The 72,089-nt window shown below is 35.6% G+C and overlaps 1 protein-coding gene, 1 long non-coding RNA gene, 1 other non-coding gene and 2 pseudogenes across 3 annotated transcripts; 4 read left to right on the plus strand and 1 right to left on the minus strand.

Moving 5' to 3' along the window:
• The first annotated feature begins 8,572 nt into the window (after window positions 1-8,572).
• On the plus strand, window positions 8,573-8,679 carry LOC145161906 (small nucleolar RNA R71). The gene has a single exon (XR_013738763.1). It is a non-coding gene; the product is annotated as a small nucleolar RNA R71 (small nucleolar RNA).
• A 27,017-nt stretch (window positions 8,680-35,696) lies between these two features.
• LOC145157037 (uncharacterized) lies at window positions 35,697-36,247 on the minus strand. The gene is made up of 3 exons (XR_013737057.1): window positions 36,191-36,247; window positions 35,960-36,095; window positions 35,697-35,773 (listed from the first exon to the last, which is right to left on the minus strand). It is a non-coding gene; the product is annotated as an uncharacterized LOC145157037 (long non-coding RNA).
• Window positions 36,248-40,275: 4,028 nt separating this feature from the next.
• LOC145158562 (transcription factor LUX pseudogene) lies at window positions 40,276-40,835 on the plus strand (annotated as a pseudogene).
• A 1,004-nt stretch (window positions 40,836-41,839) lies between these two features.
• LOC145157038 (putative protein phosphatase 2C 27) lies at window positions 41,840-43,304 on the plus strand (annotated as a pseudogene).
• A 20,897-nt stretch (window positions 43,305-64,201) lies between these two features.
• On the plus strand, window positions 64,202-65,991 carry LOC145158563 (uncharacterized). Its single transcript, XM_079077445.1, has 4 exons — window positions 64,202-64,796; window positions 64,902-65,133; window positions 65,380-65,727; window positions 65,826-65,991. Exons 1-4 carry the CDS (start codon window positions 64,202-64,204, stop codon window positions 65,989-65,991), a joined length of 1,341 nt encoding a protein of 446 aa, XP_078933571.1.
• The last annotated feature ends 6,098 nt before the right edge of the window (window positions 65,992-72,089 follow it).

Consider the following 72,089-nt stretch of genomic DNA (forward strand, 5'->3'; position numbering starts at 1 on the left):
ATGAGTCATACTTCGTTCCAAAACAATTCTTAGAGTCATACTCCAAGATTGTAACTTGAGTGACATATCTTAAAGAGGGTTTGTTAACACTACTCAAATGTAAGAGTAAAAGGTTATCTACTCTTGTACATTTGAAATTGGTAAGTTGTGATGTTTTGGATAAAACAGAGACCAACTTAGGCCAATTGTGTAAAGTGTTAGTCTTGATAAAGAATCCGCACTATCTCTTGAATATTTGACAAGGGAGTCTTATATGTCAAGAGGACAGTGGGAGTCTTAAAGCTCTTGAAAGTTTCAAGACTTAATCAAGAATAAAACCTAAAGTCCTTTACTAGCACACGACTTGAGGTTTATAACCTATCGTGTTGAAATTTTTGTGCCTATTCAATTTGGCTTTGCATAGGAGTTCTGAGAGTTCTCAATTGGTTGCACAACTACTTGGAAGCAATGGCAGGCACCTGAGCTGCCAAATGGCAAGAATTTAAGATTGCACAAGTTTAATCAATATGAGTTTGGATTTGTCACTAACCTTGTCTTGTGATTATGGTTTTGACAAATTCACATGGATAAGAACACATACACTATTAAATCTAAGTGTCATAAGGTTTCTCTCCGATTCATGAAAATGATGGTGAGGAAACACTTTCACTAAGTAGATTTTAGCTAGATAGCAATTGTGATATTTGCATTCTCAAAGTCGTTAGTGGAGCGTGTATGGTTTACCGGCACACTAACATGGACTTGTGAGAAGTGGCAAAAGTCTAAACAATTGAGACTATGATTACGGCATCCCTTTTCATAGTTCTAAAATTGTTTAGACACACATGTGAGCTATCTAAGAGAGGTGTATGATTTTGATAAAGTTTTATCAAAACAATCTAGTATCAGAAATCTGAACTTTGGTAAGAAAGTCAGCTGATTTCTGAGTACATGTCAAAGCTAGTGGGAGCATAAGTGTTATGCTAATAATCATCATGTTAGTGGGAGCATGATAATTATGATAAAGGTTGCAAGTTAGCAATGTTAATTATAGCAAACAAAAGTTTCAATTCGTGAGGTTGCAGGGGTTGAAAAAGTTGTTTTGCTATAATTAAGGGAGATGAAATTATACTTCATTTCAATTCTAAAAGCTTAGATTGAGATTTTAATCGTATTTAATCAAGGATATATATATGAATTTCATGTTGGAATGGCTCAACATAAGGAAATTCTATATATGGGTCCATTATTTGCGTTCTAAAATTCGATTATGATTACGGCATCCCTTTTCATAATCTGAATTTTGAGAACTTGGCAAATTGAAATGGAAATATTATAGCAAAAGACTGGTTTAGTCTTTATGTGAGACATCATGAATCGTGTCCCATATGCTTCGGATATAGGATCGATTACATGTGCTATATTCATCCTTTCTAAAATTTTCCAAATGCCTGGGGCATTATGAAGGGAAAAGGTCTAGAATTGGATATGACTAAAATGATTAAGCAATTGTCGAGGACAATCTAAGGTTTACCAAAGATTGGTTGCTCAAGGACAGTTGGAAGTATAATGTTAATTCTGGAAGGACCATATTGACATAATCTGTAAGGAGGCAACTCTTGTTCAGAAGTGATAGTCAAAATGGAATATGGAAATGTTTCAAAGTTAGAAATTATTCAATCTGTGTAAGATTAGGAAACTTAATGAAAGAAGGATGTTTCCAAGGAGCTGATCTCCTTTGGAATGCTCTGTAATGATTGTTGTCAAGTCTTTCTGACTTCGTGCATAATCATTAAGAGGATCAATGCATATAAGTTTAGAATCTAACAGATTTCAGTAAATGGCATGAATTTGGAATTCTTGCATTTGTAGTAAGGATTTGGGACTGTGAAAAGAGGATCATTGGAGTGATGTTCAATTGATCTATTTTACAAAGTAAAGATCATAGACAAACATAGTATGCATACTTGGTGTATGGCATGACTAGTGTTTAGAAAACATAGTGTACATGCTTGGAGCATGGGACAACTATTGTTTTAAATTCAAGTATAAAGTTGATAAAACCGAAACAATGAATAATGAGTAATCAGTATGGTGATAAATAAAAGTGTTTATTTATATTCATAGGGTTTGATACCATATTTGATTCATTTATTCTTGTGTTTCACTTTGCATGTTTTGACTTCCAGAATAACTAAGTCGCTCTTCCTGAATGATTAAGTTGTTCAAACCATCCACAGTCGGTCATATGTTGGAAGTAGATATGAATCAAGACTGTCATGGGTTGGTTTGTAGAGGTCCAAGTTGGTGGACAAAGTGGTGCTACAACACTCATGAGTGCTCATAAGTTATGAGTATTGGATTCAACCCGCGCTCATTTGAATCACTTCATGGACTTTATCACGAGTGATCATGAGACGATAATATCTTATATTCTTCAAACCTAGAGATATGAGTTGTTACTATGAGTTGGTTATACATTGATTGCACGAAAACGCATTGGTAACTCGATGTTATAAAACGTGCCTTTGTGTATGATTCAACAAGTAGTAGAACAAGCCATATGAGTCGAAGTTTATCCATTCCTTTTACCTTCGGGATAAAAGCGATATATGTGGGCCCCTCGATGATTTAAAGATGATACATGTGAGTGCTTGGCCAAGCCAGGACTGATTTGATTTGTTCAATCAGTCAGTCATCATGAATCGGAAATCGGGAAACAACAAATGGACAGAGAGAATGATTGATAATCCATGTCTCAGTCCATATGATATCTAGAATGGAGGAATATATGATCCCTTATCTAATGGACAAGTCATTGACAAAGGTCAGAGTTCATCGACAAGGTCAGAGTTCGACAGAAGCTTTTGAGAGCTACGATTGCTGATCGGTTACTGAAGTCATACGCAATAATAGTTTTAGACTTATCCAAGTGGGAGACTGTTGGATTAATGTCTAAGTCCATAACTATAACTGGTAAGACTTGACCCGACCCGGCATGGTCCATTTGGGTTGCATGGCATCATGCATTTGGATAGACTATAATGAGAGAAATAACACTTAAGGTTGGTTAATATGTTATAAGTTCTAATATATTAATAAGGTTATTTAATTAGTATTGATCAAGAATTAATTTGGAATTAATTAAGTGATCAAAAGGAGACTAATTAAATATATGGGTTGATTGTGTAAATCATTCATTCTTATATATGTGGGCTTGTGATCCAAGATTCCTTATGTTGGACTAAGTCCATGGGGTGACCCATGGATACTCCATGGAGGTTAAAATCCATGGAGCATAAGGAATGGGTAAAGTTATGAGTTACATGGTGTAACCCTAATAGCCACCATATAAAAGAATCCCATGGCTCAAGAAATCGTGCACTAATGTGTGAGTGTGAGGGCTAGACGATTTCAAGGAGTGTTCAAGTTTCTCTCAAGTTATTCCAAGTGTATTTGGTGTTGTGTGAACCATTTGAGGTGTCACACTTGGGGCACTAGGCACTCAAGCTTCATGAAGACATTCTACATCAAAGAGGTATGTATTCTATCTTGTTATATTTATTATTTTGTATGCTAGATTAGGATAATACCTTGGATGTTCATAATTGTATGTATAATAGAGAAAATATAGATCCAAGGTATTTAGGGTTGCATGTACACTTAGGAGTGTTAGAATGCTCATAACCCAACAAACTCATCCCTAAACTCAAAACTTGAATGTACTAGGCTTATAACACTCAAACAGACCCTAAATAATGCTAAAAGATAGTAGAAATGAGTCTGACTCTCGATTGATTGGCGGGACTTACAAGGCAAAAAATTTTGGGTTGTCACACTATATATGTATTCCGTATACACCAAGTAATCATAGGGAGTGCCAGGTATGGGTCAGGTCATAGTATACAAATTCAATACACCGTTTTCTAGTGCAAAAACATACTTTTCAGATAGAACATTGAGAAAACTAAACTAGGAACTTACCAGTAAAGGGTTTAATCCATTTTATTAAACCAGTATAACTTAAAGGACCGTTGGTGGTTAATTCCATAATACCTTAGTTTATACATCAAGGTTATATATAATTAATATCCGATAGGTAGTTGGATGTGTGATTTCCGCCTTACTTCCTGTTCCTTGTTTGGTTGTGGGCTTAGGGCAAATTCACACAATTAACTATCCGTTCGATATTAGATTATATATAGCTAGTATAAACTAAGTGATTATAGAAGGAACTATTGTGGTTACCATTTTTACTAAAGAAAATAAGGGTTTTTCTTAAAGTATGTTTTCATCAAATATAAAGGAACTATTACAGTTAACTCCGTGAGTACCAAATGAATACGCCAGGGTTATATACAACGAAGATCTAACAAACAATGGGATGTGTGACTTCCGCCTCATTTCCTGTTCCTTGTTTGGTTGTGGGCTTAGGGCAGATTCACACAATCGATTGTCTGTTTACTCTGGGTTTTATATAACTTGTAACCATTTAGTACTCATAGAAGGGATTGTAGAGCCATTTTTACTTATCTTTCATCATATCAGAAGATATAGGATCTTCTGGAGGAACATGCGAACTTTTCTAAAAGAAATTTCAACTTACTATACATCACTAAAATACTTATGAACTCACCAGCTTAAATGCTGATCTACGCTTTCAAAATAACTTGTATTCTCAGGAGCCTAGTAGATAGGTACGCGCTCTGGGATTCGGAAGATGGAGCATAGTAGCTTCATGTCTTGTTTTGTTATTTACTTTTGAAGTCCATCTTTGTGAATCATACTTTGTAAACACTTTAAATATTAATGCAATGGTTGTGTGTTAGTTTGATTACTATGATGCAAGTCTTGTGATACTAAACATGACGTGCTCCGCCCCCGAACGTTTTCGCCGTTCCGGTTTGGGGGTGTGACACATACCTTTCTTGTTGCTTGGATTCCTTAAGACTTTGTGAGCCTAGCACCCCAAATGTGATGCCTTAAATGCTTCACACAACACCACCAACAACTTGGAATAACTTGAGAGAAGATTGATATGCACCAAAATCAGCTAGCCTTCACTTGTGTATGTCTTAGTGCCGATTTTGCTTGGATGAAGCTTCTTTATATAGTGTGCACATTAGGGTTACACAATGTAACTCATGTCTTTCCATATTCCTCATGATCCATGGGTTTAGACTCCATGCAGTATCCATGGGTCACCACATGGGTTTAGCCCAACATGAGGAACTATGGATCATAAGCCTACTACACAAGAATGAATGATTTACTAAATCAATCCCCATTTATTTAATTAGTCTCTTTTGATCACAAAATTAATTCCAAACTAATTCTTGATCAATACTAATTAAATAATTCATATTAATATATTAGAACTTATAATATATTAATAAACCATAAATATCCTCTTCTCACAAAAGTCTATCCAAATTGTTCCGATGCCATGCAACCCAAATGGACCATGCCAAGTCGGGTCAAGTACATACCAAATATAGTTATGGACTTAGACACCTTATCCAACAGGAAGCTATAAATACAGTATAACATCTATTGTCTCAAACAAACATTGAAACTCTCATCGGATCGTCTCACACAATGCTAGAAACCTAGATCTCAATACAACAATTTTTAATTACATTCAATTTTAGATTATTATTTCAAATCTTTCTGATAATTTTTTTAAAATCCTAGTCATTTTTCAATTTTTTTATTAGAATACTTTCTCTCTTAGATTCAACCCCCTACCCCACACTTAAATGATGCAATGTCCTCATTGCATACTAAAACAATAAAGAACATATAAATTAAATAGGAAGAATTGGAACAGACTCCCATTAGATAGTAGTGTTGAGATCGAATTCTGAAAGTATGTGGAAAGCTTGGAGTTCTCGTAATCTTGGCTGGAAACAGTACTTCTAAACCTTCTTCTTGTGAATACAAATGTGTCGGATCGTCAGAAATCAAAGAACCATCTTCAAATAATGTGTGCTGAACCGTTTCCACGTTGTGGGAAAGCACCGCAACGACGTGGTGTAAAGCTGGAAGTCGTAAATAGTCGAGCAAAATAAAATCGCCACGACGTGGTGTAGATGACCACGACGTGGTGTTGTCGAATACAGTCGCGGTTAAAACTTTTGCCACGACGTGGTGATGACGTCCACGTCGTGTTGCCTTCTCAGATCTACTTTTAAGATTAATAGCAATGCTCTGACTCTTTGTAATGTGTAAGACCATTCCCAATCTTCTTTTTCAGTATATATCCTTCAAAATGCACTTCTCTTCATTATATAGGAACCCCACATTTATCTAAGCATATTTGTCTTCGATTTTCATCATCAAAATTGCACAGCTTCTTCATCCATTTAGCTCCTTAATTGCTTCACATTCTTTTCTTTCTAAAACTACAAATCAAATTTAGAAGACTAGAGAAAACACATGATCAATTGGTTAGACTAAAAATAAAAACTAAACCAAAATAAAACGAAAAACGAAAAACAAATCAAAATAAAATGCAAAGTCTAAAAATCGGGTTGCCTCTCGAGAACTGATTCTATTTGAGGAGTCGTGAGCTGGACTCCTTCCCAGTCTACGTTGTTGAAGTTGGGAGTGGGATCTCCATTTGCTCCTTTTACTCCTTCAATTTTTTGTTGTAAGCTTGAACTCTTCTTTTGTAATCTTTCTTTGAATTCTCCTTCTTCTTTTTGTTGGCATATCCTTCATACCTGTGCTTCACCCATTTACCTTTCCTCTTTTCCTTGTTCACCTTTTTGTTTTCTTCCTTAGGACCTTCCTTTTCTACCTCCATTTTGACCAAATTTGGCTCTTTCAATTCCCCACCCATGTTTTCTTCAATTATTTCCACTTCTTCATACAAGTCATCATCTATTGCATCAACCTCCTCTTCCACTTGAACCTTAGGTGTAGTAAATGTAATCACCTCAAATGTCATGGGAATTGAGGCTCTTGGCTTCAAACGCTTGACTTTTTCAACATTGTGCTCCTTCTAAACCTTAAGTTCTTCTTCCATCATATTCTCAATTGTAACTACCTCATCACAATCTTCTTTCGTAGCATCCATCTTTGACACTTCTTCTTTAAGATCTCCATGACTCACTGTAGGACTCATTTCAAAGGTAGCATCATCATCCACACGAAGTGTGAACTTTGAGTCGTGGATATCCACTAATGCTACTGCGGTATTCAAAAATGGTCTTCCTAAAATAATGGGAAGGTCTTCATCTTCCTTCATGTCGAGAACCACAAAGTCGATTGAAAAAACAAATTTCCCAACTTTAACTAGTAAGTCTTCAATTATACCTCGTGGTTATGTAGTCGAGTGATCCGCCATACGAATGGTCATTCTTGTATCTTGGAGATTTGGTAATTTGAGCTTTTGATAGAAAGAGTATGGCATGAGGTTAATGCTAGCCCCCGAATCGGCTTATGCATTAATAGAAGTCAAGTTGCCAAATTCACAAGGCAATGTGAGTTGTCCTGGATCTCCCATCTTGATTGGTAATCCCTTGATAATTGCAGGTGAGCACAATTTATTAAGAACTATTGTCGAAGCCTTTTCTAATTCTTTTCTATTAGTCATTACATCTTTTGCGAACTTGTTCCATAAATTTCCTTTGTTCGGGCTCCAGAGAATGTTTGATTGCTCGAGATAGAAATGGTAATGGTGGCTGAAACGAATTAAGACGATAAAAGTTTTCTTCAGCTCGAGACCAGGACGTGGTCATATCACCACGACGTGGAGAATCATCATAGCACGTCCCATTTTTTTCTCTTTTGGCTCCGGGCGCCTCTTCTTCCAAACACAACTTGGGCTGCCTGTGGTTGCTTCATGGGTCCCAAATGGCTCAGAATGAACCTCTTCTTCGGTGTATATCGCCATTACATGAGGTTATGCTTTTGGGTCTTTATTTCAAGGTGACAATCTTTCATTGACAAGTGTAGTAAGTTTCCCAAGTTATTTTTTATAGAAGCTTGATGATTTCGTACATTAGCATCAGTTGTATCATGTCTCTTTTCAGATCCTTCCATAAATATTTGAAGTACCGAATCGAAATCTATCTTCTTTTCATTTTGTGGTTACTCTTTTTGGTAGAAACCCCGACCGGTTTTTCTATACTTCTCATCTTTTTGTTTCTTTTACTCTTCATATGGTAACCATTCCTTCTTAGGCTTCCTCCAATCTTCATCATACTTGTCACCACTCGAATAAAACACTTGTGCCTTGCGATTCCCATTTACATCTAACTCATAATCCTTTGTCAAATATGGACCACTACAATTATCACAACCAACTCTTATGGCATGGATGGATTGATCCAGCTTTTCCATTCGCCTATCCATAGAGTCGAGTTTAGATATGATTGTAGCCAAGTTCTCGTTTCCTCCATCCCATTTTCCTCTAGTAACATCCTCTCTTGGATTATGGTACTCTCGTGAGTGCTTTGCAAACTCTTATATTAACTCTTTGATAGCAGTTGGCTCCTTTTTTGTCATTGGCCCTTGGGAGTCAAGAAGTTGTCTAGTTGTGACATTCACCCCATCATTGAAAACATACACTTCTTGTTGGACATTCAAATCATGTTTAGGGAAACTTCTAAGCAATCCTTTGTACCTCTCCCATGCTTCATATAAAGACTCTCCAACCTCTTGTTGAAAATTAGTCATCTTCTTTTTGAGGTTTGAGATCTTGGAAGGTGGACTAAATTGTTTAATAAAATCTTTATGAAGGGTGTCCCAAGTAGTAATTAATCCGGGTGCAAGAGATTTCAACCAAACTTTTGCTTCACCGGTAAAAGTGACCGGAAACATCCTTAGTAGCACAGATTCTCTTGGCAAATTAGGAACATGAAAATAGTTGGCAATGTCTTTGACCTCATCAATGTGCTTGAAAGTGTAACACCGTAAATTTTCACCCCAAATTTTTTCATTTTCACAAACATAGCTCCATAACAAGGGTGTGTGTACAATCACGCCGGTGCCTTCCCGCGATCCTCTGAGGTACCTGAAACACACAACACATAACACGGTAAGCACGAATGCTTAGTGAGTTCCCCAAACTACCACGCACATATAATTAGCCACTCGAGGCTATAACTCTACGAGACCTTCCGGTCAATGTGTCTCAGTGGGACCTTCCGGTCCCAAACATCTGGTAGACCTTCCGGCCCTACCCATGATGACCTTCCGGTCCAAACCCTGTTGACCTTCCGGTCCAAACCATGCAAACATATACATATCACATATATCACATAACACTTATAAACGCATAAGACCTTCTGGTCACACATAACTACCACTCTAGGTAAGGTATAGTGAGAAGACTCACCTCGTAAGATAGCTAGTAAAAGTCTCGTGCCCGAAATCCTCGGTCTAGCCTCCGCCTATCACAAATTAATATTTCTAATTAATATTCTACTCTTATCTCTGAAAAGTGGGTAGAAGACCATTCTACCCTTCCCTGACCTCTTTCACTCATTTTGACCAAACCCTAAAGTCAACAGAAGTCAACTCCAGTCAACGGTCCAACTTTGACCAGACTCGTCGAGTGCACTTGGAGACTCGTCGAGTCCAGTTGATTCATGGCAACCCCAGCAAGCTCTAATTCGACGAGCTAACCCCTAACTCGACGGGTCACCATCTGAATCAGTTCGTCGGGACAAAACCCTGGACTACTAGCCGAGTCAACGGCTCGACTCGGCGAGTCTATTAAGACTCTTTTGCATTCAGTCGATTTAGTGCAAGATACTTTCCCAAACTTCAGATCTATGCACTAAAGGCTCATTAATCACGTAAAGGTTCGACCTTTATGACCATGCATCACTCATATAGCTCTATTTGACAAAATAACCCTCATAATGGTGTCTTAAGCTCAATATTCTTATGTGACTGCATAAAGTTGGGTTCTTGGGACTCTCTGGACCTCTCAAGGTCCAGATCTGATGTCTAAGCCTCAAAGGGACTTCACATATTTCATAACTCAACTTAAAAGAGGGTAAAGAAACCCTAAATTCATGAGATCTACTAATCAAACGAAAACGGGTATGAACTCATACCTTCACAGCAGCCTTGAATGAAATAGTGAAAGATCTGATCCCCTTCTAGACAGCTGAGCTTGAACCCTCTCCTTCTTCCTTGCATGAATGCACCAAAATGAAGAAATTAGCTCCCACTCTCTCTCTAATCTCTCTGGATCGATTAGGGTCTCCCAAGGGAAAGTGTGGCCGCAAATGAAGGCCATAAGAGCCTTTAAATAGGCCACAAACCCGAGCAATTAGGGTTTTCCTCAGCAGCGCTGACTCGGCGAGTCAGATACCCGACTCGTCGAGTCCATTCATTAAACACGTCACCAAGTCGCGATCCCACTCGACGAGTTGAGGCACCAACTCGTCGAGTCCACCCAAAATTCTTAAAATAAATGCTTAAATTAATATACCTGGAAACCGGATGTTACAGAAAGCATCTTCATACTCTTTCCTGTCGAAATATATGTCCTTTAGCATGAATAGAATGTGTCCTTTGAGCTCAAAAATTCTCTCATATGGTATCTCGGGTGGAACTAAGCTTATTCCATTATTCTCTCGGATCCGTTTCTTATAGTTTCCCATCGTCATTCTCGCGATATCTGTCATCTCGTCTTCTTCAATCTTTAGCTCTAAATCGTCTGAACTTTCTTTGGTAGATGATTATGGTTCGTATTTGATTCCCTTGTTATCTAGCGTCCTTTAAAAAAGTTTGAATTTGTTGGATTTGAAAGTATTGCTTGATTCACCCTTCTTGTCTTTCTTCTTGTGGAAAGCGGATTCTGTATCTTCTAGTAGAGGAACAATAGGTGTTTTAGATCCTCGGGTCATATATCACATAAACAAAACAAAAACGTGTAAAAGGAATATAAATCACTAAACCAATAATTAAATGAAGCGAGACCACGATGTGGTGAAGATAACCATGACGTGGTGTCATCTCAAAAATAAAAACAACTTAAACAAATGCAACCAAAGTAACTTTTTGTGGTTTTTACCCCACAAAAAGGATTGAATAACCAAAAGCAATTAAATTATAATTCAAATAAATCGTTCCCAGGTGACGGCGCCAAAAACTTGATGCGTGCAAAAGTACCTATCTAGTTTTAAATTTATAACCTAACGAACTTTTACTATTTATGCACCTATAGACAGTGTACCTAGTCAGTTTATAGTGTAGCTCAGGTAAGTCGGGTGTCAATCATAGGGAACAGAATTCAATTTAATAAATTAACTACTTCTAATTAAACTATAAAACAAACTTTGATTTGGGGGGTTTACTGATTTTTTAAGTTCAGAATAATTTAATATCAACTAGCAAACAAACAACCAATGAAAACAAAGGAACTTCAAGAATTAAAATAATACTTCTGTCTAGATCTGATTTCACTTTCTCCTATGGTTGATTTCTAGTAGATAGATTATATTGATTACCAATTATCTAGCTTTTATGGTCCAATTACTATGCATATCAATTTATGGATGACAAGGCAATGGTCATGCTCAAGTTAAACACTAAATAGATAATAGCACAATTAAACTATGAATGATATTAGTTACTCTTTCATGGTCAAGGTGAGCAACCAAGCACAAATTAATATTAATTATGCTCTCTAACACAATTAAAGTTTCTAGCTTTAATTACTTTTAACTCAGATGTGATTAATTCTAGCTCTAACTATTTAATGGTCAGAAACAATTATGAGATAGATTCATGCAATTAATATGGTCAATTAACACACAAAATCTGAGCAATATAGTCTAGAACTAAAACATGCTAGGGTTTCTATATATCAAACACAAGTAAATCAATAATAATCATCCAACAATTGAAATCAACACAAAAGTATCAAGCTAATCTTCACCAAACATAAGTAAAAGGTGATTAGCTTTTCATTGTTGCAGAAAAAAACATTAGATCCAAATAAAATAAGCTAGACATAAGTTCAAATAGCAAACCAAATAGATCAATGTTGATTATCTTCTAAATCCTCTTCGATCCTTGAGCTCTCTTGGATTTTCGACTTCCTTTGGGTTTCTAAGGGTTTATTAATCGCAAATAACCTCAGAGAACCGAATGCAACTCTCCAATTTCGACCTAATGTCTAGGATTTAATATTTTTGGAAATCTAGCCACCACGTCGTGGTTGACCGCCACCAAACCGTGGTATTCGAGTTTTTCCCATGTTTGTCACGTTAGCATCAGGATCGAGATTCTTCTAATTGCCATGTCACGGTTGACCCACCACGACGTGGTCTTCAGTCTTCTTTCTTCTTTTCTTCGTTTTAGCTCTTGTCTCATGCTTCCAGCTCCTCATATGCTTCTTCTTTTTTCCGCAACTATAAAACATAATTTAAACATATTAAGTACCTTTTGTTCCATATTAAACATATTTATAGCTAAAAGTATAAGAATTATGCATTAAATATATTGTTAATTATGCACATATCAATAAGTAAATAAAAATGTAAAAAGAAATAATAAGGACAAAATAGTATTCTCACCTTTTTAGGGCCAAAACCACGTAAAAATCTTGATTTTGGACTTTCTATGCAAATTGAAATTTTTATGGATCATATCCATAGTTTTTCGCAAACCACAATGACCAATTTTGCAGTTTTCTTTATAAGTTAACTCTTATATACTACAATTGTTAATGAAATGCTACACAAAATTTTGCTTCACTTAAAAAATCTTTGATTTTTGTAAATTAATATATTATTCGCAATTGAATAATATATATCCATGTGTTTTGTATTTATAAAAACAAGTACTCATAATGTTGAGAAAAATAATATATTATGTAATATTCACAAAGTGAATATATCTTCATAGGTGAATCAACATATCTTTACTAAGAATCCATAACAAATTTCAATATATTATTTTTCCTTTTATTATAAATGAATATACATTTATACTAACTTCATTATGCATCGTTTCAGAATGTTTATCCGTCACAAATTGCTTCACTACGACTAAGATCTTCATCAATGATCCTATTAAGGAGATTCTTACATTCAAGGAGAAGTTAGATAAATTCCTTTTTATTTTGTTTATATATTATGATTGTTGTACTCCTATTTTTAAGCAACAAAAATAAGATCTTCTTTATTGTTAATATTTCTTCCCAAAGTCGGTCCAGAAAGCACATATGTCAATTGTAGTAACACTTCATCCTCCATCCTCTGCTCTGAAAATGACGATTTCCTTCATAAGTTTGATTTTCATGCTATTGTTGATATCTAACAAGTTGATGAGGTTTATATACTTAACTTTCACTTATGAAATATACATTATGTCAAATAGTTTTTTGATTATTTTTACCATCATATTTTATTTTACTTTTTTATTATATAATTTAAACTTACATCAATATTTATAAAAAAAAATTGATTGTTATCGGTACGATTAAACATGCGTGTACTGATGTGGAATGGTATTATTCGACTTGTACAAAATGTAAATAGAAAGTCATAAAAGTCGTTTTAATGCATGAGGACCAAAAGCAAGATAAATAAGTTTTTTATTGGTACACTTCAACTTGCATAAACAAAGACATATCTATTGTTCCAATGTTTTCAATAATTATTTTATACATATTATTTTAATCTTCGGTTAAATTTTCTAATTTTATATTACTGAATTTGTTTATATCAATGGTTTTAGTTTCAAAATCACCATTAGAGTACAAGACTTTACTAGTGTGGTGTCACTTACGTTATTTGATCATGACACAAAGAAACTTCTGGAAAAATCGCACAAGAGTTGCTTGAGAAGTTTAATGAGGCTATCAATATTAACTTCATTTACATAAAACTAATTTTTATTTTTTGTCTATCTATTTTTATAACCGTTCATTTTTTAGAAGGGTAATATGGAGATTTATCCATCTGATTTGAATGTACTTTGGATAAAAAGTTGCATTCACAATTCAAATTTCTCATTATAATTTGAAGAATAAAGTTGATGGTTATGCAATCTTATAGTTCACTATTGATAATACAATTATTGTTGAATTGGAAAAAAATTAACATCGAACAGGTAACATTCTTTTACGAAGAATACTACAAACACTACACTTATTAAATTTCGTATTTTATATTTCCGTTGATAAACTAACATCTTTATATGTACTATAAATGTAGGCGTCAGAATCCGATTCATTTAACGTTTTATCGGTAGAATTCGGGTCTCAAGACACATTAAATTTGAAGGTGATATGTGAATATCTATACATATATTTTACATCATATCTTTATACTTCTAGTTATTTTTATGCCCTTTATAGAACAAAAATATATTTAATCTATTGTATGATGTGTTGTAGTGGTAAAATACATGCTCGGAGCGAAAAGGAAGCTGGAAGCTAGGAATTTGAATTAAGAAAAAAAAATGAAGAAAAATACACTCACCACGTCGTGGTGACATAACCACGATGTGACGTTTTGGATTGTCTCGATGGATCTAGAAGACTTGTTGAATACGGGATAAACACGAAGGCCACGACATGGTGGACTTACCACGTCGTGGTGATCTGTTTTCGGAAACTATAAATAGAAGTCATTCTCCTCCGAAAAGAGAACTTTGGCTGGAAGCTACTGTCAATTTTTGAAGTCCAGGTATCCACTTTGAAGCTTGGAAGTTGCAGAAGTCGATCATAGCTTGGAATCGAGAGCATTGAGGCAATACAACCTTCTATTGCGATTTTCTACTTTAGTTTAATCATGTGTATTAAGATGAATTTCGTTTTACTATGTTTGCTTGCTGAAATCATGAGTTAAAACCCTATGACTTTCGTTTAGTTTAGATGACTTGACTTTTTATGGCTTGATTTATGGTTAGGGTTAAGTTTTGTTGGTTATTTGTTACTTTAGCTTATTAAAGAACCTTTTATGCATATGAGAACTACTTTTATGTTTATTGTTGAGTTTAATTTAGATTGCATGACCATCTTTCTTTATTGAACTTGAATCTGATATTTGTGAATAGCAAAATTGTAGGACTAGTGTTTTGACCAACACATAAGGTTAAATAGAAAAGTGGGTAAGTAATTGTAGGAGCCAATATATGACGACCAATCATATATTGAATTGAATCAATAAACCAATTTGATCAATCTATTATAAGTCTAATTTAACTCGAACCGAACACTAGTAGACTTGTTAGTTTATTCGTCTGATCACCGTATGAATGAACTTGTTTGCTAAAGGATTAAGTCAGTGAATCGAAGCTAAACGAAAGTCTCTCAATTACCTTGGTTTAAATCGTCTTTTTTTGTTTCTTGCTTTTAGTTTTAATATTTTCTTCAATAGTTGATAGTTAGTTAGTTTGGTTGATAAGGTTTCTAGTCTTGCCAAATATGATAACTTAGAAAAGTTAGCTTATAAATTATTTTTTGGAATACCAGACATGACAACTTAAAAAAAAAACTCAAAAAAAAAATGTGGTAACTTATCAGCTAGCTGTGACGCGGCAAACACAGTGTAAGTAACTTTTTAAAAAGCTATTTTTTGGCTTATCAAACATGACAACTTAGAAAAGCTCGAAAATAAATTAATTGTGACACGACAAATATAACCTAAGTAGTTTTTTTAAAAAAGCTTACGTATAAGCTACTTTTTAAAATGTCAAACATGACAATGTACAAAAACTCAAAAAATAAATTAATTTATCATCTAGTTGTGGTTCACCAAACATAACCTTATAATTAGCAGCTAGCATCTAGTACGTCAAATATAATCTTATTTTGGTTTATAAATTCATATAATAAAGATCTATAATTTTGTTAGATGAATATTAAAAAAATTTAAAATTTGTTGATATGGTTGTTTCAAATAAAGACATCATAATTATTAAACTATATTTATATTTAAATGTAAGATATATTTTGTTTCAAATAAAAATATTATGAATGTTAAAATATATTTGTATTTAATCATATAACAAAATTACAAAAAGTATGTCATAATTTATTTATTTTAAAGGGTATTTAAGTAAATTTGTTAAAATTTAAAAGAGTTTTTGTTAAATGTTAATTGAATTAGCTTTCGAATTTGAAACTTTTTGTTTAACCCAAAAATTAAAAGCTCTTGTCGCCAAGCTTTTCTTTTCAAACTTTTTCTTAAAATGTAGAATCTCGTAAAACCTTCTAATTAAAATTATATGACGAACAAGCCCTACCACCTACCACTATAGGTAGATACGTTCATGCTAAATATTATTTCTTATTAACATTTTTGGTATGTATTAATATCTTAATTAAGGGGAGGTCATAATTCATCAAAATAATAACAATGCCGGTTGGCTAAGGTCCTCAACCGCTGACATAATAAATATTACTCAACAAGTAAAATTGTTTGTATTACAAATCCAGAAAGAAAACCTAGATTGTATATATTTTATATTCATTTATAAATATAAATATTTTACAATTTAATGTATTCAAACTTTTTTATAATTTTTAGTTCACATATAAATAGTTATATATAGCATTCGCCAACGCATGTGTTATTCATAACACAGCTCATGTTGTTCATTATTTAATTACATGAATAAATATTGCATTCCTATATGAGCAAATTAACAAAAAAGATTTTATATCGGAGTAAATATTGCATTTATATGTAAAATAATAAAATTATTTTTATTACAATATATTCACATATGAATTAAAAAATTATTCACTAGTCAAAACCTGTAGTTTTATATTTATTCACATGTGAAAATCCTAAATATTAGTTTTTTTTAAAAGAAAATTTGTATGGTAAATGTCATTTATTTTAAAGTCTTCTTATTTGTCGGCGGTCATATTATGTTGCTAACCCATTAGAATATATATATATATATATATATATATATATATATATATATATATATATATATATATATATATATAAGAGTTATATGGAAAATGAATGATTAGGGCAACACATATTTGAACCAATGAAAACATGACAACACATCACTTTAGGGTAACTACATAAATAACTTCTACAATACATTACTTGTGAATAAAGAAATGGACACGTGTCATTTGATTATTGGTTCCAGCATATGTTGTCCTAGTTATTTGTTTTCCATAGAACTCATTTATATATATATATATATATATATATATATATATATATATTGTTGGATTAGGTGTCTAAGCCCATAACTATAATTGGTATGTACTTGAATTGATAGCAGCACAGTCCTTTTGGCTTGCCCTCAAACCTAGCAACTAGACAAGGAAATTATGAAAAGAGAGATATTGATTTATTATAAGATTAATAAATTAATATAAATGATTTATTAATATGTTAAAAGATTAATATATTAATTAGAAATCATAAGGTTTAATTAATAGTTAGCCAGAAATTAATTAGAATTAATTTTGGGTTAATTGTATTAATTATAAAGTGTAGGGACTAGTTTGCAATTATCAAATAGTTGAGTGGAAGGCTCCAGAACCTCCTTGGAAGGAGGTGGACGAAATCTATAGGGGAAACCCTAAGGATTTCGTCCAAGGGGCTTGGATAAGGCCTTTGGATTAGCTTAGGCCCCAAGCAAAGGAGTATTAGGGTTTTCCCTAAACCCTAGATCCCTCAACTATATAAGGAGCCTCCCAGCTCCTAAATTCGGCCACTCCTTCCTTTGTGAAACCCTAGGGCCGATTTTTGCATACCCTACTCTCTCTCCTTCAAGTTTCCTTCTTGCTAGCTTTTGGGTGTGACTCCATTAGAGGCATTACATTTGTGGTGCTAGGCTTCCAAGAAGATCAAGTTCAAGAGGATTAACAATTGTTTGCTATAACAATTGAAATGTATGTAGTTCTAAAACCCTAGTTTGTTAATTTCGAAAATAGCCTCTCTCCTCTAGAGTTCTTGTTTTGCAATTCAAAGTTATATGTTCAATAGTTAAAACATAGATCCAAAGTAGGTTGCATATGAACTTAGGAATTGTTTTCTAGTTTATTTGTTTCACCTAAAACCCATCAGTGGTATCAGAGTCATTGTTTGTTTTAAATTGAATTGTTATATTAGTTGAATTGCAAATTAGGGTTTATAGCCATTAAACCCTAAAGGCCAAGATTTTCGATTTTTAGGGTTTTGGTTCAAAGGGTTTTCGAAAAACCCTAGCCTCCATGAACCCTAATCGAAATTAGGGTTAGGGTTTTGGAAACCCTAGCCTCCTCCCATGATTTTCGAATTTTACATGGTAATTTAGGGTTTCTTGTTTTGGGATAATTGTTGCCTCATTGGATAATTGAGAAAAATAAGGAAATTATCTTATCCCCATATTTTCGAAATCTAGAAGGGATATGGATTAGGATTAAATTAATTGTTTAATTTAATTAGATAATCCTTACAATATTTAATAAATTAATTAAAAGTTAATTAATAGATAATTATTAAATCTAGTTATTTTTTTATTTTAAATTTAAAATTAATGGTTTAATTTTCGAAATTTATATATAAACCCTAAAGTTTTAAAAAGTTTAAAACACACCTTATATATATATATATATATATATATATATATATATTAAAATGAAAAGTTAAATATTATATATGTATAAGAATATGGTTAGTCAAATCGCTAGTATGCCTCATTCACGAAGCTAGTCTATAAGGGGGTATAAGGAAACTGCTTATAAAATGGTAGTTGAATGGGTCTCCACTCTCACCCACCGCTTCCTTGATTAGTGGAGGGTCGTTAGCAGAACGGGTTTGATAGGACAACTACATCTCATTAAAAGTATAATGTTATTAAATAAAGTACTAGAACATTATTTTACAAAATCCCAATTCTAGTTACTTTAGGAAAAATGTGAAAAGTATGCTAATCCATGAAATTGCACATTATGCTTTATTGGTCGTTAGTGGAGTGTGTGTGGATTACCAGCACACTAATAGGCACTAATAAAGAGTAGTAATGGGTATCTCATAATTATCATTTTGGTGGAGCGTGTGTGGTTTACCGACACATCAATAGTTAATGATAAATACAATGAGGTTACCAAGCACATTTGCATGGTTATTCACATCTTGTTTGTGATCCTCGGTATCCCAGTCACAAATAGAAGAGCATAATCTGAGATTAAAACATGCCATTGAATAGTTTCAATGTATCTCAAAAGGAATTAGGAATTTCACTTCGTTTATTTCGTTTAATGGTGGAATTGGTGAATCGTCATTCACCTACCTTTATGAAATTTACACTTGGATCTCGGCATCCCATTTCTAAGTTGTGAATCTTCATAATTGGATCCTAACCTTGATATTATATATTTGGGTTATTATATTGAGGTATCTTGAAATCTAACTAAAACTTTCTTTCTTTTCAGATGTCTACTCCTGGAAACACTTCTGCTTCATCATCCTCCAACCACAACTTCTCTTTGCTCAACATTTGCTCCAAAGTCGTTATAGATGGCTCTAACTATAACGATTGGATGCGTAACATCAAGATGGCGCTTCGATTTGAGGACAAAGAATATGTCCTTGAAAAGGAGCTCAAAGAGCTTGATGAGTCTAAAGCTACTCCTGAAGAATATGCTGCCTACAAGAAACACTATGATGATACTACCAAAGTGGCATGCATCATGGTCGCAACCATGTCCCCATAACTGCAAAGGTACTATGAGGACTACTGGCCCTTTGAGATGAACAAGGACCTTATGGAAAAGTACCATAAGCGAGCTCGTCAAGAAAAGATTGAAGTAGTCAAGTCACTCATGGCTTGCAAGATGAAAGAAGGGGAGTCGGTTGTATCTCATGTGCAAAGAATGCAACGCTACATAGAGCGTTTGGTCAAGCTCAACATTCACTTTTATGAGGAATTGGCCATTGACATGGTCTTGAACTCATTACCTAATTGTTATGGTCAGTTTATCCTAACTTACCATTTGAACAACACAGAGCAGACACTGGCCCAATTGCACAACTTGTTGCAGACAGCTGAAGCAGGGATGAAGGGTAAAAGTATAGCCTCCACTCCTGCAAGTACCCTTGTCTTGGCTATTGGACAGGGAAAGGGGAAAAGAGGAAAGGTCCTCCTAAGCAAAGTTGGAAGAGCAAGGCTCAAGCTGGGTCATCTACAAATGGCCCAAAGGCTAAGTCCAATGCTACCATTCCCCATGTTTCTGATCCAAATGATGCTGATTACTTTTATTGCAATGACAAAGGGCACTGGAAGATAAGCTGCCCAAAATATCTACAGGATATCAAAGATGTCAAAGTGAAGCCATCTTCAGCAGGTATTTACACTATTTCTTCTAATAACTCATTATCTTCTCGTTCATGGGTCCTTGATACAGGATGTGGTTTTCACATCTGTTCTGATTTGCAGGGGCTAAAAGAAAGTGAGGAGATAGGGCGAGGAAGGATAAACTTGATCATGGTAAACAAGAAGTCTTCACTAGTAACCAAGATCAGAGTTTATCAACTTTTGCTTAGTAATGATGTTAGATTAGATTTATTGAATTGTTGCTATTCGTCTGAGATGACGAGAAACATTATTTCATTTCATGCATTGTTCAGACAAGGTTTTAAATATTCTTTTAATGATTTGAATGGTTCAATTTCTGTTTTTAAGAATGGTGTTTTCGTGTTTGAAGCTTTACCTTGTGATGGTGTGTATGAAACAGTGAATTGTGTTGATAGCTTAGGAAATAGTGTGTTTAATATTGACTTGTCAAATAGTGTAGACAATGCATGCTTGTGGCATTGTCGTCTTGGACACATTAACAAGAAACGCATAGCCCAACTCCAAAAGGGTGGAGTGTTGGAATCATTTGACCTAAAATCAAATGATATGTGTGAATCTTGTCTTTTGGGAAAGATGACGAAATCACCATTCACAGGGTCTTGTGAAAGAGGTGAAGGTCTGTTGGATCTCATACATACAGATGTGTGTGGGCCCTTCAGATCAACTACAAGGGATGCTAATCAATTCTATGTGACTTTCACTGATGATTATAGCTGATATGGCTATATCTACTTAATCAAACATAAGTCAGAAAACTTTGAAAAGTTCAAAGAGTTTAAGCATGAGGTCGAGAATCAATTGGGCAGGAAGATAAAGGTACTTAGATCCGATAGAGGCGGGGAGTATCTTAGTATCGAGTTCAACGACTATCTAAAAGAATGTGGGATAGTCTCATAATTAACTCCTCCTAGGACACCACAGTTAAATGGTGTAGCTGAGAGGCGTAATCGAACCTTGTTAGACATGGTTCGTTCTATGATGAGTCATGCTTCGCTTCCTATTCACTTCTGGGGGTATGCCTTAGAGACAGCCGCCCACATCCTCAATCTTGTCCCTACAAAGAAGGTTGCCAAAACACCTCACGAAATGTGGACGGGGAAAGTTCCCTCGTTAGCACATATTAAAGTCTGGGGTTGTGAAGCTTTCGTAAGACGAGAGACTCATGACAAGCTAGCAGCTTTCGTTAGCACATATTAAAGTCTGGGGTTGTGTTTTCATTGGTTACCCAAAGCGGTCTTTTGGATATTTGTTCTACAGACCTAGTGAAAACGTGGTCTTTGTAGCACGAAGAGGAGTCTTTCTAGAAAGAGAGCTCATATTCAAAGAGGACAGTGGGAGCACCATAGACCTTGAAGAAATTCAAGAGTTGGCCAATGAAGGAACCTTAGATGACACTAGCACTCAACCAGAGGAAACAGTTCCTCTTGAACCAGTTGATAACTCATTACCTCTTTGAAGATCCACTAGGGTGAGTGTGCCACCTGAGTTGTATGGTTTTCATATTACTTCAGATGGTGACACATTCATCAGTGATAGGACACTGGTAAATTTAGATGAACCAGTTACTTACAAGGAAGCAATGGCAGGCCCAGAGGCTTCCAAGTGGAAAGAGGCAATGGACAGCGAGATTAAGTCCATGTATGACAACCAAGTTTGGAATTTGGTTGATAGTGCACCAGGTTGTAAGACGGTTGGGTGCAAATGGATCTTCAAGAAGAAGACAGACATGGATGGAAATGTGCACACATTCAAGGCTCGACTGGTTGCAAAAGGTTTCACTCAAACCCCAGGGGTTGACTATGATGAGACCTTCTCGCCAGTAGCTAAGATTAAATCTATTAGGATATTTCTCGCCATAGCTGCCTTTCATGACTATGAAATCTGGCAGATGGATATCAAGACTACTTTCCTTAACGGGAAGCTGGCTGAGGATGTTTACATGAATCAGCCAGAGTGTTTTTTTGATGCAAAGTTTCCCAATAGAGTGTGCAAGCTTGAGAAATCCATTTATGGATTGAAATAAGCATCTCGCAGCTGGAATCTTTGCTTCCATGAGAAAGTCAAAGAGTTTGGTTTCTCTAGAAGTGAAGATGAGTTTTGTGTGTATATCAAGGCTAGTGGGAGTATAGTAACTTTTCTGGTGTTATATGTCGATGGCATATTACTCATTGGTAACGGCGTTCCAACCTTGAAAGATGTTAAGTCTTGGCTTGGAAAGTGTTTTGCCATGAAAGACCTTGGAGAAGCTGCCTATATTCTTGGGATTAGAATATTGAGAGAAAGAAAGAAGATATTGATTGGACTTAGTCAAAGTACATACTTGGATAAGGTACTAGAGAGGTTTAGTATGGAAAATTCCAAGAAGGGAGAGCTACCTATCCAAAGCAATACCAAATTGAGTAAGACTCAATGCCCGAGTACAGATGAGGAAATAGCTGACATGAGTCGTGTACCTTATGCTTCTGCGGTCGGATTGATCATGTACGCTATGACATGTACTCGCCCTAATGTGGCATTTGCTTTGAGCATGGTCAGTCCCTATCAGGGAAACCCGGGTAGAGCTCATTGATTAGAGGTTAAGAATATACTCAAGTATTTGCGAAGGACAGAGGACTGGGTCCTTGTGCTTGGTGGCAATGATACTTTGAGAGTAGATGGTTACAGTGATGCCAGTTTTCAAACGGATAGAGATAACTTCCGTTCTCAGTCTGGCTGGGTATTTTTACTGAATGGAGGAGCGGTTACTTGGAAAAGTTCCAAGCAAGATACGGTGGCTGATTCTACTTGTGAATCAGAGTACATAGCAGCGAGTGAAGCGTCGAAAGAAGCAGCTTGGTTGAGGAACTTCATCGGAGATCTCGGAGTTGTTCCAACCATCCAGGAGCCTATGGAACTGTTCTGCGATAATGAGGGAGCGGTTGCCTTAACTAAGGAACCCAGAGATCATGGTAAAACCAGGCATATCGACTGAAAGTACCATTTCATCAGGCATAGAGTAGAAGAAGGCCATCTTGTAGTAAAGAGGGTGTCATCTGAAGATAACCCAGCAGACCCCCTCACAAAGGGTCTTAGTAGGGCTAAGCATATTCAGCATGCTCGGAGCATAGGACTGAAAGATGATATTAGTTTTAGTAGTTAGATTAGTCTAGTTCAAAAACTTGTTACAAAGTAAATGTAATTGACTTTTGGTGATTAAATAATAAAGTATTATTTATGAGTTTGTTTACTGCCTTTTGTCAATTGTTTATTATTGTGTTTCATTTTTCCATGTTTTTACTTCCAGAATAATATGATTATTCAAACTCCACAGTCGCTCGTACTTTTGGAAGTAAGTAGTGAATTAAGACTGTTGTGAATTGGATTGCAGATTGTCTAAGGATAGACATGGCAATAGAATTGCTGCAATGTTCATGAGTACTCAGAAATTGAGATTTGAGTATTGGATAAACCCTCGCTCAGAGTATCACTTCATGGAATTCATCACGAGTAATACTGAGACGATAATATCTTATAATCTTGAAACGAAGATATATGAGTTGTAATTTATAAAGTCGGTTATACATTGGTGATACGAAAACGCATCAGTAACTTGGTGTTATAAAACGTATTGTAATGTATAATTTGATGAGTAAAAGATACAAGCATATGAGTCAATGTTTATTCGTTCCTTTTACCCTAACCGGAAAAACGATATCGGTGGGCCCCTCGATGATTTCGTGTTGACTTATGTGCTGGGCCCAGCCATGATTAAATTGATGTGTTCAATTAGAAGTCCAACATCATCACAAATCAGAAATCGGGAAACATAGATTCTGGACAGAGAGATTGATTACATTCCATGTCTTATGTCTGGGGATATCCCGCAGAACGAAAGATTATATAATCACTTATTGTGACATCCCCTAATTTCTCGGCCAGAAAAGACCGATTTAATTTATGCTTTTTAAAATAAAATCAGAGAAATCTTTTCAAAAGATGTTGTGGAATTGGTCCCCAAACAACATATGATAAAAGTTTATCAAAATCCTTCATTAAGAAGGTATATATTTTCCATATATATATCAAAACCTCGGGATGTCATGTTCCGATACATATCAAAAGCATAAACAAGACATTATAAGCCTTACTACAGTTATTTACAACTACCGGCCTATAATCCAAAAATCTCACGTCATCCTCCGACTATGCTCGGGGTCCACTACCTGTAACATAAAAAGCTGAGTGGGTCAGGCTTGGGAGCCTGGTGAGCATATAGGGTTTTCAACCCACAATAATAATAAACTTATTAAGTTCATCAATCAATAATAACCCTGATTACCCGTTCCCGTTATCCTCACTTTACGTCCCTAAACACTTTTCACAAGGGACCTAGCCTAAAGAATATCATCGGGATGGACACTACTGCTAACGGGTTTCCTCAGCCATACATGTCCTAAACGCAACCATGAGGGGGATTGGAGTACAGCGAATAAACACCCAAGTTCATTAACACCTACAGGTTGCGGACCTGCTAATGTTTCCCACTGGACTGTCTAGAAAGTCTGTGGTCGTTATCCAAACTCCGCTAGATGACTGAATCACAAATCACATCGAGGCCTCTCATCACTTTTATTTTATCACACATCACTATCTACCCATGTTCTACCCAACATATTTGTAGATAAAAATACTTATACAGTTTAAAAACTTGTATAAAACATCAACTCAACAGTCACCTCAAATAACCAATTAATATATTTACACATAGCACGTATTATAAGGTAAATACTTCATATCTATGTGTAAAATGAAAGTGACTATACACTCACTTGATTTAATGAAAATCGGGCAGCAATTCGTTTCCTAAAAACGATCGTTTCTAATAAAACCGAGAGTTTTATTCAGAAACCGGGCTCTGCGAGGGTCGGGCTTCGAAACCGAAAAGATAAATTTTCCGGGCTTCTCGGGCTCTTCGTGGCGTATTCCGGGGGTTATAATCGATACCGGGGCTTTGGGGGATGCTAAGATGAAGAAAATATGGAAAAAGGGGCTAAAAGTGACAATTTCCCAAAAGTACCCGAGAAGGCTCGCATGACCCTTCTATTTATAGGGGTCCGAAGTCGGTCTTAGAAGGGGGGAGTCAGCATGCGAGGGCAGGTGGCATCAGGAGCGAAGGCCACGCGGCAGCAGCTGGGCGAGGGTGCGCATGTGCTCGCACATGGTCTGCGCGTGCGAAGCCTCGGTGTCGCCTCCTGATTGGATCGCGGCCTAGGGTCCGAAGTAGGGGGTACGTGGCTCTCTCGCGAGGGCTCGGACATGTGCTAAAGGGTACGTGTCGCCTTCTTAGTGAACCACTTCGGATCAGCTCACGAGATCGGATGACTCAGCAGCTCGGACACGTGGCACATGCGAGGCGAGGACACGTGGCCGAAGTCAACGTGTGCGAAAATTCCCGGTTTTGGCATTATTCCTTGATTTTCGCGCCAAAACTTCTAAAATCCATAACTATCGCATACGAGCTCCGTTTTTGACGTTCTTTATATGCACGCGTAGGTAAAATTACGCTCTGCAACTTTCGTTTAGACTTTGTTGGCTAATTATGATTTAATTTTTATATTATTATTTTTAACAGACCGGGACAAGAAATCCGTTAAAAATTCACAACTTCTTCATCCGACGTCCGTTTTCGTTAGACTTTTTACCGTTGTGCTACTAATGACGAGACCTTCGATTCTCATTTAGGTCGTGTCGGCTAAAAATCACTCGATCTAAAATTCGAGTTTTTAGCCGTCTACTGCTAAGCTGAAACTTCGAAAAAATCATAACTTCCTCATACGAATTCATATTTGGGCGTTCTTTTTATACTTACTCTCGGTTTAACGAACACTACGAGTTTCGTTTAGATCACTAAGGCCAAAAAGTAGTTTATCGAAAACTCACTTTTTACGACATTCGGCCGCGTGCCGGTTTGTCGCGAAACTTCGACAAGTCATAACTTCTTCGTTATAACTCGGATTTCGGCATTCTTTATATATCCGTAATCCTTGTCACGCCCACTACAATTTTCTTAATAGATATCGGCTTTATCTAAAATTTAATTTTTGACGCTCATTTTTATTCTTAATTAATTAAGCCCTAATAATTAAGCATAAAACACATAATTCACATAATATTCACATAATTCCTTTTCATTTCTTCAAAATGAGTTACAAAGGTTAACCTAGACTATAATGTCAATATTAATGCCTAGCCTAGAAACACGGGCATTACAATTCTCTCCCCCTTAGGATGATTCCGTCCCCGGAATCACACATCAGCAAACAAATGCGGGTAGTGACTCATCATGTCACTCTCCGTTTCCCAAGTGAGATTTGGCCCATTCGTATGTTTCCAACGCACAAGCACTAAATCGACCATCTTGCGTCTCAGCTTCTTAGTCTTACGGTCAACGATTGCCTCAGGTTCTTCGATCAACCTCTTGTTTTCATCCAACCTTAACTCAGAAATGGGAATTATGCCGGGCACATCTCCCGTGAACTTTCTTAAATAGCACACATGAAAGGTATTATGAATACCTTCAAGTTCTTTCGGTAATTCTAGCTTGTAAGCTTGATTCCCGATCCTCTGAAGAACTTTAAATGGTCCAATAAACCTTGGACTCAACTTTCCCCTCTTACCAAATCTTATAAGTCCCTTCCACGGCGAGACTTTAAGTAAAACCGAATCTCCAACTTCGAAGGATATCAGTTGTCTTTTCTTGTCAGCATAACTCTTTTGTCGATCTTAAGCAGCTAACATCCTTTCCCTTATCACTTTCGACTTTTCAGCAGTCTGATGGACCATTTCAGGTCCCATAAACTGCTTTTCCCCAGCTTCCAGCCAACATGATGGCTATCGACACTTCTCCCCATACAAAGCGTGATAAGGTGCCATCTTGATGCTCGAGTGGAAACTATTATTATAGGAAAATTCTACTAGAGGTAAGTGTTCATCCCAATTACCTTGGAATTCTAGGGTACATGCTCTCAGCATATCCTCCAACGTTTGAATCGTTCGTTCGCTTTGGCCATCGGTTTGAGGATGGTAAGCTGTACCAAACACAACTTGGTACCCAATTCCTCTTGTAGACTTCTCCAAAACCTTGAGGTAAAACCGCTGTCACGATCGGATACAATCGTTAACGGAACACCGTGTAGCCTCACAATTTCCTTCACGTAAGAATTCACAAGTTTATCCATAGACCATTTCTCGTTAGCGGCTATGAAATGCGCATTCTTAGTTACAAAGGTTAACCTAGACTATAATGTCAATATTAATGCGTAGCCTAGAAACACGGGCATTACACTTATCTAAGGACACGTAACTGACTGGGTCAGAGTTCAGCAGCAGCTTTTGGAAGCTACAAATTGCTGGTCAAATTTAGAAGGCATACTAGCAATTATAGTTACAGACTTATCCAAGTGGGAGACTGTTGGATTAGGTGTCTAAGCCCATAACTATAATTGGTATGTACTTAAATTGATAGCAGCACAGTCTTTTTGGGTTGCCCTCAAACCTAGCAACTGGACAAGAAAATTATGAAAGGAGAGATATTGATTTATTATAAGATTAATAAATTAATATAAATGATTTATTAATATTTTAAAAGATTAATATATTAATTAGAAATCATAAGGTTTAATTAATAGTTAGCTAGAAATTAATTAGAATTAATTTTGGGGTTAATTGTATTAATTATAAAGTGCAGGGACTAGTTTGCAATTATCAAATAGTTGAGTGGAAGGCTCCAGAACCTCTTTGGAAGGAGGTGGACGAAATCTATTGGGAAACCCTAAGGATTTAATCCAAGGGGCTTGGATAAGGCCTTTGGATTAGCTTAGGCCCCAAGCAAAGGAGTATTAGGGTTTTCCCTAAACCCTAGATCCCTCAGCTATATAAGGAGCCTCCCAGCTCCTAAATTCGGCCACTCCTTCCTTTATGAAACCCTAGGGCTGATTTTTGCATACCCTACTCTCTCTCCTTCAAGTTTCCTTCTTGCTAGCTTTTGGGTGTGACTCCATTAGAGGCATTACATTTGTGGTGCTAGGCTTCCAAGAAGATCAAGTTCAAGAGGATTAACAATTGTTTTCTATAACAATTGAAATGTATGTAGTTCTAAAACCCTAGTTTGTTAATTTCGAAAATAGCCTCTCTCCTCTAGGGTTCTTGTTTTGCAATTCAAAGTTATATGTTCAATAGTTAAAACATAGATCCAAAGTAGGTTGCATGTGAACTTACAAATTGTTTTCTAGTTTATTTGTTTCACCTAAAACCCATCATATATATATATATATATATATATATATATATATATATATATATATATATATATATAGTAGTTTATAACCCGTGGGAACCACGGGTTATAAATCTAATTAAACTTTCATAATAAAAATTTATAATTATTAATCAATTATTTTAAATAAATAATTAATTAAGAGATATATCAAACTTTTAAAGTTATTATAACTTCAAATTTGACATATAATTAGAAAATATAAATTTGAATTTTGAAATGAATTGTCTAATATATCTACATGACACATGACATAATATTAATGAAGAGTTGTATTAGAGTAACACTTGGCAAAAGGAGATTAAAACTATTCATTTATTAGAATAGTATTAATATTAATGATGAGTTTTATATATATATATATATATATATATATATATATATATATATATATATATATATATATATATAAAGTCAAAAAAAAAAGATTTGTGATCTCTAAGTATTTTTTATGCATTTTTATGATTTTTAAGGTTTTTTTAGGGTTTTTGTTTTCAATAAAACCTAAACATATATATATATATATATATATATATATATATATATATATATATATATATATATATATATATATATATATATATATATAACAAGGAACCAATGAATCAATCGTGAACGTCGGAAATCATAATGATCAACGGCCAAGGAAAAAGATGTACAATTGTACATTGGACGCGCACATACCAAATTATACCAAAAAACTCACCTCCTTACCAAAAAAAACCCACATCTTTTTTTCGATTAAATTTTTTTATGCCACATTTTTTATCGAAAAAAAAAAACCGAATATACCGTTGTTCACGATTTTTCGTCATCTTTTCATAGAGATCCATGTTGATATATAAAAAACAAACATTTTTTTGTTCGAAAAAAACTCACTTCATTTTGTTATTTTTTTCAATATTTAAGTTTAATTTTATCCAAAAAAAAAAAACTAATTATATAAAAAATATTAATTTTTTGTACTCTCTTAATAAATATCAACACCGACTAAAAAAAAAGTCGATCAGTGTAGATTTACATTGTGAATCTAAACTGTAAATATTTCAATTTTTAACATTCACAATGTGAAGAAGCTCGATCAGTTCAGATTCACATTGTGAATTTGACTTACACACTGTCAATCTGAGAATGTTCACAATGTGAATCTGAACAAGTTCACAATGCGAATCTGAACTGAACTATAATTTTTTTTAACATCAATATGAATCTATGTTTAAAAAGTACCAAAACGTATGAATTTTGACATATTTATTATTTTTTTTCTATAAAAAATTGACCTTAACTTTTCAAAAAACAAAGAAAATGAAGTGGGTTTTTTGAAAAAAAAAATCTATTTTTATATATTAATATGAATCTCTATGGATATATGACGAAAAATCACAAACAATGGTACATTCGGTTTTTTTTTTTTTTTTGAAAAAATACATGGCCTAAAAAAAATTAAACTAAAAAAAGGAAGTGCGTTTGTTATAAATATGGTGCATGTGCGTCCATTGTAAAAGTCTACAACCCTTCCTTTTGTCGTTGATCGCTTTAAATTACGACGCTTTGGATTGGTTCTTTAATTCCTTGATTATTAATGGTTCTCTATTGAACTTTTCTATATATATATATATATATATATATATATATATATATATATATATATATATATATATATATATATATATATATATATATATATATATCGGGTGATGACTCTTTTTAAAGTGAAGACTTTTAAGGACACCATAAAAAATTAAGAAAAAATCTAAAAAAATACAATTTATAAAATCGAGCATAGCACTATATCCGGGAGAAAAAAAAATTGGAAAATTACTTTTTCATCATTAAAATTAAAGCATGGATCATTTTTATGATCCATGATTCAATTTTAACGATGCAAAAAAAAATCCAATTTTTTTCTTGGATATAGTAGTTTGCTCGATTTTATGATTTATATGTTTTTTAGATTTTTTTTCAATTTTTTTAAGGTGTATTACCGAAAAAAGAGTCATCACCGGTACCAGACCCTATATATATATATATATATATATATATATATATATATATATATATATATATATATATATATATATATATATATATATATAGGTTCAGGTTCATTTGAGACTATGCTGACTTTGTGACACCGTGATACCAAATCTAAAAATAATTTTAAAATGAAAAATAAAAGGAAAAATCCAAAACTTCTTTTTTTAATTATTATTTTTGAAAAATACGTGAAATATTCTAATAGAATATTATACTGTAAATATTCTAATGTGATTTTTAAAATGTTAGAATATTATACTAGATTTCTCGGATATGTAGAATATTCTATTATTCTATTAGAATTTGTAAAAAAAGTATTATTTATTTTTTATTTATTTTGGTATTTATTTATTTATTTTTTGGAAAATATAAATTCCGAAAATAATATTTGAAATTTTTTTTTCGAAAATTTTCAATTATTTTGCATTTTAAAAATGTTTTTTGTTTTATCTACCAAATGAATGGCTACGATTGCGTCTCACGGTCTCACAAAATTAGGCCGTCTCACATGAACCTATATATATATATATATATATATATATATATATATATATATATATATATATATATATATATATATATATATAGAGAGAGAGAGAGAGAGAGAGAGAGAGAGAGATATCTTTTGTGAATTCCTATATTTTCGAAAACCACTTTTATTTTAAGAACTATTTTATCCAATATTTTTTATTCCAAAACAATTTCTTAATAGGTTAAGATGAACTTATAAAAGGATCTTCGATGATTTTATCCAAACAAAAATATTTTTTTCAAATGATGTCAAAATATACATATTTTACGTCACGTATGTTTGCACAAACACAACTTTGTATATTTATCATTTTTTTTAAAATCTCACATCTACAGTAAATGATAAAATTCCCCTTATTCTCAAAGCAAGTTTTATGAGACGATGAAAAACGATGCCAGTACAGCGAGGTTGTACTCAAAGGTATGTTCAAAAAATCATTAAGATCTACAAACTTTTCAAATCACAATCGTTCGCTTATAAAAATTTCCTAAAATAACCAAATCCAACCTAGATTTCAGTAACCTGTTTGATATCTTCGAATCACTATTCGACATGGGCGGTCGGAGCTCCTACAACATGACCAAGGAAGGTGAAGATCAAGGCTACAACCTCATTCTAAACTTCAAAGAAACTGTATTCGGAATCAAAAAAGTAATCGAAATATAAAAACTCGACACCTGTCAAACTTGCAATGGATCCGACGCAAAACCCAGAACCACCGCTTCTCGCTGCTCCCTATGTGACGATCAAGGCCAAGTCATATCCTCTGCTAGAACTCCCATCGGCATCATCCAAAAAGTCACCACCTACTCCTCCTATAAAGGAACTGGAGAGATCTCAACTCCATGCACCACATGCTCCGACAATGGGCAAGTCCGAAAGTCAAAACGAATCAGCCTCAAAGTCCCTTTTGGTGTCGATTCTGTGTCGATTCTGGTAACTGGTTAAGAGTTAGTTAAGAAGGTAACGCCAGAAGAAGAGAGGCGGACCTGAAAACTGTAACTTGTTTTTGATACTTGATGTTCTTCCCGATCTGGTGTTGAAACATGACGACACAAACATTTTGTACACTTATCCCTAGAGTGACGATACAAACATTTTGTACACGATGACAATGTTACATTTTGGTCTCCTGAGTTTAAAAAATGATGAATTTTACTACTTAAGGGACCAACTACAAATAAAATTTTAACCAAAAGGACCATTCGTGTAATTTACTACAACTAGTTAACATAGGAATGATTAAAAACTAACGATAATGGCTTAATTGACATGTACAGTAAAAGTTAGATGGCTTATTGCGCAAAAAAAATAAGATAAATTGTCAAATTGGACCAAACCCAAAACTTAATTGTGCTATAGTGACATTATCCCTTCTTTATATGTGCATTAACCTATTTAGAAGTTTTTTTTTTTAGAAAAAAATATACCGAACAAAACAGTTCTCAAACTAAGAGGCTTATTAAGAATGTATGTATTCCCCAAAGTATATATATATATATATATATATATATATATATATATATATATATATATATATATATATATATAAAAGATCAAATGAGAACCCTAAAAGATTAGGAACCCTAAGAACCACAAATATCTAACATCTAATAACATTTCAAACACTTTATAATTTTTTTACAAGAAAACTCGCTCAAAACTTTCTCAAACCCTCTCAAACTCTCCCAAGAACATAAACCCTAACACCACTTCAGCTACCTGTCGCCGCCACCTTTCGTCGTCTACTACCACCTTCACTCGTCGGAATGTCGAGTCGTCATGTTATTTTGCTTCAAATGCACTGCCAACCGCCACGACAAACGACTAGATCTACATCAGATCTGATGTATTTGAGAGTTAAACCCATCGAACACCACCACCGTCGTCAACGGTCACCATGTTGCTTCGTCTTCGATTCAGTGAAACACGATTAGCTAGCTTGTCTACATCTCTTTCTACGTGATCTATGGTGAAGAAGAAGTAGATCTACAACAGATCTGACGTAGACATATCTGAGCTCTAACACTGATGACGTTAATCGTCCCCATCTCTGCCGCTCGTCGCTCCGGTGAAACTCCGTCAGGTAGCCTTCATCCCTACTTTTGATATTCAGTGATACACCACCAGATCTACATCAGATTTGATGTTTTTGATGTATTTCAGTTGTAGATCTGGTGGTTATTGTGCACTTCAAGGTGGTCGACGACGGTACCACCGCCATATCATATTTGTTGTACCTCCTTCTCATATTTTGTTCTTTGTGTATTTTTTTTCTTTGGTTGAATCTCTATGATAATGTATAGATAAAAAAAGTTCTTAAATCAGATGCACAAAAGGTGTTTGATGAAATGCCTCAATGAAAATAAAGTATCTGTTAAGCTGTGAATGTGTATTTGAACTGGTATATTAAGCATATTAAGTTGTGAATAGATTTTTGAACTAATCTTTTAAGTTGTGAATGAGTATCTGAACTAATATTTTAAATTGTGAATTATAAAAGAATTAGTATATTAATTTGTGAATTCTGATTTTCTTTATCCAGATAAGATTTTTGGAGCATGAAAAAAATGTAACCGCTCTACATTTGAGTGTTTTGCATCTTGAACTCTCTTCTCTTACTTGACTATTTTTTTAATCTCTCAAAATCTTAATCCCCACTTTATCTCTATCTCCTTCCTCTCTACTTTTTATTCATTCACTTAATAGTATTTAATATATATATATATATATATATATATATATATATATATATATATATATATTAAACTATGAATTTTGATTTTTTTTATCCATATATTATTTTTGGAGATTGATTTAAGGAAGCTTACTAAAGTGTAAGAGATCGAGATTTGATTGTGTTAGGAGGAAGCAAAACTATAAATAGTATGTATTAAGTTGTGAATGTATTATATTAAGTTGTAATTTTTATGTATTAAGTTGTGAATTAAACAGTGAATATACTAAATTAATTTGTGAATGTACTATATTAAATTGTGAATTTTGTATGAATTTTTGTGTTAAAGTGTGAATGAGTGAATTAATATTTTGTTTAAACTATGAATATTGTATTTTGAATTGTGAATGTCTTAGAAATGTTCATTTTTAAAGAGATCTACAATTTAAGAGAAAGAAAATGAATTTGTCAAGATATAGTTCTATTTCATTTATTAAATTTTTGTAAATTTAATTATAAATATGGTCTTTTTAAATGAGACACTACTAGAAAAACATCCTTTTACGACGCGCAATGCGTGTCGTAAAACGCTCAGACGACGCGCAAATGCGTGTCAAGGAAGGCCCTGTCATAACGAGAGACGACACACATTACGACGCGCAGTTACGACACGCATTTACGATGCTCATTTACGACACACAATGCATATCAAGGAAGGCCCTGTCATAAAGGAAGACGACACGCATTTGTGTGTCGTAACCTTACGACTCGCATTGCGTATCATTAAAGCCCCTGTCAAGAAAGGTCATGTCATAAATGAATATGACACACCTTTTTGCGTATCGTAATTTTAAATGTTTAAAAAAAATATTATTTATAGATTTACTAATTTTCAAATTAAATTTGCATTTAATGTCTCATAATAGAAAATAAAATATCATATGCAAAAAATACAATCCATTACATAAAATTTAATGTCATACAAATAATCGTTCCATGGAAAGATAAAACAAATCAATAGAAGTTGTAACGAAATTTACAAACTAATAGTTCTAATAACCTAATGTGTGCCTCACTGTAAACAAGATTTGTGCTGATTTTTTTAAAACCCTTGTCATCAAATGCTTCCTTGGCTACAATAGCTGTCTGAACATCTGAAATTTATAATTTTTTTTTAACATTTTACAAAATTATATTATATATAATAAGCTTCTCAACACTTGTTATCAAAAAAATTAATTAACTCTCACCAAGGTATTGAATTAGAGCTTGAACTCCACCATTTTTGTCAAACATTGCTATCTTTAAAACATGCCCAAAAGCAGAAAATACCTGTTTACAACAAAGTGAGAGAAAGAGAGATTAAAAATGAGCACATGGTCAAATATGAAAAAAACATTCACAGTCAGAAAGGTCAAGTTCTTGAATTGATTTTGTTAGATACTTCACCTTGATGGCCGAACTATTCTTTTCCATTTCATCTCCATCAGAATTTCCATCTTTACCCCGTCATTACGCTTTATTACTCCAGGTAAATGTCCATCACTCCATAAAGATTCTGCCAAAGCTAGTCAAAGTCATGCTAGAGAGTCATGAAAAAAAAAATTTAACATCCTACATTACTGAGGAAATAACATGGAGGGGCATTTAGGTAAATCGTCATTGGGATTAGGATATATGTAATTATATGTAAACTTGCTCATGGGGAAGAGCTATCTGCATATATATATATATATATATATATATATATATATATATATATATATATATATATATATATATATATATATATATTATTAGATGAAGATTTATAGATTCTTATTAGGCATGTAAATGTAAATAAGAACTTATGTGTACAATTACTTGTCTTTTCACTGCGATCTATAAACTCATTGACTTTTTCCACAAGATCCGGATATGCTCCAAGCAAACTATTTACCTAACAAAAATAAAATTTTCTTTAATTTATCAAATTAAATCTATGGATACCACACAAAAAGTCATCTAGAAGTTTTATGGATACACAAACAACGAATGCAGATAACTAGCAATAAAGCAGGAAGCAGATACTAGAAACAAAAAAGAATAAATCTTTAAATAATGTGTATTGTGTATATAAGTTTACCCTTGATTGCAGTTGTGGCCGAGTAATACTCTTTGTGCAATACTCTGCAATGCACTTCAAAATGACTAGTAATCATCTGAGTTGCTCAATCTTTCCTTCACCTTCTCACGAAGACAAAGCATTTGGCCATGTACATCTTCCAACATACAAAGGTTCAATAAGGTCATGAAATTAATTGTTCAAAAGAATGCAATACCTTTATAACAACAGCCAGATGGGACTAGTAGATACCTTGATGAAAGAGTTCAGCTACAGAGTCTTCAAGAGTACGTGGGGGTTTATTTTGGGAAAAATGATGTGTCACATCACAATATTTATCATCTTGATCATGTTCTCTTTGTTCCGAGTCTTCTGATGTGTCTTTTTCTTTCTCACCATGTTCCCTAATCTCTTTATCAGGTATAGTACATGCTTTTTCATGATCTGGATCAGGCTGGTCAACGTTGACTTTGCATTCAGTGTGAGGTACTGGGAGTGGGTTTTTCTGGGATTTTGTTGCTGTTACAGGGACACGGTAAGGGAACATATCATCAGGTAACCGGATAGGGGCCAACACGGAAGGAACTTCACGTGGATCATTTGAATGAATAGCAGTGCTAATCAAGCTGGGGCTCGGCTTGGGTGCAGACATACCTCCATCCATTGACAGTGAAGATGAACATGAAATTGGACTACAATGAATAAAGATGATGTATTGAGAAAAAGTGCAACAACCATAGAAAAGAACAATTGCAAAATATGGGGCTTAGATGCCTGATATAGCTTCACTGTAAGTTTGTTTAAACTTTAAACAACAAAAGGTAAATGATAATCATTCATTAATATACTTCTGAACATCTTCATCTAAAAAATTCATTCCAAGATTAATTGGCTGCTAACTTTTCCAACCTTGAATTGAACTAGATTTGTCAAATATTCTTGAACGTCATATATGATTAGGATATTGTGGAAATAACAAATAAATCAGATTGAAAAAGAAAAAAAAACATGACAAAATTGCAAGAATGGTCCTTGTGGTATGTCAAAACTAGCAACTTTGGTCCAAAATGGGTTTGGCTCGCAAGGATGGTCCAATAGTTTCGTTTTGTTGCGAGTTTAGTCCAAAAATTTTAAAACTTTTTATAATGACGAATTTGCCCTTGGTATTTTCACTTTTTCAATTTTTTTATTACAGAAATCAAAAAAAAAAATCTCTCTCTCTCTCTCTCTCTCTCTCTCTCTCTCTCTATCTCTCTCTCTCTCTCTCGTTAGTATCTCATCAGAAAAAAACTCCCTCCTCCTTCTTCTCCATCGTCGGAGAAGGGCAACACCTCCCCTCGTTTTGCAACAGCCCAACCTCCCACCACAGCCGATGTCATCAGAATCCCTTCCTCAACCTCCCTTTCATCTCCAACTCGTCTATCTCCCTCGTTTCTCACTTCTTCGGCGAAGAGAGCCACCACAGTCGACTGTGGCAGCTCCTCCTCCTCCCCCTGTCGTGACCCACCACCATCCAACATCCCAAATCCAAATCCACAATGGGTGTTCTTCGTTCTTAATTTTGGATCTGAAATAAAACCCAAATCCAAAAGTTGAAGGTAGGTATGTTCTTGGTTCCAAATTTGAAACGAAGATGAAGAAGGGTAGATCTGAAACAAAATCCACACACAAAACCTTACCTGAAACGAAAACTCACCATCGATTCGAACGAAAGGCAGATAGGAACCTTCAACAGTGAAACTCGAAGGGATGGGGCAAAAAAGAAACAATCGACATTTGGAGGATGTCTTAGTGGATCCGAATGACAGGAAAAGGAGGAAAACGGAAGCAAGAGAAGAGGTGGGGTTGTTGGGCAGTGATGAATCGGAAAAGCACCACCGGAGCTCAACTGTCTCGAAGAAAGAAGAAGAGTAGGGAATGAGGGGGTTGTCGTCTCTCGTTCTTTTATCAGAAAAATAATAAAAACACACACAATTGAGAGTGTGTTCATTACAGAAAACGAAGAAGAAGGACAACATATATAAACATCGATCCAAGGGACTATTTGACTGGTTTGTTTGTCAGAAAAGGAAACACGAAAATGGGGTTGATGGCCATTTAAATACAACATATAAGGAGGGGGTTGTCGTCGATGAAGGCATCAACAACAAGTATCGGGGTGCTTGGGGTCTGCTAGTTGTCGAGGGTGGAAACAGGGTAGTAGCCTCGGCTGTTTGCCTTCGTTTTTTTTTTGTTATCAGGTGAGAAACAAGAGAGAGAGAGAGAGAGAGAGAGAGAGAGAGAGAGAGATTTTATTTTTGTTTTGTTTTTAATTGTTTTTTAATTGTTGTAATAAAAGAAAATTGGAAAATAAATAATAAGGGGCAAATCCGTCATTATAAAAAAGTTCATTGGAAATTGGACTAAACTCGCAACAAAACGAAACTATTGGGCCATCCTTGCGAGCCAAACCCATTTTGGACCAAAATTACTAGTTTTGACATACCATAGGGACCATTCTTGCAATTTTGTCAAAAAACATTATGTTCTTCAGATTATAACCAAATCAGATTACTATAATATAAGCAAATTATAGCAAAAGCTAAAAACAAAAAACAAAAAACAAAAAACACATTATGCCCAAATCAGACGGAGGCGATACCAGCAAACAAGAAATAAGCAACACTTAAACTATATCATTTTATCAAAGAAAAGCTACCCTTTAACCCACCTTGTAAGTTTTGCAATCTGTTCTTCCGGAACATTGAATTTAATAAGCACCTCTCTTGCAGCATCCATGCTTAATCTATGAACATCAGCATCATTTCTAGTGACTGTAGATCCTCCTCTATTTATAGCAACTTTTTTCTTTGCAATGACATTTGAAACTGGAGCCTTGGGAGCAGTTCGAACATAGCTAAATCTTAATCATCTACCAGATGGATCACCAACACCAGTAATCTCCAATCTTTCAATATTTCCTCTATCCTGAACAACAATATTTAAGACTTCAAACCAATAAATCATATCCAGTTAAGTATTAAGTCCCTGTTTGTTTTTTTTTACCTGATTTGTACAAGCAACAAAGTTGTTGCTTAAATTCCAGGGAGTTCTTTGTAATTCTCTCTCGATGTAGGAAGCAGCAGCTAAAGCTATTACTTTATCAGGGTGCTGATTCATTGCAGAGGAGAGACCAGATGGATGAGTCATGCTGATTCCTAGACGGTTAAGTCTGCACATTCCAGCTAGCATGCTTTCAAAAGCACATACCTAACACACAAAAAGAAATAAGATAAAAGAAAAGGAAGATAAAGATAAAGATTAAAGAAAAGTGAAAACATACATTTTCTGGTGTCACCGTTCTTCTAAGCTCCTCCTCTAATGGAATACGAAAATTTCGCTTCATAACCCATGAACCCCTCTGGTGATTGGTTCCATAAATATAAAACAAACTGTTAATATATTGGTATTATGGGTAAAAAAGTAAGGTAATGAGTAAAATTTCACCTGAAAATCACAGAATAACTTTAACCTCTTTCTTAAAGAAACTTCAGCTACATTTGCAAACTGTGTAGATAACTCATTGGCACGAATGGCAGGTGTCAAGCCACGTTTTTGAAGAGCACGAAACTCACGATACATGAACACCATAAGCCTATTCATATTATACATCTGAACACCTTTTGATACAGGGGACATCACCTCCATGTGAGGCTCCTATTTACATTACACATTTTAAATAAATATATAGATGGAAAAAAACGAAGGAAAGATATAGGTCAAACCTGTTGAGCAACAACGTAAATCCGGTCAATGCGTCTTAATGAGAGCTTTCCCTTTGAAGAGCGAATGAGTAAATAGTCAGTGGATGAGAGTTTATGTGGATATATTGGAGCTATGTACATATTTGTTGAAAGAATTCATGGGTACCATTGTTCCTTAAGGGAATCTGACCTCTAGGGCCTGCTCTTCGAATAGAATATCAAAAGGATCAAGTTTGGGTTTCCTACTAAATTAGAAAACTAAATCAACAACAGAAATACATTGTTGGATAAACTGCTTCCCACCAAAGAACTCAGTGTAACCTTGAGAGGAGTGAAAATGAAGTGGTGAGAGAAAAATGTAAAATCATAAGCAACACAAGACGAAGCCAACACAAAAGATTCATAATTTAATTAGAGAAAATATATGAAGTAGCCAACAAGTCGATTTAATTACCTGTTTTGCAGTCTTTCAGGAGCTTTCAATACCTTTCTTGAACCCTAAATTTCTCCAATCTCTGAATCCTACCCCAAAAATTGTTAACCAGGGTGTTTAATTCGTTAAAATCGGTTCAAATTGCTTACCAATTTATTGCTATGGGAGAGGAAGTCAGAACTACCGACTTCGATGTCAGCGGTAGAGATGACGACAATCGAGTTTCGGAGTGGGAGGTTGGGTTGCCGAACGTCGATCTGACTCAAGATGGTTGTGGAAGGCGAGGAGACCGTCGATCTGAATCAATACAGTTCCGATTCGAGGAAATTAAGGAGAGTTGATAGCGGCGGCGCTAGCGGTGGAGCTGGAGAGGAAGCTGACTCCGTTGATAGCGGCGGCGCTAGCGTTGAAAAGGATTCATTTGGTTTGGACTCCTCAACTGCACAAGCGATTTGTGGAGGTTGTTGCGCATTTAGGAGTGAAGAACGTTGTTCCTAAAACGATTATGCAGATGATGAACGTTGAAGGATTGACCAGAGAGAACGGCGCCAGTCATTTACAGAAGTATAGGCTTTTTGTAAAACGGATGCACGGATCATCTAACGAACAGCCATCTTCTTCCGATCCTTTGTTCGCTTCCGCTACTGTTCCAAGAGTTTTCACGATTCAGATTAGCAGATATTACATAAATTTTTGGGGTAGGATTCAGAGATTGGGATAAAAGAGAAATGATCGTTATTCTTCTTCGGTAGAAATGTTCACAATTTTGTGTGGAATGAATGTGGAAAAAAGCCCTAGTTGTGAAAAAAAGCCCTAGTTGGTTATCAGGAGGAATGAACGCGCCTTATTAAAAAAAATATAAAGCGACATTCTTACACGACACACATTTTACGAAAGGCGTCCGTGTTTTTTTTCTTTGCTATGACACTAGTTTTAGGGCACGCAAAAATGCGCGCCCTAAACACTTAAAATTTATGAAGAGCTAACATTATGTTTAGGTCACACACTTTTGCGTATCATAATCACTGCATGTCATAAATTGCGTGTCATTAAAGGCCTGTTTTCTTGTAGTGAGATTTGAAATGTTTGTTTTATTAAATTGTGCATACAACCAAAAAATGTCATTTATTTTTGCGTTAGTCCGGCTACGATAGGGCGACCTTCCGGTGGCGGTCCGACGATGTTCCAGTGGCTACAGATGGTGGCTGTTTATAAAGGAGGGAATGAAGAGTTTGATTTATTAAATATTAATGTTTGATTTGTCTAAAATACCTTTTTGAAAACATTTTAAAAAATGGTTCTTAAGATTCTTAACATTTTTGGGTTCTCATTTGAACTACTCCCTATATATATATATATATATATATATATATATATATATATATATATATATATATATATATATATATATATATATATATTACTTATTATGCAAATTTGGTCAAATGCTGAATTTTAAGTGGTACAACCCTTAAAGCATCATATACAAAAAGTTTATACACTAAGACCTTATCTGGTCAAGGTGAATCAGTCAACAACGTTAAACCAACCTTCCCTCAATTTCAGCCATTTGAATCGGTGAAAATCAAATGAATCGGTTAAATCAAAGTTATAAAGCATCTTAGACATTTTAATCAGTTGAATTGGGATCGTCGAAGTTACATGATCAGAGGCTTTATGTAGATTACTTGACTTGCGATGAAGTTTTATTTCCCAAAATAGAGTATGGCTGCCTGCACCGGTTACTCGCCGTCGTATGTAATGGTAGAAGATGGTTTCACTAACGATTTCATCTCCGGTGAAGAGAAATCACAGAATTCAGAGCAAATAAATGAACGGGATATCGGAAAACCTCCAAGGCATCTTTCATTAGTCCGTCATAGCATGAGCACGGCGACACTCCTGACACCTACAGATCCGGTATTTAAATCATTTCTTCCCTTCAATACTTACTAGCTCATATTTCACATCTTAAATTCGTCATTCAGTTGCTTAATTAAACCCAATTTTAAGCAAATTACAAGTGTTAGAATAACTAATATTGCCCGAATCATACTTCCCTAGGACTTTAACTTTGGGATTGTTGATGGGAAATCGGAATATATGCCTATGATTCGATCAGGAAGCTATTCAGAGAAGGGGCCAAAGGAATACATGGAAGATGAACATATATGTATAGACAACCTTCTTCAACATTTAGACAAAACAGAAGGTTTTTCTTCCCTCGGAGCTTTCTATGGGGTATCCATCTTTCCAAAATCCATCTCTCTTCTTTTTTCTTCATCTGAATCTTCACCAGTTCATTCAATCAATAGGTTTTCGATGGGCATGGTGGCACAGATGTTGGATCTTATGTTAGAAAAAACATATTAAAATTCATAGTCGAAGATCCCCAGTTCCCAAGTTGTTTAAAAAAAGCAATAAGAAATGCATACATGAACGCCGATCAAGCATTTGCAGAAAACAGTAGTGTTGACATTTCTTCCGGAACCACTGCATTAACCACCTTCATATTCGGAAGGTAAGCTGGTTGATTCTGAATTTTGATTATCTTCTCCTTTTCATTCTCTTCTTCATCCGGTAAAAAGAGTAATCTGAATTCTCAAACACGATGATGATTATAGGAAGATGGTGGTTGCAAACGCGGGCGATTGTCAGGCAGTTTTAGGAAAAAGGGGCAGGATTGAGCTCTCCAACGACCACAAACCAAACATTGTGACCAAAAGACACAGAATTGAAAAACTAGGTGGTGTAATATACGACGGGTATCTAAACGAGCAGCTATCGGTTGCCCGGGCACTTGGGGATTGGCATATGAAGTTCCCAAAAGGTTTCAGGGTCAGGCTGCCCGTTGAGTTCAGAACCAGAGTTACAAGAAGTTTTGTTGATGGAATAAGATGAGTTTGTGATCATGGGGTGTGATGGTTTATGGGACGTGATGAGTAGTCAATGCGCTGTAACAATTGCTAGAAAAGAATTGATGATTCATAATGATCCTGAGAGGTGTTCTAAAGAGCTTGTGAGGGAAGCGCTTAAGAGAAACATGTGTGATAATTTAACGGTTATTGTGGTCTGTTTCTCATCGGATCCGTCCCCGTGGATTGAGGTGCAACCGCAAATGGGACATAGGAGGAGTATATCTTCTGAAGGGATTAATTTTCTAAAGGGCGTTTTGGATGGTAATTCGTGAGAGAGAGAGAGAGAGGATGTGTAATTTGTGTTTATAACCTTTTTTTTTTAAAAAATTCTATGTTGTCTGATGCTGCTAAGGTTTAATGATAGTGATTTTCAATTTGGTCACCAATCGATCCCACACCAGAAGTGTGTTTATGTTTAATATTTTTAAGTATTTGATAGCTATTGTGTTTTTCTTTTCTAATTTCACAGGTTATTGAAGACACAACATGAGTTGGAGTCTAATTCTAGGTATCGTCTCTCTCCCTTAACGTCTATATATAGTTTAGTTGTTGGTCTGCGTTCTTACACGGTGATTTAGGGGGAAAAGGATATCCATTGGAAAAGGGTAGTTGTAGCAATTATATATTCTTTATTCAATATGATGATTAAGTTTCTTATTATATTTTTCTATTTAAACATGTTGCAGAGATAAGAGAGGAATCAGAAGTAAATCAAAATGTTGATGACATCTTTTTTTTTCAATTATATTGGTTTCCATGTGAGCATTTCTTTCATTTTCTTCTTAATTTTTTTATATTTTCTTATAAAAATGTTGAAGAAAGCTGAGGTTATTGATGTTTCAAGGACCGGCCGGAACCACAAATCGATTAAAGAGAAAGGGTGAAAAAAACCTAGATTTTTATGCCTTTTACTTTCTTCCATGTTTCACGCTTTCAGGAAATGCTTCAAATCCATGAGTTCTTACTTATGATTATAAAACCCTGAATCCTAATGAAGATGTTGTTGCCATTGACAGATCTAAACTGAGGATGAACAAAATGCTGAAGAAAGTGGGTCTCAAAACTTACCCGGTGAAAAAAAATCAGAAAACGGGATCTTTCTCATTGATAATCTGGAATAAACCACCATTGTTCCTTATTCTTGGTATTTTCGAGCTCATACATATTTAATTTTTTTTCCCCAGGTATTGCATCTCATGGTTCTCTATCTATTTTTTTTCTTCTTGATTTTGTTTACAAAAATGAAATCATAAAGGGGTACAAGTTTTTTTTTTCATTTTACAGAGGGTTTTACCTTTCAAATTCCTATGAGATGAAACATTGAACTTGGGAGTTGTTCGAAACCACATCAGTCCCGACTCACGTGATTCTAAAAAAAAAGCTAAGAAAGCTCTATAAAGAATTAAAAATTAAAAAACAAAATAAAAAAGAGAGAACATTTGTCCTTTTCTAAATCCGGTGATAGCCAAAGTAAAATACATAATGAAGAAAATGATGAAAATAGACATACATGACCCATGAAAACGGGCCAGGGTCAAGAATCAGGCTGTGGGTTTCTTCTGTACAAGAAAAGATTGCAACTTTGGAGTAAAAAATAAGATCAAGTTTGTGTTCTTCAGTTTTCTCTATAGATTGGTACCTTAAATGGGAACCAAATTAAAGTTGGACACACATACTTTTTATAAATTATTGGTATTTGGTGTGAAGATTATGAAATGCAGGAAAAAGATAAAGATTAAAAGATGGAAGACATGGTGTAATAATAGAGGTAAAGGGCAAAATGGTCTTTTTTGGTTTCCTTAATAGAATATTTCATATTTTTCTTTATTATTGGATTTGTTTATTTAGAAAGTTATGTTTGTAGGAAACATGGTAAAGGACAAAATGGTTTTTTTCGGGAATATTTCATATTTTTCTTTATTATTGGATTTGTTTATTTAGAAAGTTATGTTTGTAGGAAACATGGCAAAGGGCAAAATGGTCTTTTTTGGTTTCCTTAATAGAATATTTCATATTTTTCTTTATTATTGGATTTGTTTATTTAGAAAGTTATGTTTGTAGGAAACATGGTATGGTACAACATCGTCAAGGGGAACACTGGCTACAATTACATGGTGTGATAATTTTAGAACTCTAGAGGCAGTATGTAAGTAGAATATTTAAAGGTTCACGAAGGCTGCAAGTGTTGTTAGTGTTTAACATGTGTTCTTTGTGGAAACAACCTTCAGACACATATAATGGTAACTAAGCTTTCGAAAGTATTATAAGCAACAAGTTAATTTTCCTTTTTCTCAATGGTTAGTCACGATTAATGTATTATAAGGAGATTCGGTCGTGGCTATAGTTTAAACGTAGTAAATGCATGTTGTAGTGAATTTGCACAATATTATAAGTTTAAATATATTTTCTTTAATGTCAAACATGATGATTGATAATTGAAAACTTGAACCGAATTCTTTATTATGTAAAACATGGAATGTGACTTATCTATATCATGTATAATAATTTTTTTTTTCATTACATTCTATATTTATATCTTTTTTTAAATATAATATATATATATATATATATATATATATATATATATATATATATATATATTGTTAAAGTCAATCAAAATAAGTTCTAAATATTTATAAAATCTAGCAAGAAAACAAGTTAGTGCCAATGCTCAATTCCACATACAAATAACCACAATCCACCGCACCAATGCAAAACCATACCATCGCACCAGTCGCTTGGCGCGGGTAAACGGCTAGTATATATATATATATATATATATATATATATATATATATATATATATATATATATATATATATATATATAGCTAGGTTATATTGTGGATGATATATTGCGTGGATGTAGGGATGAATGTGAACCAATAATTTTAGTTATTTAAAAAAAGTAATTTATCTATATTATTAAATTAAAAAAATAATATCAATTAATTAAAATAAGGGTAACATGCTACATTTGCATTACCTTCAAATTTGGAAACACAAGTTAAAAAAAAAAAATCAGATTTTAAGGGACATTTAATTTTTTTATTTTTAAAATTTTGAATTTTTTTAATTTTCTAATGGAATTTTTAGTTATAACCGTTTTTATTCTGTTAGAATGACATTCAATTAAAATAAATTGATGAACATATATCACCCTTTTAGACTACACCAAAACGGATTTTTACAATAACATTCTTTAAAAATACATATGCATATGATACACGCGGTTTTGATTTTCACAATTATGATACATATGAAGCTGCCACACAATGATTTCAGAATGTATTCTTTCTAAATGCATTCTATTATAATAAACTTCATATTCTTGTAGAATCCATAATGCAATTTGTTCTTCTAGGAGAATACATAATACACTTGATCTTCTTTGTTAATCCAAATTACATTTAAGAAATTCATTATTGCAAGCTCATTTGATTCCAACCATACAAAAATATACATAGTTGATCTTCTTTAAGAATCCTAAAGAAGTTAAAAAATCTTATAATTAGAAGATTAGAACTAAAGAATGATCTAATATACATATAAAACATTCTAACAACATACATTTATACAAATACATTCTGAATACACCATAATACATTTAAAAATTCACAATAACAAACCCATTTTAAAATACTTTTGTTTTATTTCATTTTAAATAAGCACTCCTCTTTTTAGCCTACCTTTTAAAGCTATTATAGCTTTAATATTGATCTGAGTATTCCTAATCATTGTGAACCCAACAGGGAAACTAAATTTCATACTATTTGTGTCTCATATTTATTGTCAACTTTTTGAGCTTTGAAGTCTTTATTCTTCAACTTTGACCATAAATATTGATGACTTTTTATATATAATACTTGATGCAAAATATATGAGTGGATTGTGTTTTCTATGTCTTTTCATTGTTATAAGCTTCATCAATTAATATATAACACAAATAAAAATATTTAAGGTCAAAGTTAAAGAATAAAGACTTCAAAAATCAAAAGTGGACAATAAATATAGGACAGAGGGAGTAACATATTTATATTAGTATTTGTATAATAGACTTTCAAATATAAACAAATTCAGTAAACAATAATCGTACAAACTTTTAATAACTCAGGCAATCCTTCTTCCTTACCAACACACAATAGAAATCGACCAAAATGAGTGTTGGTTATAGTTTTAAATTAGAATGGCCAAATGACGTTTAATGAGTAATTTGGTCCAAAAGAGATTAATTTTGGTAAGGCGATAAGAATTTAAAATAAAATTACCTACAACTATGGAGATGTTCTTCTATTTGTGACATTCAACTGACAAATCGATTAGTCTTTAAAATGCATTTTGATCGAGTAACAATGTAGTGGTTGGCAATGATGTTAGGTGGCGATGATTTCCAGCAATTCATTATAATCGAATTCATCTAAATCTAGCATTTACAGATAAAAAGAATAGGAAATCACTAATTAGGGTTCATCGAGTATATACAGTCGGATGTCGCCACCTTGTTTCATCAGATACAGTTGTCGACCGGGTGTAGTAACAATGGTGAATAGCGGTTATTGAAGCAGTGATGATGGTGAATAGCGACAACTAGTGGAGGACCGCCGGTGAAGAAGGTCGTTGTTGTTTTTTGGCCAGCGATTGAATATGACAATTATATGGCTGAGGATGTTTAGAGGAAGAAGACGAGAAATTGATGTCGATGGTTTCTGGTGGCTAGGGTTTAAAAATAAAGTAATTTGCCTAAATTAAAGTGCGGATTATTTAATTTTTTTTATTTATTAAAATTAACTAATATTTAAAATTACTTTTTTTTACCTTTATTCATGTTTTTGAAATGATCGACCTACATTGATCCCTACATCCACACAATAGATATCTAGAACACATGAACCTAGCTATATATATAGGGTGGGGTTCAATAGAAAATCATTATTAACAAGGAACCAATGAATCAATCGTTAGCATCGAAATTTAAAGCGATCAACGGCCAAGTGAATGGATGTACACTTGTACGGTGGACGCACATACACCAGAGTATACCATAAAACCCACATCTTTAAAAAAAATCCACCTTTTTTTTGTTTAAATTTTTTTAAGCCACGTTTTTATCGAAAAAACGGAATATAACGTTGTTCACGATTTTTCGTTCTATTTTCATAGAGATCCATGTTAATATATTTTCGAAAAAAAACCCACTATGTTTTATTGTTTTTTCAATATTTAAGTTTATTATTACAAAAAAAAACCAATTATACCAAAAATCTCAATTTTTTATCATCTATTAATAAACATCATCAACGATTAAAAAAAAAGAACTCGATTAGTTTAGATTCACATTGTGATTCTAAACTGTAAATATTTCAATTTTAACATTCACAATGTAAATCTGACTTACTATTATTCATATTGTAAATCTGCTCAGATTCACAATGTGAATTTGTACTGAAATTTCGTTGTTTTTTTACATAAATATGAATCTATGTTTAAAGAGTACCAAAAAGTATGAATTTTGATATATTTATTAAATTTTTTGATAAAAAATAAGTCTTAACTTTAAAAAAAATGAAGTGGATTTTTTTGAAAAAAAAAAATTTGTTTATCAATATAGATATTTATAGAAAGAGACGGAAAATCATGAACAATGGTATATTCCGGTTTTCTTCCGATAAAAAACGTGGCCTAAAAAAATTTAAATGAAAATGAAGAAAGTGAGTTTTGTTATAATCCGGTATATGTGCGTCTATTGTAAAAGTCTATAATCATTCCTTTTGTAGTTGATCGTTTTAAATTTCGACGTTTTGGTTCTTTGGTTCCTTGATTAATAATGGCTCTCTCTCTCTCTCTCTCATATATATATATATATATATATATATATATATATATATATATATATATATATATATATATATATATATATATATATATATATAGAGAGAGAGAGAGAGAGAGAGAGAGAGATAGATAATATGATTACTTAATAATCATATATAAACAACCAGAAGGAGATTATTTTGTATATGAATATGTCTATTTCGTTTTGATTAAATCCTTATATATATATATATATATATATATATATATATATATATATATATATATATATATATATATATATATATATATCATATTGTAATAAATGAATAAGTTTATTCTTTTATTGACAAATGTAACAATATTAGAAATCTTCATTAATATTATATGTCACCTATCATGCCACATTTCAACCTATTAATTATCCATTTTAATTTTTAAATTTTAAATTTTCCACTCTAATTACATTAAATTAATAATTGATTCTTCATTTCAAATTTCAAATTTTAAATTTCACACTCTAATTACATTACATTAATAACATTAAAATAAAAAATAAAATAAAATTAATATATATTATAGAAAAAACATCATAAATGGTCCCTGTGGTTACCCAAAATCTGAAGTTCAGTCCCCGTGGTTTAAAAACCTCATAGATGGTCCTTATGTTTTCAAAACTTTTGATGTTTGGTCCTTTTTGTTAACTCAGTTAAGTTTGTCCGTTAACTGAAGGGTATTTTCGTCATTTCACCACCACAGGGACCATTTATGATGTTTTCTCGTATTTTTTAAAAAACAAAAAAAATTAAACATAATTAAATATATAAAAGGTCTCTCTCTCTCTCTCTCTCTCTCTTTCTCTCTTTATCTCTCTCTCTCTCCCCAAACAAACCACCACATACCCTTCACCACCACCATTATCTTAAATAGGAGGGCTCTCTCTCTTTCTCTCTCTCTCTCTCTCTCTCTCTCTCTCTCTCTCTCTCTCCCTCTCTCTCTCTCCACACACACACATATACTGTATACCCACCTGTACACTTTTACTTCATCTTCTTCGTGTTTCCTCTTCTATCTCTTATAACTCTCCGAAAAATTATAACACATCGCACATACACACACAGAAGATGTGATTTGAAGCAACACAAAGCTCTCTTTTGGGCATATCTTTAAAATCGATGACTTGAATCATTGAATTAACACCTCCAGGATTGAATTAAAGCATCTTTATTCATCTTTCAAGAACTCGAACTCTCCATCGAAGAAACTTCTGTAATTGCAGATATAACCGGTGATTATCAAACCACGGGGACCATCTATGAGGTTTTTAAACCACGGGGACTAAACTTCAGATTTTGGGTAACCACAGGGACCATTTATGATGTTTTTTCTATATTATAAGGTGATATAATTTTAAATATTTATTTAAATCAACGATTATAATTTTATATAACTACAAAATATATCTTAATTAATAATTTATTTGAAGTAATTATATAAAAGTTGTAAGTTTTTACTATAAAAGTTTAATTAATTTTATAACCGTGATTTTCACGGATTATAAACTAGTATATATATATATATATATATATATATATATATATATATATATATATATATATATAAAAGGAAGGTGGCTTATGAATAGTATCGGTTTACATTAAAATTTATAAATTTAAACATCAACTATTGATAGTTCCAACATTTTTATTTTATAAAAACCTCTTTTTTATGGTGTTAACCAACTGGTACTACTTTCCCCCTAATTCATCCCTTTGTCATAGATGATGTTAATTTGATGAATGGAAAAAAGGCATATAAAGTTTAGACATTGATCATTGTATGACAATTTGAACAACGTTACGATTCTTTGATTGTAAATCCTTTCTTGCTTCTTGATTTCTTTACCTTTCTATATTTTATTTCGTTTTCACAGTCGTGGGAGATTCTACCAAGATATACATCAACCTTATTCAAAATTACACAAAAACTTCCTTATTATCCTAGCTCGTCCAACATACCCGGTGAATTGAAAAAAACACATATATCTAACGCTAAAACGTGTTTTTATTATTTAAGATTTCTTAATAGTTATCAAATTCTACCCATAATTTCTTTTTGGTATTTTTATAGGCAAAAGAAACACAACAAGTACCAAATTTTATCACAGGTTGGCATTACATGCGTAACATAAAGACTCGTAATTGGGTTAATGACACCACCACAATGGGTTAATGACACCACCACACTTGATTGTTTATGTGATAGTTTGTGTTTGCATAAATTAGTGCATTCATTGTAAAAAATTCTAACCATTCTTTTGAAAATATGAAGGAGATGTTATCATGTTGGTAGTAGAGTATAATGCATAAAGGCTGCATGCATGATCCACATTTCATCTTTGGTGATGAGGCTGAAATCCTCAAATATGTGCTTGGTGAATGTCGTGGCCACTGTCGAGAAGTCATACAAAAATTGAAATATGTTTTGAGTTCTAACATGCATTTCTCCACAACATCCACAACTTCAAAAGTTGTTATATATAAAGGAAGAAATATAAGAGTTCTTGCAAACTAATTCACACTCAGAGAGAATATTGATAAAATATGACGACTAGCCAACATCCTAATTTTGTAACATCCATAAAATTCAAGCCAATTTAAAACTTTTTAAAACATTTAAAACCATTTTGTTATTACAATTTGTTTTCAAAATAGTTTGAACATCAGATTATTCCCATAATCAAATCATGAAAAAGTAAGGAGGTGCACGATCACGCCTTCGCCTTCCCGCGATCATCAAAAGTACTTGAAACGTAATCAACAACTGTAAGCTCGAAGCTTAGTGAGTTCCCCCAAAATACAAACGCCATACAGATATAACCATATCATATAAACAAATACAACATGTATAATGAGCCATCAGTCTGATTGGACCGCCTCACAGGCCATCAGTCTATCTGGACCGCTCTCTGAGCCATCGACACGTCTGGACCGCCTCTCAGGGCCTTCAGCCTATCCGGACCGCTCGTTGGGCCTTCAGCCTGACTATTATGCCCTAGTCGGGTCTGCAGTCTATCCGGTCCGCCCTTGGTATCTTGGCCTACAACACAAAGCAGGAATTGCCTCAACCCATTCCCCCAAACCAACAAACATGTGCAAGTAAATATCATACGCTAGCTAACAAGTACAGATAGTCATACAGATCTAACATATCACTAACATGGCAACCATCCTATAACCAGGATACCAATCTAACCGATCACTAACATAGCAACCATCCTATAACCAGGATACTGATCTAACAGATCACTAACATAGCATAATCCTATGACCAGGATACCGATCTAACAGATCACTAACATAACAACCATCCTATAACGAGGATACTGATCTAACAGATCACTAACATAGCATAATCCTATGACCAGGATACCAATCTAACATATCACTAACATAGCAACCATCCTATAACTAGGATACAAATCATAAAGGGTCGGCCTTGGTGTCGTAGACCCTATTGATATAGTGAGAAGAACTCACCTCACGATGTCGAATTGTAGTGATAAGATCAAACTCCCGAATCACAGTCACGAACTCCACCACCTATAATCACCATAGGACCAAGTCCATCAGAATCTCAAATTACCAAAATACCCTCAAAAGTACAACTGGTCAACCCTTGGTCAAAGTCAAAGTCAACAGTCCATGTTGACCTAACTCGTCGAGTGCAGCTAACAACTTGTCGATTTCCTTAAGAACTCAGGAAATCATAAAAACCCTAATTGACTCGTCGAGTTTCCAGGCAACTCGCTGAGTCCATGCGGGGTCTAAATGTCGGGAAAAACCCTAACTAACTCGTCGAGTCCTCTTACTGACTCCCCGAGTTCATGCAGAACCAATACAGGCAATCTTCAACCGACTCGTCGAGTCGGCTATGCGACTCGTCGAGTCCCTTCAGTCTATTTCTCATCCAGACGTTTTTAAGCTACCCCAAAGCTCCATATTGCAGATCTAACCTCCTAGGGTATGGTTTCCACGTAAAGTTGCAAACTTTACGTACATGCATGGTCCTAAATGCCAAAACCAAGCTAAGGGAAAGGTTTAACCCAAAGAGAAGGGCCAAGGCTTGCTGAATTTGATAACTTTATGGCTATAGGGACCAAGAGGAGTCCAGATCTGAAGTTACAACTGCAGATCATGCCCAATACCCGAATTCACTCACAAATGTGCTAAAAATGGCCCTAGACCTATGCATGAGTAGATCTAGCTAAAGATAAGCCAAGGTAACGACTTGTTACCTTCAAAATGATGCCAAGATGAAGTAGAATCAGATCCCCAAGATTCTCTTTGCTGCAAGCTCCTTATACTTCAAGCCTTCTTCACAAAATGCACCAAAAGCACTATTTAATCCTCACAAACACTCAAGAACAAGGTCTAGACTGATTAGGGTTTCTACTGGCCGTCAATAGATGGTAAGTGGCTGGAGGAAAGGACTTAATGTCCTTTAAACAGGGTGCAAACCCTAAAAATTAGGGTTTCCATGCACATACTCTACTCGTCGAGTCGAGGTCCTCCGAATCGTCGAGTAGGAATCATAAATCACGCGGGCCAACTAGGTTCGACACGATGAGTTGGGGCCTCCAACTCGTCGAGTCCCCTCAGTAAAATGAATATACGACTTTTGAAAATTATACGTGGGAGTCGGGGTGTTACAATTCTCCCCCAATTGATCTAGACTTCGTCCTCGAAGTCTGATGCGGTGAATAACTCGGGGTAATGCTCCCGCATCTCTGCCTCCGGCTCCCAAGTCCACTCGGAATCCCTCTGATGTTGCCACTGTACCTTTACCAAAGGTACTTCCTTGTTCCATAGAACCTTCACCATCCTATCAAGAACAACCACTGGCCTCTTCACATAATTCAAGCTCTCATCGACCTGAATATCATCTAATGATACTACTGCTTCCTCATCCTGAATGCACTTCCACAACTGTGAGACATGGAAAGTGTTGTGGATCCGAATAAGCTCCTCAGGGAGATCTAGTCTATATGCTACCTTGCCAACTCTAGCAGTGATCCTGAATGGCCCGATGTATCGGGGACCCAACTTCCCCTTCTTCCTGAAGCGAATCACACCCTTCCAGGGCGAGACCTTTAGGAGTACCATGTCACCGACCTGAAACTCCAACTCAGATTGGCGCCGGTCGGCGTAACTCCTCTGCCGACTCTATGCGGTCTGCAACCGCTGCCTGATCTGCTGAATCATCTCGGTAGTCTGCATGACTACCTCAGTCCGACCCATCACCCTATGACTAACCTCGCCCCAACAAACTGGGGTGCGGCATCTCCGTCCATACAACAACTCATAAGGTGGAGCACCAATACTGGAATGAAAGTTGTTGTTATAGGAGAACTCTGCAAAGGGTAGGTAGGAGTCCCAGCTCCCATCGAAGTCACTAACACAGGCTCTTAGAATATCTTCGACAGTCTGTATGGTCCGCTCACTCTGGTCGTCTGTCTGCAGATGATAGGATGTATTGAAGTGCGGCCGTGTGCCCAGCTCCTCGTGAAACTTCTGCCAAAAACGGGAGGTAAACCGAACATCATGGTCGGAAACGATAGAGACCGGGACCCCATGGCGAGCGACAATCTCGTGTATATACACATCGGCCAGCTTCTCAACTGATGAACTCTCCCGAATGGGCAGAAAATGAGCACTCTTGGTCCATCGATCCACGATGACCCATATAGCGTCGAACCCCTTTGTTGTTCTCGGCAATTTGGTGATGAAGTCCATCGTGATCTGCTCCTATTTCCACATGGGAATCTCTAGAGGCTGCAGCTTGCCATGCGGCCTCTGGTGCTTGGCCTTGACCATCCTGCAGGTCAAGCACCTCTCAACGTACCAAGCGATCTCCCGCTTCATGCACAGCCACCAGTAACTCAATCGCAAATCCCGATACATCTTGGTGGCCCCCGGGTGAATAGAGAAGCGAGACTTATGAGCCTCCTCCACTATAGTCTGTCTGACCCCACCAGACATCGGAACCCAGACCTGACCGCAACGGGTCAATAATCCCCGACTATCCTGCACAAACCGGGTGTTCTCACCCTTAATCCTCTCAAGCTTCCAATTCTCCTGTCGCATACCCTCAGCCTGAGCTTCCCTGATCAAACTCACCAGTGGAGAATCCACTGATATCCTCATACACGTCACTGGAGCAGAAGATCCAGCTGACTTGCGGCTCAGAGCGTCCGTAACCATGTTCGCTTTACCAGGATGGTAAATGATCTCGCAGTCATAATCCTTGACCACGTCAAGCCACCTGCGTTGCCTCATGTTCAGGTTCGGCTGATCCATGATGTGCCTCAGACTCTTGTGTTCCGTGTAAATGGTACAGCGGACCCCATAGAGGTAATGTCTCCAAATCTTGAGAGCGAATACCACCGCTCCCAACTTTAGATCATGAGTAGGGTATCTTGTCTCATGCGGCTTCAACTGCCGCGATGCGTAGGCTATCACCCGTCCTCTCTGCATGAGGACCGCTCCCAGTCCTGTGATGGATGCATCATAGAATACCTAAAAATCCTCAACTCCTTTCGGGAGAGTCAAGACTGGGCCTCGCATAGTCGCTATCTGAGGGTCTCAAACGCCCTCTACTTCTCGGGGCCCCACCAGAAATCCACCCCCTTCCTCGTCAGACGAGTGAGGGGTACTGCAACCTTGGAGAAATCCTATATGAATCTCCAGTAGTACCCTGCCAATCCCAAGAAGCTCCTGATATCTGAGGGAGATTTCGGAACCTCCCACTACATAACCGCCTCGATTTTGGCCGGATCGACCAAAATCCCCTCCTGGTTAACGAGATCTCCAAGGAACTAAACCTCTCGTAACCAAAACTCGCACTTCTAGAACTTGGCATAAAGCCGTTCTCGCCTCAAGACTCCCAATAACTCCCAAAGATGCTCTTTGTGCAGCTCTCTGGTCTTGGAGTACACCAAGATATCATCTATGAATACGATGACCGAGTGATTGAGCATCGGTCTGCATACCCGATTCATCAGGTCCATAAATATAGCTGGCGCGTTGGTGAGCCCAAACGACATCACCACGAACTCGTAATGTCCATAACGAGTCCGGAACGCGAACTTCTCCACGTCCTCCTCTGTAACCCTGACCTAATGGTACCCAGACCTCAGGTCTATCTTGGAGAACCAAGATGCTCCCTGCAACTGATCGAAAAGATCATCTATCCTCGGGAGTGGATAACGGTTCCTTACCGTCAACTTGTTCAACTCCTGGTAGTCAATGCACATCCGGTGTGAACCATCCTTCTTCCTGACGAAGAGAATCGGTGCTCCCCATGGAGAACTGCTAGGACGAATGAATTGCTTGCCCAGCAGCTCCTGCAGTTGTGATGATAGCTCCTGCATCTCTGGTGGTGCCAATCGGTACGGCGCCTTGGCGATAAGGGCCGCACCTAGCACTAGGTCGATCCTAAACTCGACCTGCCTCTCCGGAGGCACTCCGGGCAACTCCTCCGGGAACACATCAGCAAACTCCCTGACTACTAGAACCTCTGAAACTGATATTTGATCCCTGACCCGCGTATCCACCACATACGCTAAATAACCTGCACACCCGTGCTGAATGTACTGCCGAGCTCTGGCAGCCGAACAAAACCCTGATCCCAATCTGGTGCCCTCGCCGAAGATAACCAGTTCTCCCCCACTTGGGGTTCGAACTACCACTCGCAGTCAATCATGGCACCGAAGCGACTAAGCCAGTCCATAGCCACAATCACACATACATCCCCCATGGGAATCGGGATCAGATCCATCAGGAAAGATACCCCGAAGATCTCCAATACGCAACCCGATAGACCGAAGAAGCAGAAATCTCGTGTTCGTTGGCGATAGAGACTCGCAACGGACACTCTAGATCTCCTAGTGGCAACCCGAACTCCCTACTGAATAACTGAGAAACAAACGACCGACTCGCCCCCGAGTCGAATAATACCAAAGCAGGTAAGGAGTTCACTAAAAACGTACCTAACCACAGGTACAACATATAAGCATAAAACAAATATAATCAGTAAGATAAGGGATATAAATATATCGGCAACCACGTCTGGTGCTGCCCTGGCCTCCTCTGATGTAAGCTGGAAGGCACGTCCCTGAGCCCTCGGGGGCGCTGCTCTACCCTGACCCTCGTCAGTGATCCTCAGTGTAGTCGGCGCTGGAGCCTGCGCCGGCCTGGCAGCGAGTTGTGGACAGTTGGTCTTCACGTGACCAACCTGATGGCAGTGATAACATATCCGCATATCCTGAACCGGGGCTGTCTGGCGACAATCCCTCGCAAAATTTCCCTCCTTGCCGCATTTGCGGCATGCGCTACCCGATCTGCAAACCCCAGAGTGACCCTTCCCGTACTTGCCACAAATGCGGCCCTGCTGTCCTCCCGAACTAGAATCAGCGGTCTTGGACCGCTTTGGCGCCGGTTGTGACTGTGTCGGGGCCTGCTGCTGCTCCCTCAACTGCAGCTCAATCTCTAACTCACGCCGCCTAGCGGCCTCGTGTAAATCCAGCAAAGTATCACATCGTTGGGTAGCAACAAACTGACGGATGTCAGTCTTGAGCATACTCAGATAACGTGTCATCTGAGCCTGCTCAGAAGCAAACTTCAGGCAGAACATCGCCCTCTCCGTGAACATACGAGTGATCTCCGTCACCGTCTCACCATCCTGTCTCAACTCCAAGAACTTATGAGCCAACCGTTCCTGCTCAACCCGTGGGATGTAGCGGGCGCGAAACATATCCCTGAACTGCTCCCAAGTAACTGCAGCTCTCTGATCATCAGAATACGATCCAGTCATCAATCTCCACCAGTCCTTTGCCCCAGACATCAGCAGGTTCAGGGCACATTTGACCTTCAGGTCAGTAGGACATGAACACGTGAAGAAACACCCCTCCATGTCAGATAGCCACCTCATGGCTTTGATGGGGTCATGAGTCCCATCAAAAGTAGGGGGCTTCATGTTGTCGAAGTCCCGATATTGAAAAGTCTGACTGGCTCCTCCCCCTGCCGCCGTTACAGTTGTTGTAGCTGTTGCGGCAGCCGCCTCAGTGAGAGTTGCATAACGCTCATCGCAATACTCCACCATGGCGGTCTTGATAAACCCAAACATCTCCGGTAACTGAGCCCGAAACATCGCAGCAACCTCATCGTGAAGGATCTCCCGGATCCTGGCGTCCATCTCATCTGGCCCCATATGGCCGATAGTCTCGGGCACAACTGGTGCCTCCTATCCGCCGCCTCCTGATCCTGACCCGGATCCAGTCACAAATCGTCGAGTAACCACCATGCTGAAAATATACCAGGAAGATATCAGATACTCCATATAATAATCTAGAAACCAACTCCTAACGAAACCCTAGGGGTTGTGACTTCCTTGTTACATGTATGGGTCCTGTGCTTTCATTAGTACGGGCCCATACTACCTTCCACATCTACCCATATTTGTCTCAAGTATCATCACAACGCCCTAACACTATACGTAAGTGTGGCATGCGCTCAATCCTCACTCCTAGAGGTAGGCTAAATATCTCATAATTGGCGGACTGATCCCACACAACCTATCCATGAAACTTCCACCAACATGGTGCAGCACTAGTGTATGCTAGCCATACATAACGCTGGACCCTATACACTTTCGAATACCTAATCCTACCCTAATCCCTTCATCAAACAAGAACAGGAAATAAGGCCAAACCAAACATTCTCAGGCTATAAGATCTTAATTATGTATAGCCGTAATGCATACACTAAGCAACTACAATAATGATGTCAATTTCATATAAGGAAAAATCCTAGGCTATCAGACATCATATAATCAGGCAATTCTATCATGCAATTCCTGAAGATCCCTAGCCTAGCACTAGCATGTTGTTCTAACATATCACATAAATCAAATAATCGGTAAGGTATTTTGGGGTCTACTTACTGGCTCCGGCTGATCATACACTTGCATCCTCCTTTATTATTTCGAAAACGTTTCAAAAATCATTTTAAAATCTTGTCCTCAGTTTGAGACTGGAGACACGCGAGTGTTTCCTCCAATTCACTCAAACCAAGGCTCTGATACCAACTTGTAACATCCATAAAATTCAAGCTAATTTAAATCTTTTTAAAACATGTAAAACCATTTTGTTATTACAATTTGTTTTCAAAATAGTTTGAACATCAGAGTATTCCCATAATCAAATCATGAAAAAGTAAGGAGGTGCACGATCACGCCTTCACCTTCCCGCGATCATCAGAAGTATCTGAAACATAATCAACAACTGTAAGCTCGAAGCTTAGTGAGTTCCCCCAAAATACCAATGTCATAGAGATATAACCATATCATATAAACAAATACAACATGCATAATGAGCCATCAGTCTGACTGGACCGCCTCACAGGCCATCAGTCTATCTGGACCGCTCTCCGAGCCATCGGCACGTCTGGACCGCCTATCAGGTCCTTCAGCCTATCCGGACCACTCGCCAGGCCTTCGGTCTGACTAGTATGCCCTAGTCGGGTCTGCAGTCTATCCGCTCCGCCCTGGGTATCTTGGCCTACAACACAAAGTAGGAACTGCCTCAACCCAATCCCCCAAACCAACAAACATGTGCTAATAAATATCATACGCTAGCTAACAAGTACAAATAGTCATACAGATCTAATAGATCACTAACATGGCAACAATCCTATAACCAGGATACCGATCTAACCGATCACTAACGTAGCAACAATCCTATAACCAGGATACTGATCTAACAGATCACTAACATAGCATAATCCTATGACCAAGATACCGATCTAACAGATCACTAACATAGCAACCATCCTATAACCAGGATACAAATCATAAAGGGCCGCCCTTGGTGTCGTAGACCCTGTTGATATAGTGAGAAGAACTCACCTCACGATGTCGAACTGTAGTGATAAGATCAAATTCCCGAATGATAGTCACGAACTCCACCACCTATAATCACCATAGGACCAAGTCCATCAGAATCCCAAATTACCAAAATACCCTCAAAAGTACAACTGGTCAACCCTTGGTCAAAGTCAAAGTCAACAGTCCATGTTGACCCAACTCGTCGAGTGCGGCTAGCAACTCGTCGATTTCCTTAAGAACTCAGGAAATCATACAAAACCCTAATTGACTCGCCGAATTTCCAGGCAACTCGCCGAGTCTATGCGGGGTCCAAATGTCGGGAAAACCCTAACTAACTCGTCGAGTCCTCTTACTGACTCGCCGAGTTCATGCAGAACCAATACATGCAATCTTCAACCGACTCGTCGAGTCGGTTATGCGACTCGTCGAGTCCCTTCAGTCCATTTCTCATCCAGACGTTTTTAAGCTACCCCAAAGCTCCATATTGCAGGTCTAACCTCTTAGGGCATGGTTTCCACGTAAAGCTGCAAACTTTACGTATATGCATGGTCCTAAATGCCAAAACCAAGCTAAGGGAAAGGCTTAACCCAAAGAGGAGGGCCAATGCTTGCTGAATTTGATAACTTTATGGCTATAGGGACCAAGAGGAGTCCAGATCTGAAGTTACAACTTCATATCATGTCCAATTCCTGAATTCACTCACAAATGTGCTAAAAATGGGCCTAAACCTATGCATGAATAAATCTAGCTAAAGATAAGCCAAGGTAACGACTTGTTACCTTCAAAATGATGTCAAGATGAAGTAGAGTCAGATCCACAAGCTTCTCTTTGCTCCAAGCTCCTTATACTTCAAGCCTTCTTCACAAAATGCACCAAAAGCACTCTTTAATCCTCACAAACACTCAAGAACAAGGCCTAGACTGATTAGGGTTTCTACTGGCCGTCAAGAGGTGGTAAGGGGCTGGAGGAAAGAACTTAAGGTCCTTTAAATAGGGTGAAAACCCTAAAAATTAGGGCTTCCATGCACAGACTCTACTCGTCGAGTCGGGGTCCTCCGACTCGTCGAGTAGGAATCATAAATCACGCGGGCCAACTAGGTTCGACATGACGAGTTGGGGCCTCCAACTCGTCGAGTCCCCTCAGTTAAATGAATATAAGGCTTTTGAAAATTATACATGGGAGTCGGGGAATTACAAATTTCCATCGTCCAATGCCGGTATAGTGTGACCTTGATGCATTTATGGTTAAACACGACAATCAAATTTTGATTAATTTTTTCCATGTTGGTTATAAATTCAGTTGATACAAGCTTCTTATAATAACATTTACCTTTTTGTTATGTTATCATATGTTACTAGTTGTGAAACTCGTATACTATACGTGTTAATTAAAACAAAATTTTAAATAGAAATGATTACATGAGAAGTTTATTTGAATTTGAAATCTTAAATAAGTGAAAATTATGAGAAAAAAACTTGCGAAAAATAAATAAATTAAAATTATGTGTTTAGTTGTCAGACCCGTATACTAAACGGGTTAATTATAACAAAATGTTAAACATAAAGGTTTAAACTTTAAATTTATTTGAAATTGAAATTGAAATTTAAAATTTGAAATTTCAAATTAATAGTCATTATGGTAGGTTTAATTTATAGAAACTAAATTAATGATATATTGAAATGAAAAATGAAGTAAATGAGAAGTGTAAAAAAAATATATCTAAAAGTTATGACAAAATGACATGTTGCCAATTGAATGAGAGAATGATATGTGACAAAATCATTATTATTTATTATGGTAGATTAGTTGTGAGACTCATGTATTACATGAGTTAATTTAAAAAAAAAAGTTAAATATAAATGTCAAAATATTTGAGAACTTTTGAATTTATAAGAAAATAAGAAAAATAATGAACTATTATAATAAAAATGTTTTTTATCTTTTAAATTTAAACAAATAATTTAAATAAAGAAAATAAACTAATGAGTTTTAATTTTAAGAATTTTGAAATTAAAAAGTAAGTTTATTAATGAAATTGATATCCATTTATTACTACATTTATTGCAATTATTATATTAAAATATTATGTGGAATTTAATGAAATCGAAAAATTTATAAAATGACATGTGGAAAAAAAATTAATTCAAAATAACCACAAAATGACATTTGACAAATTGAATGAGAGTGACAAATAACAAAAAAAAAACTTTCATTTATTATAGATGATAATAATAATTTATTATTTTTCTTATTTTCTTATAATTTCAAAGTTTTCAAATATTTTGACATTTATATTTAACTTTTTTTTGTTAAATTACCCATGTAATACATGGGTCTTACAATTAGTGTATTATAAATGTAAACCTTTTAAGTTGGGTTTTTTTTCTCGCCTATAACTACAAATTTTTCCAAAAAAATCATAGACGCTATAACAAGATTTGGTAATAATAAAAGAAATATTATCTGTAAATTTATATCTAACTTCGTATGAAGAGGAAGAGGAAGAAGACACCCGGTCCGATTGTTACTTATACCTGCAGTCATGCATAGTGGGTGGGATGTTTTAAGGGCGCATTAAGTAGCCTCAAAAACCATTATTTCACGTTAATGCTTGACGACTACTTCTCACATGTCACATGTAAAGGTCAAATTAAGGGGTTACGGCTTTAAATAGAAATGTCATTCAATCTTTAAGACTAAAAAGGATGCGTTTCATTGTTTTACACTTTTACGTACATCTATTTCGATATTAGCCATTAGGTGTATGTTGCTAGTTTTGGCAAGAATAAAATAATATAAGAATAAATTATATAAAGGTTACATATGTGGTATGGTGAAAATAGCAACTTTGTTCCAAGTTTTGTTTCATTACACCAGTGATCCCCTTGGTTGTATTTTTTCTACAAGTTTGATTCTGGATTGTTTAGCTGTTACCTTTTTCAAAATCACACTTTTACACTCGAACCAAACCCAAAATAACAATATACCACAAAAACCAATTTGTAAATAACTCAAAAAAATTATTAATCTATTCTAATAAATGATTTTTTTTTTGTCACTTGTCACATTCTCATTCAATTTGTCAAATGTCATTTTGTGGTTATTTTGAATTAATTTTTTTTCCACATGTCATTTTATGAGTTTTTCTATTTTATTAAAATTTAAATAATATTTTAATGTAATAATTGCAATAAATGTAGTAATAAATGAATATCAATTTCATTAATCAACTTACTTTTTAATTTCAAAATTTCCAAAATTAAAGTTCATTAGTTTTTTTTTGTTTATTTATTTAAATTATTTGTTTAAATTTAAAAAATAAAAAAAAATCATTATAATAATTCATTATTTTTCTTATTTTCTTATAAATTCAAAGTTCTTAAATATTTTGACATTTATATTTATTTTATTTTTTTAAATTAACCTATTTAATACATGGGTCTCACAACTAATTTAATATTAAATAGATATGGTTATTAATTATCTAGAAATTTGTTCTCTCTTTTTTGTTAATGCAGACTTTTATCTAATTCATATATTTCTTTTATATATATATATATATATATATATATATATATATATATATATATATATATATATATATATATATGCTTTATTGTATCATTTATTTTAGTTTAAGTATTTAGAAATTATATTAATACTTTGAAAAAACAATCAAAATAAAATTCTTTGAGGATTGATCCATTGCATGATGTATTGTCATAATCCAAATTTGGCAGCATCTTTTATTTACTGTAGGTTTTTTATCTATTGTTTACTTAGTTTAGTAATTGAATAAGTCAAAAGTTAAGTTAGCTAGTGGTCTCCTTCTTTGAAGAGGAACATGTGGAATAGGTAGCTATTTTTCTTTCTTTTTAGGCTCCTTTTGTTTTTGTTTAAATAGGGAAAGCATTGTGTACCATTAAAAGTAATTCTCATTTTCCAGTTTTCTTTATGAATAGAAAGTACAAGCTTTACCCCACTTGTGTATCTTCTTTCTTGTTCCCTATCATCAAACATTGAATAAAGACTGCAACTTCTGGGTAATAGCCAACATTTGGTATCAGAGCACAACATGGTGAATAGAAAGTACAAGCTTTACCCCACTTGTGTATCTCCTTTCTTGTTCCCTGTCATCAAACATTGAATAAAACCTGCAACTTCTGGGTAATAGCCAACATTTGGTATCAGAGCGAACCTGATGCATGCCTAAATACCACCCTCGCGAGATAGAGATGACAGGAAACGACAAGAATAAAAAGGATGGACAGATCACACTCCATTACCCTATGTTGTCAAGAAACAACTATGTTGCTTGGGCTATAAAAATGAAGGTGTTCATGCAATCCTAAGGAGTTTGGGATGCAATCGAGCCCATATGAGAAAATACTGTTCTAGAAGTGAAGAAAGACAAGATGGCTTTGGCAGCCATTTACCAAGGCATTCCAGAAGACATGTTGTCATTGGCGGAGAAACAAACAACAAAAGAATCATGGGATGCGTTGAAGACAAGGTTCTTGGGGGCAGATAGAGTAAATACAACAAGAATCCAAACATTGAAGCCTAAGCTTGAAGCTTTAAGCATGAAAGATTTGGAGGTTGTAGATGAATTCGCTGTGAAAGTGAGTAACATAGTAAGCAACATCCGTACCTTGGGTGAAACAGTTGAAGAGTCGTATGTGGTGAAGAAGCTACTACTAGCGGTGCCATCCAAATTTCTTTATATTGCTTTAACACTTGAGCAATTTGGTGATCTGGAAGAGATGATAGTTGAGGAGGTGATAGGAAGGTTAAAGGCTCACGAGGAAAGAATGTGGGGTCATGGTGAAACTGATGAAAGGAAGCTTCTCTTGATTCATCAAGAATGGTCCGAGAGAAGTAAGAAAAAGACAGAAGATGATTCAAGATCCATTTATAAAGGAAACTGTAATGGGCCTAGTTCTACACGAGGACGAGGTAGAGGTCGCGGAAGAGGAGGCAACTTTGTTGGTCATGGTGGTCGTGGCAGAGGTAACTTTCACCAACTTAAAGACGAAAATTGTGGTTCATCTAGTAGTCAAGACAATATTAAAGTGTAATGTTACAACTGTCAAGATTTCAGACATTATGTTGCAGAATGTAAAAACCCAAGGTGTGAGAGAATCCAAAAGAACAACTTGATTCAAGAACACAATGACAACGAACCAACACTTTTAATCGTGTCATTTAATGCAAGTGAGCAGATTGGTGAAATATTCTTAAATGAAGAAAATGTGCAACCTCGTCTAAAGACAAACTGTGATCAAGAAAATCAGTCAAACGTGTGGTATCTTGATATAGGAGCCATCAACCACAAGATTGGTGATAGGTAAAAGTTTTGTGGCCTAAACAAGATGATTCAAGGATACGTGAAGTTTGGAAATGGGTTTAAAGTCCGAATTAAATGAAGAGGGTCAATAGTATTTCAGTACAAGAATGGTAAAGAACGCATGCTTCAGAATGTTTACTACATACCAGGTTTATGTAGTAACAGAATCAGTCTTGGTCAATTAGCATAAAGTGGATATCATATTTAGATTTGTTATGCTTTCCTATGGGTTCGTGATGAATTTAGAAAGTTACTTATGAAGGTCAGGAGGTATCCAAACCGACTATACAAGATTGGACTCAAAGAAATCGTGTCAAGATGTTTGCTTGCAGAAACTACTGATCCTATGAGGTTGTGGCATGTGAGAATGGGTCATGTAAACTTTGGTGCACTCAAGTACATGGTTGATAAGAAGTTGGTTGAAGATATGCCAAAGATAGACATTCCTTCAGAGCCTTGCGAAAGGTGTCTAATAGGGAAGCAGACCAGAAATCCATACCCTTCACACACGAATTTTAGAGAAAAAGGGAGGCTAGAACTCGTTCATGGAGATTTGTGTGGACCAATCTCACATCCTACACCTGTTGGTAACATGTATTTTCATGTTGTTGGTTGATGATTATAGCAGAGTTATGTAGGTTTATCTGATGAAGAAAATAAGATGAAGCCTTTCAAGTATTCAAGAACTTCAGGGAAAAGGTGGGGAATGAAACAGGAGAAAAGGTGAAGACTTTCAGAACAGATCGTGGTGGTGAATTCTTGTCAAATCAATTCACCACATATTATGAGAAGACTAGTCTGGATCGTCATTACACTGCACCATTTTCCCCTCAACAGAATCGTGTAGTGGAGAGATGAAATCAAGCAATTTTGGAGATGGTTAAAAGTTGTTTAAAGACCATGAGTGTACCAGATGTGCTGTGGGGAGAAGCTGTAAGTCACTCTGTTTATGTCTTGAATATAGTAAACACCAAAGCACTTAAATATACTACTCCATATGAAATGTGGACTGGTAGAAAACCAGATGTAAAACATCTTAGGGTGTTTGGGTGTGTTGCACACATGATGATAGCAAAGGGTTATCTAAAGAAATTAGATGACAGTAGTAAGAGGATTGTTCATCTTGGAGTTGAAAAAGGTACGAAAGCACACATGTTATTGGATCCAGATACAGGTTCAATTTATGTAAGCAGGAAAGTGTGTTTTGAAGAAAAAAATATGGCCATGGAAAGAGGCAAGAAAAATCACAGTTGTTCCTGGTATGACTTTCATTGTTGAGGTATATATTCAAGAAGAAAGTTATGAAGCAGAGATGACCCCTAATACTCCTGGTGAATCAAGTTTTGGGCCATACCAAGAAGATCAAATGTGGGCTACTATTGGGTCTCAAATTAATGAAGCACCAAAAAGCAAAAAAAAAATGGCTCTCAGCCCATAACTCCTCAACGGGACCTTCAAACAATCCCAAATCTGAGCCCTATGATTACTCCACAGCCATACCCATCTACTCCAATTACTCCAGCCACGTCAATTGACTCATCAAGCACTGTTTCAAGCTCAACTGGTGGTGGTTCCCCAAAACGGTACAAATTGTTAACTGGATTGTGTGAAGCAACTAATCAATTTTTATTGATTAAAGATAGTGAAGAACCATCCGATTTTTCTAAATCAAGAAAACACACAGAATGGGTCAAGGCTATGGAATCGGAATTGGAGTCAATCGAAAAGACCAAGACCTGGAGCTTGGTGAAATTACCAAAAGATCGAAAACCAATTAGGTTGAAATGGGTTTTCAAGGTAAAAATGGACCAAATCGGGAAGATATTGAAGTACAAAGCTAGAATAGTGGCCAAAGGATACGTTCAGAAACACAGGATCGATTATGATGAGGTCTTCACACCAATATCTATGCTTGAAACAGCTCGTGTTATTCTAGCTCTTGCAGGTTCTAATAGGTGGCTTGTACACCACCTCAATGTAAAGTCAGCTTTTTTAAATGGAAACTTGGAAGATGAGGTGTATGTAAAACAACCTGATGGGTTTGTAAAATAAGGTGAAGAAGACAAAGTGTACAAACTCTCGAAGACTCTTTATGGGTTAAAGCAATCACCTCAGGTCTGGAATGCTTGCTTAGACAAAAATCTGAAAAGGTTGGGGGTTCTTAAGGTGCACATAAGAATATTCAGTTTATACTAGGAAGAAAGTGGGAAAGATTCTGATAGTGGGTGTTGCTATGTACATATTTAATCATATATTTCATGCATATTTCTAATACTTTTAGCTACAACTATGCCTAGTTTTGAACAAAAGGTATTTATTATGTTTGAAATCTATTTTGTAGTTGCATAATTAATCTTAATTTGTGCTAGAGAGCATAATTAATCTTAATTTGTGCTTGGTTGCTTAACTTGATTATAGGAAAGTAACTACTATCATTCATAGTCCAATTTATGCTCAATATCGATTTGGTGTTTAACTTGTGTTTGAACATTGCATGGTAATTCATAAATTGATAAGTCTATATATTTGATCATAATAGCTAGTTAACGAATTGGTAATCAATATATTATATCCATTAGAAATCAACCATAGGAGAAGGTGAAATCGGATCTAAGAAGAAGTACTCTTTAAATCTTGAAGTAAAATTGTTTTCTTTGTTCGCCTAGTTGTTTAGTTGATAGTAATTTGAATTAAGTTCTTATGATCTTGCAAAATCAGTAAAAACCCCCGACTTTAAGTTTGTCTCTTATTTTAATTAGAAGTAGCTAGATTAATTAATTAAATTTTGTTCCCTGTGTCCGACACCCGACTTACCCTAGCTATTCTCTAATCCGACTAGGTATAATGCCTATAGGTGCATAATTTAGTTAAGTTACTTATGTTATAAATTTAAAACAAGTAGGTACTTTTGTGAACATCAAGTGTGTATGTTGATGATCTCCTGATAATAGGAGATTGCCATGAGGAAATCAAATGCTTCAGAAAGGATATGAACACAAAGTTTGAGATGAGTGATCTTGGACTTTTGACTTATTATCTGGGAATTAAGGTAAATCATCATGATGCAGATGTTTCACTGAAGCAAGAAGAATATGAAAAGAACATTTTAGCCAAGACTCGGATGTTAGATTGTAACCCCACTAAAAGCCCACTGAAACACAAAGTACAACTGACCAAAGATGAAGATGGAGAATTAGTGAATCCCACTGAGTATAGAAGCATTGTAGGGGTCTGAGGTATTTAACTCATACGCATCCTGATTTATCCTTTGCAGTTGATGTAGTTAGTCGTTTCATGGAGAAGCCAACTACTAAGCATCTACAGGCAGTGAAAGGCACTCTCAAATATGTAAAAGGTACTGTGGAATATGGTTTAGTCTACTCCAGAGGAAAGAATGAAAAAAATATTGCTGGTAACTCTGAAAGGGATTTTGCAATGGATGTGAATGATGGAAGAAGTACAAGTGGTAAGGCATTTTACATCAAAGATAATTTGATCACATGGGCATCTCAGAAACAGTGCGCGGTGTGTAGCCTTATCTTCGTCTGAAGCGGAGTTCATGGCTGCCACCAAGGGAAACTGTCAAGCCATATGGATATGTCATCTTCTTATAGAGATAACCAGACAACCAGTAGCTCCTACAACCTTACATGTGGATAACAAGTCAGCTTTGGATCTCATGAAAAATCATGTGTTTCACGGGTGTAGCAAACACATTGATACACGATTCCACTTTATTACAGAGTGTGTAGAAAATGGAGAAGTAAATGTGACCTATGTTTACAGCAAAGAACAAAGATCTGACATACTCACAAAAGCAATGGCACAAGTGAAATATAAAGAAATACGGGAGTTGATTTTTAACATTCCGATTTTCAAGGCAAAACTTTCTTTTTTATTTATTAAAATATAACAAAGTTATAATTACATTATGTGAAAACATGTTGCAAATGCGCGTGGGTACAATCGAACCTTGCCCTTCTCACGAAGCACCTGGAAAACATTTATAACAACTGGGTCAGCGTTAGGCTTAATGAGTTCTCTAAAATACCATATACCACAATACATATACATGCATACAAACAATGGCTCACGGTCAGCTAATATATATTGGGATAGGCTCCCGATCTCTTTAACTGTTCCACCATCATCCCCTAACTAAAGCTACATGGGTCTATCGGTTCCTGGCCTCTTTAACCGTCCCACCATCGAACCCTTCCTAGGTCTAATATCACAACAATTATGTATATAGAGACTGCACATTAGATTCTATTAAAACATGCACATTTATACTTTCTACTCTACTAGCTCTTTATCCTAACATACATGGATATATATTATACTACATGGTATAGTGAGATAACTCACCTAGAAAGTTTCTCAGAAGATTAATAGCTTTATGGGCGATCCCACTGGTGGTCAACATGCCTAACGAGTATTAACCTATAATACTTTGTTGGGCCACATATTTGTGTAGATTTGATGATGAAAAATATATACATTATAGTTATAGTTGTATTACTCATTGTAGATAGTCAGTCTTGTCTAAGTAAGTGTAAATAATACAACTTAGACAAGATGATTTGTCAGAGCTTGTTTAGTTAGTTAATCTAAAGATATGCTGATGGAAGTTCATATGTTGAACACTAAAGAACATCACCTGATGATGAAAAGATACTGAAGACACTATCCGCACCAAAGGCATGAAGACACCATTCACTAAAGACTAATTTGTGTGTCTATACGTCGAAGGTCTTACACTGATGACACACTGATCAGCTGATATAGTGGACACACGCTGATAGTTATTATCTGGCTGAAGCTCATTAGCGTGACTCCCTGATGATGATTCCGAAGGTGAAACTGATCAGCGTGTCTCCATGGTGTTGATGCCCCTGATCAACGTATGATGTGTTGGTGCTGATATCCAAATATGGAGAATATCGGATTTACTTGGTGAAGAAGTATTTTGAAGATTTAATTTGTTTCATTCCTTATATACTAGATCTTCATTTATCATTGAAGAATCAATCCCATCAAATCAAGGATTTGATATAACCGAAGATCTGGTGTATCTACAAAAGTTTTATCTCCTAGGTTTAGACTAGTATTCATACTAGCCTCTTGTAACCCTCCAAAAATCATAGAAATTTAAAAATTTTAAATTCAACCATTAACCAACGTTTTTTTTACAAAAAGAGACATTGTTTCAAAAGTATTATTCAAAATCAGAGTTTTATCAAGACCCAATAACACAAAATAGGAAGATGTGCACGACATTTCTTTGCTTTCCTGCGATAATCCGAAGTACCTGAAACAATAAACTGAAACTGTAAGCCAAAGCTTAGTGAGTTCCCCCAAAGTACCATCACACGACATATAAAAATACATAAATTAGCATGCTGGGTCCACAACCTCCCAGTAGGATTACCCTGACCCACAACCTCTCAGTTGGATGGCCCTGCATACCATATACTGGGTCTATAACCTCTCGGTTGGATTACCCTTGGTCCACAACCTCCCGGTTGGAATTCCCTGGCCCACAACCTCCCGGTTAGATTGCCTCGGTCTGTTGACTAACAACACTAAGCATTAGTCTCAACCCCAACGTAACATGTTGACATATAGTAGATAATATACATATTCAATAGACGGATAATTATATAGTCAGTAATCCCAGATAGTCTTATAGATCTACCAGTCTAACACATATTAGTAATTATCTGATAATCAAAAGGTTTTATCACATACTCAACATATCATAACTCGGTATCTAAGAAGATATCAATCCATTGGGTCGGCCTTGGTGCCTTCGACCCACAAGTACAGTGAGGAAAACTCACATAAAAGTCTGAAGTGAATGTTGAACAGAACGCAGCTCCGAAAGTCAGCACTACCAATCACCTAAACGGAACTGGGACTTAAGCTTAGATAACAATCCCAAGGCCCAAAATATTCAAACCACTCTTAGGTCAACATTGGTCAAAGGTCAAAGTTGAAAACTTATCCGAGTCAACCCAGTCGAGTACGTTGGGCGTACTCAGCAAAACACGGGCGGTACTCGATAGTTAACCAGGAATGGGGTTTGACCGCGTACATGTATCGTACCAATTGGTACGCCCAACGTACGCATCTGACTTCTTCTTAACGCAATAAGTGCTTAATACTTAATCTTTTACGTCCAAATTACAAATCCAAGTCCCAAATATCGTTATTGACCATAAAGTTTCCAACTTTATGGTCTTGCATGGCCAAAAAGTGCTAAATTCTAGAAACCCCAACCTCTTAGCCCATTAAGAGCACCAATCACATGTATTGGGAAGAATTAAGAGCCAAGACCCTATTTTTATGCTTCTAAACTTCTCAAAACATCTGAAACGACAATTTAAATAGGATGGAGCATGCCATACTAAAAAAGATCAAGACTTGGGACCAAAATGCTCATGAATCAAGAACTTAGCAAGATCTAAGGAATTACAAGCCAAGTTTAAAGCTTTATATCTCTTGGAGGTTGCTAGATAGGTGAAGATCCCAGATCCAAAGCTCCTTCAAGCTTCCAAGGTGGTTCTACTTCCTTCTTTCTCCTTCAAGACCACCAAAAACACACACAAGGGTCAAGAATGCTCAAACAAGTAGCTAGGGTTTGCTAAGATCATATGGAGTTATTGGAGGTTGATGAGAGATGAGGTTTGGAGGCCATAAAGTTGGTTAAATAGGGTCCAAACCCTAAAAATTTGGGTTTCAGACTCAGACACGTATGCCCTGCGTATGCTAGATACGCCCAGTGTACGTGAGCCCGCCTCAATAATTACAAAAAATGCCATTATGGACCATTTTGCAAGCTTTCTCATGCACAAGAGCTAAAATGAAATAACTCTACATACTTAGGGTTAAAATTAAAAATACCTCATCATCATAATGTTACAATTCTCCCTCAGTTGAACCAGACTTCGTCC

This window comes from Lactuca virosa, chromosome 2 (assembly GCF_052849685.1).
Source record: "Lactuca virosa cultivar CGN04683 chromosome 2, Lactuca_virosa_CGN04683_v6, whole genome shotgun sequence".
Classification (NCBI taxonomy): Eukaryota; Viridiplantae; Streptophyta; class Magnoliopsida; order Asterales; family Asteraceae; genus Lactuca; species Lactuca virosa.

Bases quoted from the DNA above. Each gene is read 5' to 3' on its own strand.
- LOC145158563 (XM_079077445.1), top strand. From the start codon at position 64,202: ATGGCTTTGGCAGCCATTTACCAAGGCATTCCAGAAGACATGTTGTCA. The intron at 64,797-64,901 runs GTAACTTTCACC...ATTATGTTGCAG, and splicing joins TCATGGTGGTCGTGGCAGAG to AATGTAAAAACCCAAGGTGT. The intron at 65,134-65,379 runs GTAAAAGTTTTG...TGATGAATTTAG, and splicing joins AACCACAAGATTGGTGATAG to AAAGTTACTTATGAAGGTCA.